Source organism: Argiope bruennichi, chromosome 11 (assembly GCF_947563725.1).
Source record: "Argiope bruennichi chromosome 11, qqArgBrue1.1, whole genome shotgun sequence".
Classification (NCBI taxonomy): Eukaryota; Metazoa; Arthropoda; class Arachnida; order Araneae; family Araneidae; genus Argiope; species Argiope bruennichi.
In genome coordinates, this window is record NC_079161.1 from 24909388 (window position 1) to 24981476 (window position 72089).

The following is a 72089-nucleotide window of genomic DNA, read 5'->3' on the forward strand; positions in this document are numbered from 1 at the left end:
AGATGAGGATATCGCACCAGAAGACAAATTTCAGTACCTAGTTCAAGCAACAATTTCTGGTTCTCGTGCTAGAGAGGTTGTTGAAAGTTTTCCGCCAACTGGCGCCAACTATCAAAAGGCTATTGATGGTTTAAAATCGCGTTTTGGTAGAGAAGATATTTTAGTGGAAGTATATGTGAGAGAATTATTAAAATTAATTATTTCTGTGCAAACAAAAGAGACATTTTCATTAACTTCTTTGTATGATAAGCTTGAATCATATTTACGAGCATTAGAAACATTAGGTGTAACCACAGATAAATGTGCATCCATTTTGTATCCTATGGTTGAATCGTGTTTCCCAGCTGAATTTTTAAAGGCTTGGAATCGTAGTAATATTTCCAGTATTAACTCTGACGCGAAAGGAAGATTGGATAATTTGATGCAATTTTTGAAAACGGAAGTTGAAGGAGAAGAAAGAATATGTTTGGCTGTAGCCGGTTTCGGTTTAGGAAAGGGCCAAGAATACCGACCTTTGAAAAAGAAACAATATAGCTCGGAGAATTTGAGAAATAAAGTACCTACAGCTATAGGTTTGTTAACGACTGCTGCAGATAAATATGTAAAGAAATCTTGCGTTTTTTGCGGTGGTAAACATTCAAGTTCAGATTGCTTTACGGCTCAAAAAATGACTCTATCGGAAAGACAAAAAATAGTCAAGGAAAAACGATGCTGCTTTGCATGTTTATCGCCATTTCACGCAGTTAAAAGATGCCGAGCAGTTTTAAAATGCCTGATATGTTCTAAAAAACATTTTCCTATAATGTGTGATGTGCTTGATTCGCAAAAGATGTCTGTAGAGGGAAAAGAAGATAAACCCGCACTAGATGTTAATATGGCTAATTTTAATAAACACAGCCCTAAGATATTTCTTCAAACTCTCAAAGCTAAACTGGTATCGGATAATAAACAGAAAATTGTGAGGTTACTTTTTGATTCTGCATCACATAAATCTTACATTTTGAAAAGTGTAGCTGAAGAAATGAATTATATACCCGTTCGATGTGAAAAATTGGTACATTCTCTTTTTGGTGGCGTTATCACTAATGAATTTAAACATAATTGTTATAAAGTAAAATTGAGAAATTTGATTGGAAATTTCGGCTGTAATTTTGAAGTTCTGGATCAATCTATCATTTGTGACAATATTAGACCGGTTTTTAAAGGTCCCTGGATAAAAGAATTAGAGGAAAATCAGATTAATCTAACTGATATTAGCGATACTTGTGAAGGCATTGATATTCTAATTGGAGCTGACGTTATGGGGAAAATGTTAACTGGCAAAAGAAAAGTCTTATCTTCAGGTCTTGTCGCTGTAGAAACTTTCTTAGGATGGACCTTAATGGGTAAGGTACCACAGGAAGAATCTTCGGAAGAAAACCTGGCTTTAACAGTGCTGTCCTTATTTGTAAATGAAGCTGAAATCACAAATTTATGGAAATTAGATTCAATCGGAATCAATGATCCTGTTGAGAAAAAATCTAAGAACGAGATTGATCTTCGGACCAAGGAGCATTTTCTAGAAACGGTAACAATTAATAAAGATGGTCGATATGAGGTTTGTTTACCATGGTCTGATGATAAGTCACCTTTGCCTGACAACTTGGATTTGGCGAGGAAAAGGCTCGACTACACTACCTCAAAACTTATAGCTATGAATATGTATGAGAAATATGAAAATATTCTTCTAAATTGGTTAGATGAAGACATAATCGAGGAAGTTCCTACCAACGAAATGAACTCTTATGGTAATTATTTACCTCACCGTGCAGTGATAAAACTAAGCAGCAGCACTACTCCAATTCGTCCGGTGTTTGACGCTTCAGCGAGATTAGCAAATTATCCATCTTTGAATCAGTGCTTGGAATGTGGTCCTAATCTCATTGAGCTTATTCCAAATATTCTTCTTCGATTCAGAGAGGGACAGCTTGGCGTTATAGCTGACATCAGGAAAGCTTTTCTGCAAATTAGTATTCGTAAAGAGGATAGAGACTTCCTTCGGTTTTTGTGGTGGGAAAATAGAGAAGAAAAGAAATTGAGAGTTTTTCGTCACACAAGAGTTGTTTTTGGGGTAAAATGTAGCCCTTTTCTTTTAGCTTCAGTAATTGAGTACCATATTCAAAAATGTGAAGGATTTGAAAAATCTTTGAAGAAAAGACTTTTGGAGAGTTTCTACATTGATAATGTCGTTACTAGTGTCGACAGTAAAGACCAATTAGATCGATTCATTGACAATTCTAAAACCTTGATGGCAAAAGGTGGTTTTGATCTTAGAGAATGGGAATGGTCTGGCGACTGTGAAACTAATTCAAAGGAAGAAACTCAGGTATTAGGTCTTATTTGGAATAAGAAATTAGACACTTTGAAAATTAACATGAAATGGCTGGATGGCATTAATGTGGAAAAAGTAACTAAAAGGAGTATGTTATCTACAGTACATAAAGTATTTGATCCTTTTGGATTCACTGCACCAGTGATGCTCTGTCCGAAAATAATGCTACAAAAGGCATGGACATTAGGTACAAGTTGGGATGAAGAAGTAACTGGTGAGCTTCGTAAAGAATTTCTACAGTGGTTTCAAGAACTTAAGCATTTGTCTGACATACAGATTCCTAGGTGTGTTCAAGCTTCTTCAAAAGATATAAGCAACTGCACTATTCATACGTTTGTTGATGGAAGCAAAGATGCATATGCTGCTGTTACATTCCTTAGAATAGAAAATAATGGTCGAATCGAGCTATTTCTACTTGCAGCGAAATCTCGAGTGGCTCCTTTAAGAGGCACAACTATCCCAAGAATGGAACTTCTTGCGGCGGTGATTGGAGCGAGGCTAGCGAATTCAGTTGTTGAAGCTCTTGGTTGGAAAAATGTTACGATATATTACTGGAGTGATTCTACAACAGTGCTTGCATGGATATTACGAGAAGAAAATTGGTCTGTCTTCGTTAGGAACAGAGTCCAAGAGATAAGGAAGTTGAGTAATCCTACATCATGGAGACACATACCTGGTGATAAGAATCCGGCAGATTTACCTTCCAGGGGCTGCAAGGCAAAACATCTAGTCTCCCTAAGATGGTGGGAGGGTCCACAATGGATGAAAAATGCTTTTGAATTTCAAAACATTATGGGTTCCACCAACCATGATTGGAATGAAGAAGAGATTAGAAAGGAAAAGTCTAAGACGACTTTTATATTATCAAATAATGAAGCCTGTGGTGTTGCAAACTGGTACTACAGATATTTTTCGAACTATGATAGAATAGTTCGTCTTGTTGCATGGATCCTCCGCTTCATGAACAACTGCAAAAATATAACTGAGAAGAAGCATGGTGAATTAACCGCTACAGAATTTCAGGAAGCAGAAATGAAGGTTTTATTTATGATACAGAATGAGTCTTTTCTCTCAGAAGAAGAAAAGAGATTAAAAACCCTACAAGTATTTAAAGACGATCTTGGCATCATCCGTTTGAAAACTAAAATTATTTATCGCAAGGACAGTGAAGATTTTCTTAAACCTATTGTTCTTCCTCCAAATCATGAAGTGGTAAAGCGGTTAATCTATAATGCTCACGTTAAGAACTGTCATGCTGGAGTCCAGATACTATTGAATGCACTTAGAGAAAAGTACTGGATCCTAAATGGAAGAAAAGCGGTGAAACATGTGGTGGCCAATTGCATTACGTGTAAAAGATATAGCTCAAAGAACATAGAAGTTATAAGTCCCCCCCTTCCAGAAAATAGAGTAAAGGATGCTGCGGTGTTTCAGATAACTGGCGTTGATATGGCTGGACCTTTATTCCTTAAAGACAAGAAGAGCTGGGTTCTGATTTTTACTTGTGCAGTGTACAGAGCAGTTCATTTCGAGCTTGTTACTGCTGCATCGACTGATGTTTTTTTAATGGCCTTTAGGAGATTTGTTTCTCGCAGAGGAAGATGCACAACAATATACTGCGATAATGGCTCCAATTTTGTTGGAGCAGCCAACTATTTAAAACAACTGGATTGGAACCGCATCCAAAAATATGGAGCAATAAACTCTATTGACTGGAAGTTTAATCCTCCAACTGCTGCCTGGTGGGGCGGATGGTGGGAGAGATTAATTAGAATTTTAAAAGATCTTTTGAAGAAAGTGTTAGGACAGGCACGTCTCAATTATGAGGAGATGATAACGGTTTTGGCAGACTGCGAGCGTGTAATCAACTCAAGACCTCTAACTTACATTTGCGAAGAGGAAGCTATAAAACCAATTTCTCCATCGATGTTCATACAAGATGTGCATGAATGCAATCTTCCTGATATAGATGCTGTAGAGCAAAATTCTGTGAGCAATAGATTCAAATACAGACAAGCAGTGCTTAAAGACTTAAGAAATCGCTTCAGATCTGAGTATTTGGGTGCTCTCATACAGCGGAGAAATAAAAAATCAAGAAAATGTACAGTTACTGTTGGTGACATTGTTATGGTGGGAGCAGATAATAAAAAGAGACTTGTCTGGCCTTTAGGTCGTATCACAGAAATCATACCAGGTAAAGATGGACATGTACGACTTGTTCGAGTGCAAACTTCACAGCAGAATTTCCTGCGACCAATTCAAAGAATATATCCATTAGAGTTAACATCCTCTGATGACTTCTCCACTTCGATGACACCAGATGATTTGAATAAGTCAAATGACATCACCAAAACTTCTGACAGTACTTCTGGCAACGAGATGAAATTTAGTAGAGCCGGAAGAAGAATTAAATTGCCAGAGAGACTGAACTTGTGATTTATTTTGTTTTTGATTGGACATTTTCACATTAATTTTCATTTTTATATTTAAATATTAATTGAAAATTTGTAAAACGTTGCCATTTATTGAATCTCTTAACTGTGTTTAACTAATAGTATTATATTTTGATTATTATTTATAATCAAAAGGTGGGAGGATGTTGAAAATGTATTAATATTTTATTTTATTTATTTGTTTATTTTAGAATGGCAACGTTATTTAAGAAATATTTTTTGCTGTCTCATTTTGTAGATGGCAACTTGTAGATCAATCCCAAGATGGAATAAACAAAGTTTGAAATTTTTACCGGTGGGATATCGTTTTTCTATTTTAATATAAAAAGCGAAAGAAAACGGTGTTTTTTCTTAGGCAGCTTTAACAACGTGTAAACGCTATTATTGTTCAGAACACTATTTTGATTTTTATTTACGGTGGGACGCCCCTCAGTCGCGGGGCCCGGGTACATAGCACCAGCCCCCCCCGCAGATGGCCGGTCCTGGCTAGTGTGAGTGTGAAATTGCTTGCTATCAAAGGAAATTTTAAAACAATGTTGAAATATTTGACTAAAATTTAAGAAGAAATGATGTAGCTTTGATCCTTTTATTGGAATAGTAAGCTATCATCAGATTTAGATGTGAGATCCTTCCTAGCTCTGTTATATATTGTTGCGACATAAATTATAAATATTTCACTTAAAAGTAATTCAAGGGTAGTTTAATAATTATAAATGTTATTTTGTAAATAGTTGTTAATTCAAATTGGCAACAGTGATTATGTTATGCACTTTTTGAGTTGTTTTAATAAGGATATTAGAATTTGAATGAAAATACATTGATGTTACCATGATATATAATGTTGTAAGATTTCGTTTAATAGTGAGTTTGTCTGTATCCCATTTTTGCTGATTCACGAACGCAACAATATAAAGAAAAATTCAGGATAGCAAACTCAAAGAATTCTTCAAGTAAGAAGCAATATATGTCTATATGAAATGTTTTGAAAGATTGTGGATTGGAAAATAAGTCGTAAATTCTCCGTTTTGGCACAATCATTTCAGGCACTGGTTGCATAAACAATGCTGTATCTAGAACTGTATGCAGTTGTGGCACAAACTTCTCCCATCTTGAACTTTGGAATCCGACAGCAGCGCCGCTGTATTCGAATCAGTTGACACCGAGATCTTCTGTAAACATCAACGCATGGCCTTTGGGTTAGACTGTAACTGGAATTTAAGACGCCTTTAATTCTACATATCATTTGTGTTTATGTCCGTGAAGTGTGAATAATTGTTTCGTCTCAAAGAATGTGGATTATTTTTGCAAAAGTGATATTATTACTCATCTATACTGGCGGTCTTGGATTATAAGGTAAGCCTAATTACCTTATTTGAAATAGATTTTTTTCTTAATTTTTTGCTAAAAAATTCAAAAGATGGAATTTTCCATATCAGCACACCATATTCGAATTAGTGAATAAAATGCATTTGAAACCAGAACTACCTTAAATGGTTATGTTTTAAAAGATAGTGGAGAAATAGAACAATTTGGAAAAAAAGGAAATTATGTGGATGAATATGCACACTTAAACGAAATTTATAATCTGAGAGAAATGCTGATTAATCTGAATTATCTCTTTAATACTCAAAAATGAAATATTGAACCCTGATACTTCATTTAATTTTGTATAGTTTTTATTAAAATTCCTATTCAATTATCGAAATCAAGTCACTAGGAATTTCACATAATTAATGGATGGCAATGGCAATTTACTTTTTGAGACGTTTTTATTTAGATACCAATTGTCTTTAAAACTGCCTGAAATGTATGATCTGAGGTGCATTTGCTTGCGATGCTGTATGTAAAAACATGGATCAAATGCTCCTCTAAAATTAGTACTCCATTTACTACTTAATGTTTATTAAGAAATATGTAGAAATAAGCTTCTTTGTTTGGAAGGAAATACAAGTAAAAGAATATTAGAAATTTTAAATTGATTTATTAATATGAGAAATAAATAAGCGATGGCTGTAAAGCATCAACATAGTCATAATGAACAAACATTCAGAGAAAAGGATACCTCATTTCCAGAGATTTCATTTTCATAGATCTTAACGGTAATAGTACATTAACAGTGCATTCCTTATAGAAAGGAACGTCTTCATCTTTATAAAACGGAACTAACCAGAAATATCTGAATATGAAGCCATTTCCTGTGGTAAAAAAAATAATGTAATTATGTATTTGCTTTTATTAAGACTTTTCATGTTTTAATACAGTCTCCCATGGGGACTCGATTAAAACGTTTTGAAGAATAGTTTCTTCCTTCTGATAATTTTTAAATCAAATCATGTCAGTTTGTAATAACGTTCCTTTTTTCTCTATTTACTTATCAGTCAATAGAGAAATCCATTATAATTTTGGAGTTTAATTGATATATAAAAAGCAATTTATGGTACAAATCCAATAATAATTTAAAAATATTTAAATTATTTTTTAAATTAATAAATTAAATGTTTTTCAAGATAAACTTTGTCATATTTGTAATTTAATTTCATATGATACTAATTTTTTTAATTTTATTACTGTTATTCAGTCTTTCAGAATATTTTTTTAAACTTCAATAATAAATTTTTTTCACTCTTATTCAGTATTATTTAAAAGCAAAATTATTAGCAAAATTTATTATTCGGTCAATGAAAACAAATTATACAATTTCTTTTGATTTACAGGCTAATGTAATAATAAATACCATGCGGTCTGTGAGACCATTAGCGATGGATTTTTGGTCACCCCTATTCTATTTTTAGCTCAATTGAATGGATTGACCCTGTAGCTTCCTGTTTTGTGACCTTCAATACACATGCGCTTTTTCAACTGATTTCAGCAGATGCTTTTTTAAATAATTCAGTTATTTCTTCAAGTGCGGTCTCTAAGACCACATCTCCCTGTTAGTGTCCCAGTGATAAACAAGGCTTAGTAGATGGCACTAAAACTAAGGACCCAAAATATCATCCAGTTTACTGATTAGGAAGCAGTGCTCCAAACACTTTTAAATGAAGCAGAAAGTGATTTTAATGATAAGGATAATTGTACAGAAGAGCTCTTTGATAAAAGTTCGCATTCAACTGATTTTGATATGTATGTTCAAACATAATTAATTTTTCTAGTGATAATGTATTTAGAAAAATTTATAAAATATATTAATATACCAAGATATATATATATACAGAATTTACAGGTTGATTTTTATACTAGTTTTTAACCTATATGTTTAAATGCTCTAGAAAACAGTGCTATGAAAGTCGCACAAGCCAATAAAAAAGGGCCAATTTTACCTATTGTCATTTTTTATTTTTATTTTTGATATAATTGTTGAATTTTACATTATATTTTCTTCTATATACCTTCATATACTGTAAAAATAAATATGATTTAAAAAGTAAAAAGTAATATGCTTTTTCAAGAATATTATTTATTGTAACATTTAATTTGAGAAGAAAATATATGTTTTAACGCATTTACTTTTTTCGATGATAATATATTTTGAAAATTTCTAAAACATATCTATATATCAAGAAAAATATCTGCAAATTATAGTGGCAGTTTTTCATACTAATACATTCATTAGAAAATTTGACGGTAAATGAAATGCGGTCTCGTAGATCGCACCTCCCCAGTTAAGTCCTAAAATTTCACCTCCCCAGTTAAGGGTTAAAGGAAATTTTGAAAATTACTTTTGATTAAATTAGGATAATGTTTCTGTAAATTTTGTGAAAACCAAAGATACTTGTTTCACATCCATTACAAACAGTAGGTAGTAGCATATAATTTTTTTTAAATCGGTTGCAAACACACTCTCAGGAAGATGCTCCTTTCCATGAGAGTTTATGTGGTTTCAACAACAATAAAGTATGAGCTTCAAAGGATTAAGATTAAATATACTTTCCAAGTGTTGTGTGACACTACATCAAAATATTTTTGGTATTTTATTGTCATTTGCATACAAAACTTCAAAAAAAAAAAAAAAGCTTTAAATGGTGCTTTTCTTTAAACAAAATGTGTACTTTTTTTAGTGACTGATATTTGAGAAACCTAGAAATTTTTATTTCTTTGAACCATTTGAATTATCACCAAAGACAAAAGTATGGTCATTGTTGAGTGCTTCCTGCAAGCTTTGTCTGAATGTAAAAGAATAATGGCAATATTTCTTTTAAATTTGGTTGATATATTTTACACAAATATGAAAATTTAGTTAACAAAACACTGATGTAATGATTAAATATCAATGAAAATGCATTAGGAAGACTTAAAGCCTGAAAAAAAAGGATATTGGTTCAAAAAGGTGTGTATTGTGTTTCTGCAAAAAATATAGGAAAAGCACACAAAAGATTAATTTGATCTTATTAATTTTTCGGCCTAAATGAAGATTAGTGTGCACCAGCCGATTGTCGCCAATATTGCAACCCATCGGATCCCTCTTATAGCAACCGTACTGCTGTTTTGTTTACTACTTTTTGCAATGGTTGAGTTGTACTTAAACTACAATTAAATTATGAAAAATGTTAAATTAAAAATATTAAAAAAATATCGATTAAAGATTTTACTTTTCTTCTTTATTATAATTAAAATTTATTAAATAAAGAAATTTAAGCTTATAATTAAAAGTTATTTTCTTCTTTCTTTTTTTAATGTGAATACGAACAGAAAATATTTATTCTTTTGCAATTTTTAATTGTCAGTATTCGCTTTAAAAAAATCGTCTGCAATCTCACTTTCAAAGACAGCTGCAAATGGAATTCTTCGCAGTTCTCGTAATTCTTTTGGTGTAATAACGGTTGGTTCCCTTCATAATTTGTTATGTCGGGATTATTTCGAACCTGTAGAATGGTTGAAGGGCGAGTTAAATATGCATACATATATATTTTACGAGTTAATGAAATTAGGAAAGGATGCTTGTTTGAAATGTTGTATTGAGAATGGTTTGATATCGAACCGGCAGAATGGATGGAGGGTGAGTGGAATATATTTTTTTACAAGTTGATGAAGGTGGGGAAAGTATGTTTGTTTGAAATTTTGTATGGAGAATGTTCCGATTGCTTATTTCTCCGTTTTTTCTTTTCTCTTGGTTATGTACTGTTTCTGTTTTCCACACAGTCTTTATGTTCAATGTGCTAGCGAAGCTACTAGGTTCCCGCTCCTGCTGCTAGCGAAGCCGTAGGATGTTTTTTTAAGTTAAAAAATCTGCTTATTATAAGTCATTGAATTTTATGGTAATTTTTGTTATGGGAAAACTCAATAAATAAAGCAGGATCAGACTATCAAATAGGCAATGTACATAACTGCCTAGGAACCCCACTACTTTGGAGAACTGCAAGTTTTTTCTAAATATGTGTTTTATTATTTGAGTAATTTAGTTTTAAAATTATCCAGATAATTTTATACAAAATAAAGAAAAACATTCAAATTAATATCAACTAACATTTACATTTCAAAATACTAAATTTGGCAATGTTTCCCATGTTTTCAAAACCACTTGCAGATTATTAACTTTGTTCAAGATGTTTTTCATTTGGTGAAATGATTCCCTGTTCAGTAATCTTAGCAAAAAATTATGCATTGTATTAGAAAAATTTTACATTTTTTAAAAACCATTTTGTTGAAAATTGATTTTGATTTTTTTTTTTCTGTGTGTGCGTAAGTTTGTTTTAAATATTGAGAACAATTTCTTAAAGGAAACTTGCATTTAAATTTTTTATTTTTAAAAATTTCAATCATAATATTTGTTGCTAAAAAACTATTTATATAGAAGATAAATTAAGATTGATAAAAAATCTTATTTTAGAAGCTAATGCAGTAGATGAGAGGGCATTGAAACTTGCATTGTCTCTTGGAAGAACTTAATCTAACTTTGTAGATAAGTAATTAATAATCCTAATGCATAAAAGTAAGCAACTGTAGTTATACTTACCTAGTCTTTCATTTTCATTAAAGGGATTTTTCACTATTTATGGAGAGTTAAAGAATTATCCAAAGGATTGCTTTCTTCACTTTTTCAAAAATTAAAAAAAAAAAAAAAAAAAGGAAAGATTAACGGCACAATCACTGCAGAGATATGCATTTTCTGTATTTCTGCTATGAGATGAATTTTCTGAGTATAAAAACCATAAACAAATTTTCTTGGTGTCATATTTAGATATGTGAATGAGGAGTTGGTTATAGTGTGAAATTGAGTATAATCTAAATATGATGACAAAGTTGTAAATATTTAATAAATAGTGTTAATTTATTCAATCAACAAAATAGTATTGTGTGATTTTTTTAAAAAATTTGTTTCGCTTCTATATTTAGTTAATAATATATGTGTATTAAATAATTTTGGATAATATTTGAAAATTTTTAAAACTAATTACAATTATTACTAGTAGTTTTAAAATGAAACTAAATATTTGTTTTATGCTTAAATCAAAATTCTTAATTAAATTTTTTTCTTCAATAATTAGTTGATACTACATTATATGTGTTGTAGCATATAGGCAAGAAATATTACTGTTGAATAGGTAATCAATGTTGGAGAGTATGTAGTCTTCATTGAATATTGAGATACTTATTTTAACTTCAGCTTAGAACATTTTTGCATTCTGTTCTTCAGTACCAATCTTGAATGATAACCATACTAATTATTTTGTACATTTTTGCTTTTATCAAGCAAAAAGTCTGCCTGTTTCATAATCTGATTTTTGAAAATATTGACTTTTTTTGTTGTTGTTGATTATTCTATATACATAAAATTTATTAATTGAATATATTTCTTGTGTCCGAATAACAACTTTATTTCTTTTCAGGCAACAAATCAAGTTGTGACAAGAGTGCCTAAATCTACCAAAGATGAAATGGAATGAGCAGTTGCCAGTGCAAAAGAAACATTTCAAACATGGTCCAATACATTAATTCTTACTCGACAGAAAATATCATACTTCACTGTAGTGACTGGGTATCTTAAGTCTTTGGTTAGTATGTATAGACAGTATTTTATAGTATATCAAATTTTTAGTTGAATTCTTTAATTTCTAGTATTCTATACTAAAGGTACTGTAATTCAGCTCAGATGACTGAATGAGAGTTGAGATAGGCACTGCTTCCACAACTTTGAAATTAAAAAAGAAAAAAAAAAGTGTAATTTTTCCAGATGCTTCTCTATACGTTAGATTTTATTCTGTAATAGTATAAAAACAGTGTGTAAGCATTAGTATTTGAAAATAGGTTGTATGTGTTAAATGTTAAATTGCATAATTTTATTTCATGTATGGATATTTTTTAAATTGAATATTGATATTGCATCAAAGTTTTTCCATGACCTATGATGTACTATACTGAGCACATTAATTTCATATGGAATATTCAATAAAACAAATGAATTCTTGGCTTTGTATAATGGTCACTGTTTCTTTTCTTTCTTCTTTTTTTTACATTTTAAAAGAATTCAATTTTATAAATTTTAAGCAATGTATATATGTATTGTGCTTTTTTAATTCTTAACCAGTTATATGGTATCTTCTACATATATGTCAAGATGAGATAACACACGTACAGACTAATGTGTTAAAGACGACGACATTTGTAATTTTATAATAAAGTTCTAATTATTTTATTTTTAAAATATTTTAAAAGAAAGTATTACTTTAGAGAAAGGTAAAACTCTAATAGATGCAAAAGTGCATGTATACAGGGGATTGTGTAAGTTCATATATTATTGTTGTTCTAATATATATTTTATTTGAAAGATAAATTTAATATATGATTGCATATTTCTAAAACCTGTGATTGTAATTCTTCTGTGAATGATAAAATATTTGATTTTATTAATTGCTTTCCAATGCTAGCATTTTATCATGTTAAATAATGCATACATTAAATAAAAATACAATTTTGTGAAATAAGAATACCTTATTATTGTATTAGAAACATTAAATCTAGCTTTAGAATTTGGAATATTAATACATATATCAATAAGTTTAGAAGAATTCTATATGCAGGATAATATTATTAGAACCAAATTGTATATTCAACACTTTCACTAATTTATTTCATCTGTTATCCAATTAAATTTCATGTTCTATTTAAGGATTTGTTGTTGTTGTGACTCAAATAAAATTCATTGGATACTTTAGACATTAATATATTTCATATAATTTTTGTGTTGAATCGTAACAAATGACATGATTGTTGTTTAAATGTGTAAAAATCTGGTAAATCTATGATTTTGCAATAAAAATTATTTAAAATTGTTTATAAATATTTAAAGAGTTAAAATTTATTAAAATTTTTTTTCACCAAGTTCTGAACTCGGGTTATATAACTATTAAGCAAGGTTTAAAACAGAGGGTATAATTTAAAAAATAAATAAGTTTAATGAGAGAGCAAAATTGAAAATATTAAATTAGAGGGTTTAAATTAGAATTATATGAAATATTAAGCAATCTTATTTTTTTTTGTGTGTTTTTACACATGCTTTCAATGACAGATTTTATTATTATTTTTTTTAATTTTGAAACATATCTGTAATAAGCAAAGATTTTTTAAAAATGGTATTGTCTGTTATGTGATTGAATGCTCCATTTTTTTAAGTATTAGAAAAATACTTAGAATCTTTTTGTTTATAGCATATTATATATTTAAGACACATTATTTTAAATCTGAGTTTTATAAATATTATTTTGTGAATAGGAAAGAGCAAAAACGGTTCAGCTGAATCTTATATGAATTCCAACTCTATGAAAGTCATTGATACTTGAATTATTTGAGTATTATATTTTAATAGTTTGCTATTGATTTGTGTTATTATCATTATCATCATTATATTTATTAAAGAGTCGAATGTAATAGAATTTTGCATTAGAATTTAAGGTGTTTAAATTTAGTTTTTTATGGGATATTCTATTGTATATGCCCAATACAAATTATAGTAACTAGAAGATAAAAAGTAAACTTTAGAACTAGTTAATTATAAGCTTTTAATTGTATTTCATCTGATAGTTATTTATTGAACACATCTTTTGATAGTTATTTACTGAATCCATCACCTGATATTTATTTAATGAATTTTTCTTTTGATAATTATTTAATGAATTCATCATCTAATAGTTATTTATTGAATCCATCATCTAATGGTTATTTATTGAATTCATCATCTAATGGTTATTTATTGAATTCAGAGGTTGTGGAGTCACATCCTTACAGTTGGGAGAAACTTTACCATTAATATCTCGAGACATGGATACCACATCGTATCGCTTAACTCTTGGAGTGTGTACTGGTATTTGCACCATTTAATTTTCCTGCAATGATATCTTTTTGGGTGAGTTCTTACATTTTATTCCTCTTCTTAAGTGTCAACATTTGTGATACAATTTCTTGTAAGAAGGGAATTCAATAGCATTAAATAAGGTACAAGTGATTGAACTCAAAATAATGAAAACATATTTTTTGGGCAGTGTTAAAAGTTGAAATATATATGTGTTAAATTATTGCTCTTTTAAACCTTATTATTCTCTTTTCTTATCTACTGTTTTGTGTAATTTCTTTTGAATCATTAATTAATTCATTAAATAAAGTTAAGTAGATTTGTTTTTAGTTTCCTAACTTTTGTAATTGTTGATTTAATCTTACTGATTTATTTTCATTATTTGATATTAATATAATTATTAATTCTTTATTTTTAAGTCGTGAAATTTTATTTTGAAATATATTTTGACGTCCATGTTTTAAAATTATAAGGCTTGTTGCAAACAATGTTTTTTCCTATTCACCTTTTAATCTCCAACATATATGTTATCTTTGAAGTGTATAATTCAGCAATATCTTGAAATGCTTGGCTTTTAAAGAAGTAACTAAAACCAATTGGATATTATAGTAAATTATATAATTCCATGTATCAATTGGGCATGTAAATTAAGTGATTTATGAATTTATAGAATAATACTTTACTTAATAATTTAATAATAAAGTTAACATTTTAAATTGTAAAATTAATGTGTTTATAAAGCATGCAACAATTCATTAATAGGCATATATTTATTGCATCAAGGTGTGCTAAAAAAGCACTTTACGTAGCACATAAAGTTATTTTAAAAAGAAGAACATTTATAATTGTCACTCTACTCACTGCATGGAGCAATTTTTAATCCTAGTACAACATTTCTCAGTATTTACATTCCAACAGATATTTTTCCTTCAAGATTCCTATTCCTTCAAGTTTTTTTTCCTTTATTAGCTTTTTTGTCACAGATTTTGGAGCTATGCTTGTCGTTTAATGCTTCACTATGGTGTAACCATTCTTTCTAAGAAATTACAAGTTACATTCCTAATAAATTCTATTCACTTCTGTGACTAAACTGAATATATGCCACTATTATTTTGTGTATTAAATCAGTTTATATTTCCAAAATGAAAAATTTCACCTAACCATGCATTTGTCATATTTTCAAGTCAGTGTTGTAGTTTTGAAATTTATTTTTAACTTCATTTTTGAGAAAACATTTTAATTTTGAAAGTGCCCTGTTTTTTAAAATATTTTAAGATCTTATATATATATAATATGTAAATAATGTAATCTTTTTAATGAGTCAACTGCCAATTTATTTTTTTAATCTGCCAAGTTTCCCGTTTTTAAAATCAAGTGATGATGCATATATACATTCAGGTTGTATAGTAATTACAATAGTATACAATATAATAATAATATAGTAATATAATAGGTTGTATGGTAAATTTTGCAGAAAATTGTAATAATGTGAATAAGATTTCATATTAGATAAAAAAAAATTATACATTGAATGCACTTAATTGGTTAATGGAAGATGCCAATTGTGAAAGTGAAATTTCCACCTGAAACATATTAATTTCAACATAAAGAGGAATTGAAAATTCTAAATTCTGAAATTTCTGCCAATAAAATGCTTGTTCATTCTATAGTCATATAATATTCCTGGTTACTCTAATAAAGTTTTTGTTTGCTATAAGTAAAAAGTAGGAATCTTAGTGATAATCTTTATTTAGAATGTAATGATCATTTGCTACTCTGTTCTTAAGAAATAAATTTTCAGCATTACTATAAACAAATATAAATTTCATGAAATAGCTCTAAAGGTTTCTCTACATTTATAAGAATTAAGAATTAGGTTATCACATCCAAATTAATGGATTCACAAATGTTTTGTCCTCAAATATTGCAATTTTAGAGCACATAATATTGAATTATTGTGTATATAGTTTTTGTATTTTAAATTTTTAAGAAAAATGTAGGATATATTTTCTTTCCTTTTGGGTTTCAAGCGACACATCCTTCTAATATCCTTTATTAAAACCAATATTGTTGGAGAATTCTAAATGATATGAAGAAATCAAAATTAATATGCAAGTCATCAGCATAACAATTAAAAATTTTCCCCTATCATTTGTTGCATTTAAGAATTGAACTAGAATTATTTTAATTTTTATTACAATACAAAATTAATAGCCTTATTAATTTTATGTAAATTTCAGATGCTTCCTCTAGCATTGGTATGTGGTAATACCATGATTCTCGCACCATTGGAAAGAGATCCAGGTGCTGCAACGATTTTAATGAAGTTAACAAAAGAAGTTGGTATACCTGATAGTTGTTAATGTTATTCATGGTGCACATGAAGGTATAGAATTTAGTTAAAAATTCCTGTAATTTATATGTAGGATCTGTTTTATACAAATAATGTATTGGATTTCCAGTATTTATTAGTAGACTAACAGATATTTGCCAGATGGTTTATTAAAGTGATATTTTCTATTTTCATTTAATAAATACTCACTGACATTAGGACTGTAATATTGCTTGCAACTATTCATTTTTGGTAGCATTTGTCAATCTTATATTTCTGAGACTTTAATGATCATACAAATTTAAGAATAAAATTTGTTAGATTGAAATTTACAATTACCATTTGGTTTTGAAAATTCTTCATTAAAATATTAATCAATTCATTATGAATTCATGCTTAGCATTTATCCATTGCAGCCCCAAGTAATGGAATAATGTATTAAAAGGAAAAGAATGGAGAGGTATGGTGTTATGGGGGCTTTAGAAGTGTATTCCTAATAGGGAAATTATTTATCAATTTACTCTTCCATTAACCTACTTTCTTTTCTTTTTCCTTTTTTTTTTTATTTACTCTTTCATTAACCTTATTATTTTTTTTTCTTTTTATTCTCCTTATCTTTTGAACTGCTTGCTTTTAATTGATTTTGAACACTTCGTATATATATTTAAATACTTATGTCATTGCAAACTTTTATGTTATTTTTTAAAACAATCTTGTTTTCAATCAAAATATTTATATAAAGATAAATTTTTCTTCTGATTTAATGTCGTATACTTAAAAAAATTAAATTCCCTAATCAGATAAAAAAGTAGTAACTATTTTAGATTAATTTTTCTAATGAATGTGTCATTATAAAGTTAGCATTCATTTATATATAAAAATATGATTATTTTCTATTGCATTATTAGACATATTTCAACTTTTAATATTTTTACTATTACCTTGTTTATGTGGCAATCCAACTATTAGAGCTATATCTTTTGTGGGTGCTAAGTGTTTTATGACTGTTTTTGTAATTTTCTTAGATTTTAACCATAAGAATTCTTTTATATATTTTCTTGTAATATGTCCTAGAATATTTTTGTGAAACATGAAGAAAAATTGCTAATTTTTTATAATTGTCATGGTTATTATGGAGTCATAATATTGAGTTAAATTTTATTGATTATATATAATTTTAATTTAAAATTCTAATCAATTTTTTAAATTAATCTTTATCTACCTGATTTTATTTTATTCTAAATTTTTCTATTTCCTGTTTAATTTCTCATTTTTTAATTATTTCTAACATGCACTCTACAAATTGACTCTTTTTTTCTTTTTTTTTCCCACACAATGAGCAAAAGGATAAAATTTCTTAATATATTGCGTTCTTTTCAAAGACATTCTAAAATTTTCTTTTCTAAATCTATATGTATAAAAGAAATCCCCATTAGAATGTTATAAAAATCACTAAAAAAAGAACAATTTCTGTAACTTTGCTCTTTTGTTTTGAACAAACGTCTTACACCTTTTGTTCCCTTATATAAATTATGGCTACCGTAATGAAATAAATTGAAGTTCATTCCAAAAGTTTCTCCTTTTCACCACATATCTGCAAAATTCTGTGTACACACACATTCACACACAATGATTGTTAAAGTCCTTAGATTAAAAACAGCATCTCATATATCCAGGGAAGTAATGTGTACATGTAATAAAGTGGCTATAATTAAATAAATTTGAGTCAAATTGCAGCACCCCTATAAGCAAAATAAAAAGGATGTGAAAAAAAAAAACTAAAATAAGATATCAGATTTATAGTTCAATTAGAATAACATATACTATACCATAATAGAAACACAGAAAAGTGTTCACGTTCTATATAATTTGTTCAGATATTTGTGATTTAAATTACAAATTTTACATTTGTTCAAAGATTTATCGTATAGTTGAAAAATGTATCCACAGATTCTTCTTTCTTCCCCCACTAGTTCATTTTCTGAATTATCATTATTATTATTTTTTTTTTATTTATTTTTTTTATTTATTTATTATTTTTTTTTTTGATGCAAAAACTTCAAAACTTCACTTCACTGTTGCTTAACTTGAAAAAACTATACAATAATACAGGGGAATGCATTTTTCAGTACAAACCTTTTTTCAAGTCATAGAAAGTTCATAATTTTAATTGCAAATATCTTTAACAATTTTATTGATAACTCCACATAAATTTCTTTTTTTTTTGTAAGTTTTTTATTTCAATGGTAGAGGAACTATGAACTTCAATGAATTCAGCATAATGATTTACTATAGATACGTATTACTTCCCTGCCTATGCAAAATACCATTTGAATTGGACGTCTTAAAATTCCAATTCAGTAGTATATGTGTGTTGTAACATTATTATGTTGAATTAATTTAATAAAAATCAATATCAATATTGTATTATATTATCTTATTCTAATTCATTCTATTAAATAGAACTATGAAACATTAAGATAATGTTTTATATGTAATGTAAACTTATATTTATACAAATGAAAATAATGATCAAATTTTTAGATTTCTTAAAGTTTAAAAATATTTTTTCTATATATTGATATTATAGAAAAAATGTTATAATATTTCAATGGTATCTCATTTTGTTCATTTAGCATAGAATGATATAAATATATTTTTTATTTTATTTCAAATTTATTCTTTTGTAATTGATTTTAAAAATAAAGAAGCTAAATTTTATATTTTTTGCTTTGTATTCATTTTTAAAGATATGTTTTATTAAATATATTATTTATTTGTTCAGTTGCCCATGTTTCAAATATCTTTCAGTGATGTTTTTTTAAAGTGGGGTTTTAAAAATTAAAATTTGCAGTCAGTGCTGATAATTTTTAGCATACATTTAGATTTTAATTTCTAAAAAAAATTATATCAAATTCTGATTTGGATAAATTAGAATAAAGCAAATTTTATATATAATGTATTGTTATACTATATTCTAACAAAATCCTTTTTCTTAGGGTAAATATGTCTATGAACGAGGCTCCAAGAATGTCAAACGAGTGCAGTGTAATATGGTAATTATTTTTTAATTAGTTTTCTTTTTTTCAGTTTTCACTTTATAATCAGTTTTTTTTTGGGGGGGGGGAATTAATTGGGTCTAATTTGTATCTTTCGAAATCTTCTAATATAAATATATAGTTTTTTTTACTGCTCTTTTATATTTTTATCCCAATCATCACATTCTTTCAGAAATTTTTAATTTACAGTTTAACTTTTTACTGCACCTCTCCAATTAAAAAGATTTCCTGTTGTCAAACCAGAAAAGGGCAAATTTCATTTACATGGAAATATAATCAATTTCTTTGTCATTTTTTCCTTCCAGTTTCATAAGTGAATTTGAAGATGAAGGTTTAATTTCATAGCTATTGCTATAAATTTTTTTTTTTAGCTCTTTGTGATGAAAGGGCAATTTTTCTGATTTGATTTATTCTTTTACCTTCAATCATAAATGTTATGAGCAATTAGCATTTCATTCCCGCACACTCATCATTTCCATGTTCTTTGAGTTGCATAATTCATCTATGAACCTGTCTAAGATTTTCATTCATCTTTAAAAGATATTTTTTACTGATTCAAACCTGATGAAAAAGGCTTGAGTTATTTTGGTCAAAAATTAACATGTCAAATATATATATAAATTTTTAGTTTGGGATTCCAAGAGCCATGATGGTTGAAGTTTTGCTAAAAGTTTTTAGAAGTTTGACTAAATTAATAAAATTTGCAGAATTTCTATTCAAGAAAATTGCTTGATAAAATAAATTTATTTTATTAGTCTATGTTCATTATTTTGTTCTATCTCTATGTATAGTTTGCCTTAATAAAATGAATAATCATATCTTTCATTATATCTAAGTTGTCTTTAAATGATTATTGATATATCCAAAATATTTTTTCAGCTTGTAGGTGCAGCAGGTCAGCATTGTATGGCCTTATCAACAGCTGTTTTTGTTGGAGAATCACCAAATGGATTTCAGATTTTACAGAAAGGTAAAGTTCTTGTTAATGATTGATTTTTAGAAAATTAAAACATTTAAATTATTTTCTATTGAAATTACATTTTTTTACTTTTAACCATCAGCTTTTGTTATTAAGTATAAAATTAATAATTACAAGTAATTACTTGGATCTACTTGTCATTCATTTAAATACATTAATCTAAATCGTATTTTGAAGAGAATAATGGTAATATTATCAACTTTTATAATTGCACTACCCTTTTTTGTATTTATAATAAAATTGAGTTATGAAACTTAAAATGATTAACACCTCTTGTGCATATGCTCATATTAAAAAGAAAAAAAAAAAATATTTTAAGGCATATTCCAAATATAGATCTTGGACCTGTCATATCACCTAGAAGCTAAAAAGAGAATTTGCAATTTAGTTGAATCGGAAATAAAGGAGGGTGCCAAATTGTTGTTGGATGGAAGAGGCATTGTAGTTCCAGGTTTTGAAAAAGGAAACTTTGTTGGTCCGACTATTCTTTTTGATGTGAAGGTACTGGAAAGTTCTTGTTTGACTTCTATATTTCTCACATTTTTATATAATATATATTCTACTCATGTTAGTATGATTTCATGAAACTTTAATTTTAACTTTTCCTTGTATATCTTCTAAATTGAACTATTTCTGTGTTTTTCATATGTTATGTGGATATTTTGGATTGGTTATTACAAATTCATTTATAAATAAACTTGCGCATAAAGTAAAAAAAGATACAAAAATTTCAAGGCAGTACTAAATTTGGTTTATAAATTCTTGAGTTGGGGAATTTGTTACATATTGTGCATCACTGTCTAATAATTTTTAAAATGCAGTATAGTTTGAAACTGTCAGACAAGAAGTTACTAATCAAAATGTTGCAATCTGTATAAGATATATATATATATATATATATATTGTAGATTGTCTGATGTAGATTGTTTTTGAAGATCAAAAGCATTGTCACAGTGTTTCCATTTGTTCTGTACTAATATATTTTCAGATAAGAGTTTAAAAGATATCATTTGGTTAAATATTTTTCTAAAAGCAACCAGATTTATTTAGTGCTTTATAACATTAATACAGTGTGTTAAAATGTTTGATTAAATGCATTAGGAATAAAAGTGTTGAAAGCAATTTTTGAAATAATTTAAACTTGAAAGATTGTTTTCCATATTTATCAAATTTTTAAGATATGTGAAATTAGTGAAATTATTCTACACATGTTAATATAATTTCATGAAACTTTGATTTTTTTTGTGTATATCTACAAAATTAAAATGATTTCCATATTCACATCATATTGATATTTTGTGTTGATTTTGAATTTTTTTTCGAGTAAACATAGTCATAAAGTAAAACAATAATAATAATTACATAAATTTTAAAGCCCATATTAATTTGAAAGTTAAATTCTTGAATTAGGAAACAGGTTAATATATTGTACTTCATTGTTTAATAATTTTAAAATGTTGTTGAATGTTAAATTGTTAATTAACAAGCTACCAAAAAAATGTTATGATCCCTATAGGTTTATTTTTTCGTAAATGCCAAAAGAATCATCAGAGGGCTCTCTTTTGTTAATATGTTTCCAGATTAAAGAGGTTAATAGTACAAAAATATCAATAATTACAGTTGAAGAAAATTATTAATAAAAAACTGTGTGTTGACATATACTGGTATGCTATGTCTGAAAGAAAACAATCTTATTAGCTGATGTCTTTCTCATTGCTGTAAATGAGAAGAAAGGATGTTGATAACAGAGAGATTGGAAGATATTCAAAATGGACAATAAGCAAACCTTTTAAAACTTTTTTTATTGAAAATTTATGCTTAAAGATTTAAACAATTCAATTGGGTAACCTGCCTAGTAAATATAAAATTTAAAAAAAATTACATCATTAATTACAAGAAGAGTAGTGTCGCGTTGATTCTCTATATCTATTAATATTGTCTATGTTTCAGCTTTTGTTTTGTTCCGAATGGCAACGGTGTTAAAAAAGATGTATATATAGTTTGGAATTCATTAAAAGAGGTTGTGTTTACTTTTGAGAATGGCTTTGAGTTTTATATTTACGCCATAAACAAATGCCCTTTCATCCAAGAAATCGAAAGCAGAGTCTTGAATGAAAGTATCTGAATAAGAATATTATCTGATTCGATGTCAAACCGTGACATCTGGCGTCCGCGACAGGACTCGGTTGCTTTTTAAGAGTAAGTACGAAACATTTCAGCATTTATTTCATAATGGAAACTGTTTTGAAAGATAGGAAGCAACTGAGAAGACTGTTTTACTATAGCATGCAATTCCTTTGACAAGGCAGAAAATCAACTGAGTTGTGCCGATAAAATCAATAAATTAAAGCTAATTGAGGAGAAAGCTCTATTAATGAAGGCATGTGAAGTAAAATTTAAACAGTTGTTGTATTCCGAGGAGACTTCCGATACTGAAATCGAGAGAGAAGTAGATGAGTCGGAAACTTACATTGATCGCTGGAGATCTTTAAAACAAAAGTTAGAATCATTTGTGATTGAACAGTTATCCTCTAAAAATGAAAGTTTTAATATTGGTACGAATACCTTATTAAATTATCCAAAAATAAAATTACCTACTTTTGACGGTAATGTACGCAATTGGCTATATTTTTGGGGACAGTCAAAAAATTGATGAGGACATTAATATCGATTCTCACGATAAATTTTCATATCTATCTCAAGCAATGGAACGAGGTAGTCCTGCCGAAGAATTAATTAAGAGTTTTCCTCCAGGTGGTAATAGCTATGAAAAAGCTTTAAAACAATTAAAATTGCGTTTTGGCAGAGAAGAATTATTAATTCAAGTATACGTTAGAGATTTACTAGCATTAGTTCTTCAAAAACAGAACTGTTCAAAAAATTCATTAAGAAAGTTGTTTGATCAACTTGAGAGTAAACTACGTTCACTTGAACTATTAGGAGTTACTAGGGAGAAATATGCTGCTATGTTATTTCCTCTAGTTGAGTCATCGCTACCCGAAGAAACTTTGATTGCTTGGGAACGTTATAGATCGGCTCATCGTAGAGTTCGTGAAACGAACACGAATGATTCCGATCAAAATTCAACTAAAATAGAAAAAAGTGATTTAGAATTTATTTTAGAATTTTTACAAGATGAGGTTGAATAGGAAGAACGCATTCTTCTTGCTTCTAGAAGTTTCAACGCTTCTAAACCGAAAGCGGAAGTGAAATATAATAAATTTTCTGCTGATAAAAAAATGAGTGAAAATAAAACTAGGAATGTAAAGTTTTATGAGGCACCTAGTGCAACTGATCTTTTGACTTCGTCGCAAGTGTCAAAACAGTGCATATTTTGTTCTAATGCACACTATTCTGGAGATTGTTTTAAAGTAAGAAAAATGCCCTTGAAGCAAAGAGAGGAAATTGTTCAACAATCTCATAATTGTTTTTTATGCTTAAAAACTGGACATTCTGTCAGAGATTGTAATGTCAGAGCTAGTTGTTTGTTTTGTGGCAAAAAACACCACATTCTTCTGTGTAGAAAAATGAATCCGATATCTGAGTCTAAAGACAAAGAATCGCTTGAAGTTGATAAGAGAACTGATAGTAGTTCTGAAATGGATCAAGCTCTTTCCAACTTGTCTACCAATCCAAACGTAGTCCTGCAGACATTCAAAGTTGTAATTAGAGGCAACGGGAAAAAACGTGCAGCAAGAGCTATTATCGATACTGGTTCACAGCGGTCATATTTACTACGAGCTACAGCTGAAGAAATGAGCTATGAGCCTACCAGCTGTGAATATTTGCAGCACTCCCTATTTGGTGGCAAGCATACTGGGGTATGTAAACATGATGTATATACTTTGTATTTATCGAGTGTATATGAGAATTATAATTGTAATTTTAAAGTTCTTAGTCAACAAATTATTTGTAAAACTGTGCCACCTACTGTGAATGAGTTTTGCGTGAAGGAGTTAGCTGCTTATAATGTAAATATTGTGGATAATTGTGAAGATCCTATTGAAATCCTTATCGGAGCTGATGTAGCTGGGAAGCTCATGACAGGAGGTTATCGTGAAATGTCTTGTGGACTCGTAGCGATTGAAACAAAACTTGGGTGGTCTGTAATGGGACGAATAACTGATACTGCGAGAAGTGAATGTTCATCTTTATTAGTTAAGTCCATGTTATCTACAGCAGAGACAATAACAGACTTATGGTCCTTGGATACTCTTGGCATAACTGACCCATCTGTGAAGAAAAGCCAGATCGAGTTACAAGAAGCTGCTCGAATGCATTTTCTAAATACAGTTCATTTGGTAGATGATCGTTTTGAAGTAGATTTGCCTTGGTTGGAAGATCATCCACCACTCCCAGATTATTTTGATTTAGCAAAGGGAAGACTGAACAAGACTGTTAAACGTCTTAAAACCGAGTCTAATTATGAAGCTTATGAGAATGTTTTTAGGGAATGGCTTGAGGAGCGAGTAATTGAGGAAGTTGCCAAAAATGATCAGGCTTCAGTACATTATCAGCCTCATCGAGCAGTTATCAAGGAGAATAGCACTACAAAAATCCGGCCTGTCTTTGACGCTTCGGCCAGGGCAAAGGGATTTCCTAGTCTTAATGATTGTCTTGAGAAGGGCGGAATCTAATAGAGCAGATTCCGAGTATTTTAACACTTTACCGACCGGCCGTCGATTAATCGACGTTTTGTTCTCAGCGCTTACCAACCGGCCGTCGATTAATCGACGTTTTGTTCTCAGCGCTTACCAACCGGCCGTCGATTAATCGACGTTTTGTTCTCAGCGCTTACCAACCGGCCGTCGATTAATCGACGTTTTGTTCTCAGCGCTTACCAACCGGCCGTAGATTATTCGACGTTTGCTCCCAAGCGCTTACCGACCGGTCGTCGATTAATCGACTTTTGACCGATCTGTGGTGACTACGTTTTCCACCAATTCAGCATGCCCTGAAAAAAATTCAGCTGTCGTTTTCTCGAGTGCAGCTGGGTGCGACCAGATTTTCCTGCGAAAAGAGTCGGGATTTTTCATCGTGCAGCTGGGTGCGACTAGATTTTCCTGCGAGGAAAGTCGGGATTTTTTCATCGATATGAAGGTTGTATTATGCAAATTCCCAGCCTTGGACGGGGATAAAAGCCCACCAGCAGTTCTCCAAGCAGCGCAGTCAGCCAGCGGTTCTCAACCAGTCAAGTAGGCAGTTCCGGTTCTGTTCTCATGGAGTATTGTCTCGCTTCTTCCCTTTGAGTTCTCCAAAATAACAATGTTTTGTTGCGGTTGCAGATGGCGCTGATTCCATCATCCAATGAAAAGCATTATATGCTGATCCATTGGGACATACTGTCCAGTGAGTCTTTCGACCGGTCTACAGACCAAAGTTCACAGTGACGTTATTGCCCCGAAGTGACCGCTCCATTTGAGGCGACGAATGAACACGGCCTTACATTGACAAGTATCAAGCAGCAAGCATTCTTTATTCAGATAATCGGTGCTTTTTTCTAAGCTTTAGCCCTTAGAAATGAATGGAAAGGATAGTCTCGGCGAGTGTTATCTCGACGACCTGTCAGATTGTCTTGACTGCCGTTCAGCAAGTAGTTCTGATGACGAAAGTGATAGCAGTAGTATAGTCATTCGAAAGCGACGTCCTGTACCGCTGATATACAGTGATTCAGAAGACGAGGACATGAATAATAATGTTGAAGACAACAATGATACATGGTCAACGAACGACAAGAGTATAATTTTGGAACCTTTCGAAGGCAGCTCTGGCGTAAAAATTATGCCAAGTTCCTCTGAAAGCGTAATGGATATTGTGAATTTATTCATTGGAAGTGACCTGATTGAGCACTTCGTGAGGGAGTCTAATAGATATCATTATCAAATTGTGGAAAAATATAGAATTACATCAAAAACGAAAAAATGGAAAGACGTCACGGTGACTGAAATGAAGAAATTTTTGGGCCTGATCATTCTCATGGGACAAGTAAAGAAGGACATTCTCTACGATTATTGGTCTACAGACCCATCTATAGAAACGCCGTTCTTCTCGAAGGTTATGAGCAGGAACAGATTTTTACAAATAATGCAAAGCTGGCATTTTTGTAATAATAACGATATTTCTCCTAATTCGCATAGGCTTGTGAAGGTCCAGCCTGTCATTGATTATTTCAAGGAAAAATTTAACAACGTATATAAACCAGATCAACAATTGTCTCTAGATGAATGCGTAATTCCGTGGAGAGGTAGACTGTCAATCAAAACATATAATCCGGCAAAAATTACAAAATATGGAATACTGGTTAGAGTGCTGTCTGAAGCTCGTACAGGATACGTATCCAACTTTTGTGTGTATGCCGCTGATGGAAAAAAATTAGAAGAGACAGTATTATCGGTCATTGGACCGTATAAGAACATGTGGCATCATATATATCAAGATAATTATTACAATAGTGTCAACATAGCTAAAATTTTTTAAAAAGATAAATTGCGATTATGCGGGACGATTCGAAAGAACAGAGGTCTTCCTCAAATACTTCAAACGGTCAAGCTTTCAAGAGGCCAACATCAATTTCTTAGAAATGGCAATATTTTATTACAAGTATGGAATAATGGCAAAAGAAATGTAAACATGATATCGACAATACATTCTGCACAAATGGTGGAATCTAGAAACAGAAGCAGGACATCACATTGCCCCATACAGAAGCCTATTTCAATAATAGATTATAATAAATATATGAAGGGCGTAGATCGCGCAGATCAATATCTGTCCTATTACTCCATTTTTAGGAAAACAAAAAAATGGACGAAACGTGTCGTAATGTTCTTCATCAATTGTGCACTTTTTAACTCCTTTAAAGTATATACAACTCTGAACGGACAGAAGATTACATATAAAAATTTTCTGCACAAAGCGGCACTTTCATTGATAGAAGACTGCGAAACTGAAGAACAAGGTAAGGATCTACCTAATTCCGAACCCACAAGAACCACATCCCGATTTGATCATCCCGGAAGACTCGCAAATTTCGGGAAGCATAAACTAGTAAATATAATGACCAGCGGTCAATGTAAAAAACCCCTACGACAATGCAGAGTTTGTGCAAGTAAAAAAAAACTAAGCAGAACAGGTTTCGCTTGTAAATACTGCAACGTCCCACTACACAAAGGTGACTGTTTCGAGCGCTATCATAGTTTAAAAAAATATTAAACAACTTCTTTTTTCGACAAATATTGTTATATGGATTATGGCATATTTTATGTAAATAATAAACTGAAAACGATTGTAATAGATAAAATAAATATTGTTTAACACTAATATGATTAAAGTAAAAGATTTTATTAAATTTCGTTACCCTACAATAACACGAAGCGTACAATTTTACCAGAGTTTAAGAAATGCACATATATTCCCGGGCGTCAGTCTAGGCCGAAACCGAGCCGGTGTCTCGGACGATCTGCAGCTGAGCGGGCGGTGAAATGGCATAGTATGTTCGAACCGCTACCGGTCGGTAAAGTGTTAACCCGATTTCGAAAAGAGAAGATCGGTGTTATTGCTGACATCCGAAAAGCCTTTCTACAAATAGGTGTTTCACCCACGGATAGAGATTACTTGAGGTTTTTGTGGATTGGTAATGATGGTCAGCTGAAAGAGTACAGACATTGCCGTGTAGTTTTTGGTGTATCGAGTAGCCTTTTTCTTCTAAATTCTACTATTCAGCTTCATTTACAAACTGTTTTGGAAAAAATAGGAACTGGAGAATCTTCGTATCCAAAAGATGTCATTCAAAAACTTGCGCATAGTTTTTATGTCGACAATTGTGTTAGTTGCGTTAAAAATGAAAAAGAACTACATCGTTTTATTAACGTTTCGGCTGAGGTAATGGCCGAGAAAAAATTCGAGCTTAGAGGGTGGGAGTTCAGTGATGTTAATGCTGATACTTCTGCCGATACAAATGTGCTCGGCCTGGTATGGAATAAAAAATCTGACACTCTACGAATTAATACTGCAAGTGTAAAAGAATTATGCTTTGAAGAGGTAACTAAGCGATTAATCTTATCTACAGTTCATAGACTGTTCGATCCTCTTGGTATATGTTGTCCTGTCATCCTAATTCCTAAATTATTGCTTCAAGAAACGTGGAAGCAGAAAATCACATGGGATGAAGAAGTTGATAAAATTACAAAAAATACATTTTTAAAATGGCTAAAAGATATTGACTGTTTAGAGAAAATCCGTTTTCCAAGATATTTTGGTTCAGAGATTGCAAGTGGAGATATTTCAGTACATATTTTCTGTGATGCTAGTAAGCATGCTTATGCTGTCGCTGCTTTCATCCGAATACAGACCTGTGATTCAGTTAAGGTACAACTTATACAAGCCAGTAGAGTTTCACCAACAGGAAAGGAAGGGATTACTATCTCTAGACTTGAGTTACTTGCACCTACTGTCTCAGCAAGACTTTCAGCTTCTATTTTGTCAGAGATACAGAGTGAAGAAGTTTACTTCTGGACTGATTCTTCGACTGTCTTGACATGGATTATGAGAGAAGAAGCCTGGAATGTCTTTGTCCAGAATAGAGTGAAGGAAATTAGAGCGTTAACAAATAAAAGTTCTTGGAGACATATCCCTGGTTCCATGAATCCTGCTGATCTCCCGAGTAGAGGTTGTTCAGCTCAAACTTTATTGAAATCTAACTGGTGGTTAGGACCAAGTTGGCTTTACTTGCCTAAAGAGGATTGGCCAAAAGGGAATCTAAGCTTAAATGAAAGCGAGATTGTTCGGGAAAAGAAAAAGACCATAGTTTCATCTGTGACAAGAAGTTTGATTTCTACAAGTTTTGTTCCTAAGGAAGACTGGTATTACAAATATTTTTCAAAATACCAGAAAATAGTTCATCTAATTGCCTGGATTCTACGGTTTACCTTTAATTGTCGAGCTGAAAAAATTAAGAAGAGACATGAAGACCTTGATTTTGATGAAATTTTTGAAGCCGAGAAATTATTAATCAAAATGGTTCAAGAGGATTGCTTTGTAGACGAGAGAGATAATAAATTAAAAACTTTAGGAGTATTTAAGGATCAGAGTGGAATCCTCAGACTGAAAACGAAACTTACCTTTCGACAGGATTCAGAAGAGTTTAAAACTCCAGCTATTCTTCCGTCCGATCATGAGGTGGTCAAGAGATTAATACGATATTATCATCACGAGAAAAATGCACATGCTGGTACCCAAATTTTAATAAATATTCTTCGAGAGAGATTTTGGCTTCTTAATGCTCGAAAAACGGTGAGATCTCTGATTAATAAGTGCACCATATGTAGAAGATTTTCTGCAAAAAGCGTGCAAGTTTGCACAGCAAACCCTCCAAACGACAGACTCCGAGAAGCGGCTGTATTTGAAATTTGTGGCATTCATTTTGCTGGTCCAGTCATCTTGAAAGGTAACACCAAATCCTGGATTTGCTTATTCACCTGCGCCGTATACAGAGCAGTGCATCTAGAATTGGTTGAGTCCATGTCTACTGAGAGTTTTTTACTAGCCCTTAGAAGATTTATATCCTGCAGAGGAAGAAGTAAAATAATTTACTGTGACAATGGAACTAACTTTGTAGGAGCTTCAAATGCGCTACGAGATCTAAACTGGAAGCAGATTATTGATGATACATCTATATCACCAATTCAATGGAAGTTTAATCCACCAACTGCCTCATGGTGGGGAGGTTGGTGGGAGAGATTAATAGGTATTCTCAAGAGTTTACTGAGGCGAGTACTAGGAAGAGCTTCTTTAACTTCCGAAGAAATGATCACCATTCTCTGCGACTGTGAAGCAGTGATCAACTCCCGTCCATTGACCTATGTTACTGAAAATGATGTTACTTTGATGCCTTTAAGTCCATCTCTATTTCTTCAAGACATTCAAACAAGTGGTGTTCCTGATCTTGATGATATTGGACACAGAAGTCTGAATAAACGAGTCAAATACAGAGAAAACTTACAAAAGGATCTACGAAAAAGATTTAGATCCGAATATCTAGGAGCACTTATTCAAAAATCGGATAAGACAAGATCAGTGAAAGTGAATATCGGTGATGTTGTATTGATAGGAAGTGACAACACCAAGCGACTGAATTGGCCACTGGGAAAAATAATAGAGATTATTCCAGGTCAAGATGGAGTAACAAGACTTGTGAAACTTAAAACGGCAAATGGAGAATTACTAAGACCAACTCAGAGACTGTATCCACTAGAAGTCTCTAATGATGATCTTATTGTTGAGAACTTTTCAACTAAGAAGTTGGAAACTTGTAAAGAGTCTGGCTCTAACAATGTGTGTGATGTAAGCTTTGAGCCACAGTTTCAAAAGACTAGAACAGGTCGTACGGTCAAAATACCTAAAAGACTGGACTTGTGAACAATTTTAATTTTGTTAATTTTATATATCTTTTTTGCAACTATGTGTAAGTTAAAGTTTTAATGTAAAATGTTAACTTAGGTGGGAGGATGTCGCGTCGATTCTCTATATCTATTAATATTGTCTATGTTTCAGCTTTTGTTTTGTTCCGAATGGCAACGGTGTTAAAAAAGATGTATATATAGTTTGGAATTCATTAAAAGAGGTTGTGTTTACTTTTGAGAATGGCTTTGAGTTTTATATTTACGCCATAAACAAATGCCCTTTCATCCAAGAAATCGAAAGCAGAGTCTTTAATGAAAGTATCTAAATAAGAATATTATCTGATTCGATGTCAAACCGTGACAAGTAGTAATTAATATTGTAATACCAAGTAGAACTGATGCATGTGAAATCTGCCTTAACTAGATGACATAAAAATTCAGAATCAACATTATCACCAAACATTACCATGGTGGGGAATGGATAGAAATAAAACTGTTCTAAAATTACTGTGGGGTAGGTACTGTGATGGCTTATGAACTTGAAAATGGTCATTTATTGGTTATAGATTTCTTTAGAGAGTTTTCTAGTATTTTATAAAAGCTACATCATATTGACATGCGAGTTACTTATTTTGTTCATTTAACTTATAATAATTGGATACTTATTGTGTATTATTAAATTATTTTATAAATATTTATTGTTTTTAAGTTCACTGCAAATGATAAAAAATGAAAATGATAGTTAATAAATATTTCTTCATTAAAAACAAGAAAAGTAATTAATTGTGATGTTAATTTAAAAACATTTGTTTTCATATCATATTTTATATATGATAATTTCCCTTTCTTTCCTATATTATTCTGTTTTACAAACCAATATACTTATATTACTTAAATTTATAGGAAACTATTTTACATTCATATTAATCATTTCAGTATCTTCAAAACAATTTCCACTGTCAGTTGTTGGTCATAACAGCACAGAACCTGATGGTTATTGATGCGTTTAAATAATGACTTCTCGTTAAATGGAATGAATAGATATCCATGTGAAAGCTCCGATAAAAGTTGCACTAGTTGTCAAATGGACAGAGATCGTTAATAATTTGTAAACCAGTACACTGACAGAAGAAGTATTTGTTGAGTTGGCAACTCGAAATGCCACTAGAGGTTTTATTTTTATTTTGCTTCAGGAGTCTTGACATGGCAAATATCTCTTTCTGCTGTCCATTTCGTACGGCATGAGTTCGAATGACATCACACTTCATTCTCTCACTCTACGTCCTCCTCCTTAGCACACAGACACACAGATTGGGAGGAAGGGGTTCACCAGCTAATAGACTTAAGTGCACGGCAAAGATGAGTGGTCTAGTACATCCAAGCTAAGCATATGATTTATGTCCAGCTAAATACATAATGCAGATGCTATGACCTCATCTTGTCTATTTCCACCGACTATTAGAACTGTCTTTGCTATACTCTCAAAGACAGGTAATAAAAGTCATTTGATCTGTATGAGATAAGCAGGTTATAGCTTGAAGAGACTATTAGCTTCATTTCGATCGGTAGTGCTGGTTTTGTTGGTTTATGAGCAGACCCGATATATTGAATACAGATTGCTGGATAATACGTTCTTAACGCAGAAAGAGTCTCTGCCACAATATCTCTGCATATAAGATTGAACAGGTCCTGTGAAGACAGCAGAGATTCGTTAGGGTGCAATCCCACGGTGCATAGGTAGATAGATACCTTTATCAAAAGTCATACCGTACTTTCCAGCAGCTTTTGCAACTACTGATGTTTCAATACAAGTCTCGTATCGCATATTAAAGCTGCTTCTGTGACTCACATATTTTCAAAGAAAGGCTGCTACTTGAGAGGAGCTTCGCCATCATCAGAAAGATACATATTGGCTTCATAGTTTGTCCATCGGTTGAGGCACTTTTTTTTTCCAGTCGCCTGAACACGATTTTTGAACTGTGGCGTTACGAATGTATAAGGACATGTAGATAGCCAATAACTCATTCTTTACACAGAAAAAAGTCCTTGGCATAACATGATTCTCTCTGTATTATGACTAAAGAGGTATTGTGAGAAAAGGAGGGATTTTCCACTGCACACCTCCATATATACATTGGTAGGCAGGTCTCTTCATCCAAGGGCTCCAGCAGTATATGCGACTGCCGAGGCCTCAGTTCAGAAAGTCAATCTTTAAGGCTCCTATGAAAGAGTAGTGCTTGACTGTAGCTATGCTGTCAATAGAAAGATGCTTATTGGCTCTATAGAGCTTCACAGATGGTTCAGGGTTGTTGTTTTTTTCGTCGCCTGAACACGAATCTTGAACATAGTATTCGTTACTAAGGTATAAGAAAGGACATTTTCTAGTGCAGGACCTTATCAGCCAGTTGTTTCAGTTCGATTAGCAGTCAGTAAATCTCGATGAAAGGTACCAGTAAGAATTAAGTGACAGTGCACACAGTAAATGTCTTTCTAGTCCATGAGCAACAGTCATTCAGTTTTCAAATAGTTCCAACACTAATTACAAAGTATTTTAACACAGCACATGAAATACATCAGCAGTCACTGTCCTGAGTATTTTGTAACATTTTTCAAAATATCAAATAATTTATGTTGCAGTTTTCGAAAAAAAGTAGTATTCATATTTTAAATGTATGCAATTTCAAAATTCTTGAAGATACATTTTGTCAAATGTTAGTGTCGGGTAATGAAGTCATTTTATTAATATACATGCAATTTACATTAAAAATGTTAAACATTTTTTATTCCGTATAATTTTAAACGTATTTTTTTATATTTTCGTTTGTAATAGAAATATATAACTAACATTTTAAATACTCTTAAAATGAAATATCTGTATATATAAATACAAAACAGACGGATATATACAAATGAATGTTAGAAGACAATATTCTTTAAACACAATGAATATCGCTCAATTTTAAAACCAGATTTTGTGCACAATACTTTTTTCTAAAGTAACACGATAAAAGTATTGCAAAATGATTTTATTGCTTGCAGTCAATTTTTTTTTTTTTTTTCAAGCTCGCAAGCCATTTTTTTTTATTTCGAGCTCGCAAGCTATTTTTTTTTTTTTTTTTTATTTCGAGCTCGCAAGCTATTTTTTTTTTTTTATTTCGAGCTCGCAAGCTATTTTTTTTTATTTCGAGCTCGCAAGCTATTTTTTTTTTTTATTTCGAGCTCGCAAGCTATTTTTTTTTTTATTTCGAGCTCGCAAGCTATTTTTTTTTTTATTTCGAGCTCGCAAGCTATTTTTTTTTTTTATTTCGAGCTCGCAAGCTATTTTTTTTTTTTATTTCGAGCTCGCAAGCTATTTTTTTTTTTTTTATTTCGAGCTCGCAAGCTATTTTTTTTTTTTATTTCGAGCTCGCAAGCTATTTTTTTTTTTTATTTCGAGCTCGCAAGCTATTTTTTTTTTTTTATTTCGAGCTCGCAGGCTATTTTTTTTTTTTTATTTCGAGCTCGCAAGCTATTTTTTTTTTTTTTATTTCGAGCTCGCAAGCTATTTTTTTTTTATTTCGAGCTCGCAAGCTTTTTTTTTTTATTTCGAGCTCGCAAGCTATTTTTTTTATTTATTTCGAGCTCGCAAGCTATTTTTTTTATTTATTTCGAGCTCGCAAGCTATTTTTTTTTATTTATTTATTTCGAGCTCGCAAGCTTTTTTTTTTATTTCGAGCTCGCAAGCTATTTTTTTTTATTTCGAGCTCGCAAGCTATTTTTTTTATTTCGAGCTCGCAAGCTATATATTTTTTTTAATTCGAGCTCCCAAGCTATTTTTTTTATTATTATTATTGTTATTCCGAGCTCGCAAGCTATTTTATTTTAATTTCGAGCTAACAAGCTTTTTTTTAAATTTCGAGCTCGCTTGCTTTTGTTTTAAATTTCAAGCTCATTTTTTTAATTTCAAAACATGCTTTATTCTGCTAAACGTTAATCTTATCTTTGTAATTTAAAGAGCAATTTTTAAAGTCTAAATTCTTTAAATATATAATTCTATTTTTATAAATTCAAAGAAGCACTCAATTCACAGACAAAAAAGTTATAAAAATCTAATACGAAAATTTAAAAGATACATTGGCGCAAAAAAATCGATTCATTTTCAAAATTCTATATATTACATTTTGGTATCCCAGCTTTTTTAGCAAATCACACTGACATTATATTCATACACATTTTTATGAAATTTCAGAATCACAACATCAGAATTCAAAAATTTTGGAATCATTTAAAATTTCTCAAAACATTTTTCAGTTTCAAATAGTTTTTGTAAAATCTACATTATTTTTTAAACTGGAATTTTAAATGATAAAGATGCAAAATACATGATGTTTGTTACAAAAATATTTTAGTATTTTCCATTAAAAAAAATTAATTCTTAAAAGGATATAAAAATGTAAAGTTGAAAAGGAAGAAATAATGAAATTAAAAACAAAACTATCTTTAGAATTATCAAAACAAATATTATTAGGAGATTTGAAAATTTAAATGACCTTTTGCGAACTGATGCAAATGCGTAAATCTGAAGCAATGGCCTACGATTTGCTTCACTTACGCAGTTGCAAAACTAAATGAGCAACCTTGTTATATATTTATTGTACAGAGCCAATATTACTAATGATAATAGTATAATCATGCCACACTCAAGTTGTCATACAGTCCAATTTTCCAGAAGATAAAAGTTTTGATATCACAGCCAACTGCTTTTGAAAATGAAAGAATTCTTCCGTATTAGAATTCCGTTTCTATGAAAACACTTAAATTACCTGTTCATTGACAACTACGTCTGTTGTAACAGATTCCATATATGATAAGAAAAGGGAAGGGATATATTTTCACAAATATTTTTCAATGCTTTATACAAGAAAAAGAAATTGCTATTTTTGAATTCAGCTATTTTCTTTTCAATGATGTTATATTATTACAGGATATTTTGATATAATGATTAGAAATTTTAATCTCTAATATTTGAAGAAAAATTTTAATGGCAATAAAAGTTACAGCTTTTAAAATCCTATTTAAAAAATAAAATATTTCTCATCATTCTCAAAAACATCTCGAAATATTTGCTTGTTAATATTAATAACAACACTTTTCTCCGAAAACAAAACAATTAAAAAAGCAGTATCGCATTGAAGGAGTTTAAAAGGATAGATGTTCCCGAACAGCTCGAATATTAAGTGGATCTTCGTCCTGGGAAAAGTTTAGAATTTTCATTAAAATACAGTTAAATTTAATTTTGAATTCAAATACAGTTCCCTGCAAAATTGTTCGAAGTGTGGTATAAAACAAATAACTTCAAATTACGTAATTTTTATTAAATTACTACGATATCGATAAATCATAGATCTTGCGAACATAAAAATAAAATTTCCGTTCCGAGTAAAAAAGAATTTTTTGAAAAACGGAAGTTTTAATAATTTTTTTATCTATTCTTTATAACACTTAAATTTATGCCTAAATATCATGATTCATCCCATTGTTCAAATATGAATTCCTCTTCAATGAAGGGTTATAGAAGAGCTATAAAGTAAACTCGGGTCTTAATGTAATCTCAATTTTGATGTTCCAGTGAATTTAAATTTTGTTCTTTAACCATTTTCACGACTAACGAAAGAAGTTCAATATTGTGATCAAACAAAGCATCAAGAATGAATAGAAGATGCCCTCGTATTCTTGAAAAAGAGAGTGCATACTTGAAAGTCGATTACATTTTATGCAGCAAATGCGACTTACAAATTTATCTGATAAAGATCCGACACAGGCGAATCATTCCAAAGAGAAGAATGCATCATTATTTGACGATATCATTAATATTTTATAACATGTTAAATATCTTCTTTACAACTACGTAAAATGATTAGAACATCCTAAACTTATTGTAATAAACTTGAAATGGAAAATAAAAAAATGATTTTTTTAAAGTATTTTTTGATGAAATGTAATCACTGCTACCTCCCCTTCTTATTGAGCTATTAATGACAAACATACATCCGAGATTTCATTGTTGGAAGCTACCGAAAATTAGGCTCTTCAGAACCACACTGAAAATTTTTAAAATTTATTTTTAAAAGGAAGTTTTAACTAAAATTTACATAAATAAAAGCCTTTTCGTTTAAAATACAAAAACAATGAATAGAAACCTGCAAGAATACATTGAAAAAATTAAGGCTTTTAAGATAAGTAAATTCCATAGGCAGATGACTGATTTTTGCTAAAATTGTTCCAAATGAATGCCATTTTTCTGATATATCAGAGATAGTTTTATTGCATTTACAGAAGAGAGATGAGTTAGTTACGCCTGCTTCATTTAAATAGACTGTGCAGTTTTCTAAAGATTCAATTCTCATCAAATGCTTTCAGGGAAAAAAAACCCAAGGACGAATTCCGAAAGGTGAAATAAAAGTTTTTAAATATTGTAATTACGATGGTACAATGTATATTTATATTATGTTCCGAATATGAAATATCCAAAAAGCAATACTTAAACGAAAACACAGTTAATCAAAGGAATTTGAAACAGTTTTCACCCTATCTTATTTTCGCAAGATCAGAAGATGCTTCATGCATTTGCTTTTAATAGTTAAAAAAGTTGATGTTCTTTTTTCTTGTATCTGCACTAAATTTCAAATTTAGAACAAGAATATTTTTTTCGTGTGGGACTGGACATCAGAATTCATCACCAAAAAGCGATATTCCCACGTTACTCTTGCTGATCTATTTTTATTGAAAAAATATGTCTACTATTAATTTTTGTAATGCTTTAAAAGATCAGAATGTGTCAGCATTCGAGTGTGGCTTTTAAATGTATGATGAAATGCATTTGAATCTACAAATTCATCAGACATTCTTATCGAAAAATAAGCAGCACTCTTTTTCTACAGATCTCTAATTTAAGTGGATACGATATTTAACATTTTTTTTTTGCTTCGAATATTATTAAAACTCTACATTAACTTGAAAAGAAAATCCTAATCCACTGTTCTAGATTAATTTTTTAAAAAAAATTAAACTTTCGTAGCTTTTCTATTTATACTCTTAATTCTTGTGAATATTCATTATGAATATTATCATTTTAAATTTTACTAGCAGGTTTAGAAAAATATATAACAAAGCTGTGCCTGAACTTAGTCATGCATTTACATTTTTCACTCCGATTTACAATGAAAAATGAATATTTAGAGATGAAAATGGAGGTACATCGTTATTTCTAGAAACATAAGCTAATGAAGTCTTATTTAAGTGATTGTAATGCGCATTTTATCATGTACATAGCAATAAAAGCGTGTATAAATTTGAAAGCCCTCTTGAATATGATAAAACTTCAGCAATTGTAATGTAAAAATATGAAAAAAAAAATTAAAAAACCTAAATGGAAAGAAAAAAATTCATTTCAAATGTCATTTGCAAATACTTTTCATTTGTCAAATATATAAAAATCTAACTTTTGAAATACTAAAAGACATGTGTTCAAATGTAAATAGAAATGTGCTAAAAATATCGTTATTTGAGAAGTTTTCTTTATTTCCTTCCAATATTGCGTCCCTTTAAATCTAACGGATGGTCTAAACTTATATTTAGGACAGTAGCGGTGGGAGGCAATTTTATAATTCTTCGAAAGTGCAATATGGCATAATGTAATAAAAAAGATCACGCACTATTTCGATGGAATATATGAATTTAAATTTACAGAATACGAAACAGTTTACAAAATCCCATATCAGAGAAATAAGAGCAAGCAATAGTGTTTTATACGAATGAAAACAGACGGATCTTGCAAAATTCGAGATTCAAAGTTCGCTGGCATTCTCACTTAATGCTACGTGAGACAAAACTTTATTTAAAAAATCTGCCTATTTTTGCATCCAAATTTTCGCTCTCTCAGTTATTGTCTTGTTTTCCTCAGAAAACTGTTTAGGTAAAGAGCTATTTCAGAAAATAAGTACAGAATCTTAATTTCCTAGTTTCCATTAAGTATCAGATTTCAAAATAAATATTTTTGTAGAATTTTAAAAATTAAAAAAGAATCTCATTAAATATATTTCGCTGAATGTTTCACAAGTGAAAAATCTATCTCCAACAGATTGCATCACGGCGCTTTTTAGATTAAAATTCTTGGAAACGAGAGCTCCATTCGAATCTCCTTCATTTCGGATAAAATATTCCATAATTTCGAGTATCGTACATAAAAGTTTAGTTTATTCCGAATTCACTGTGCACAGTATTTAAGACAAATCAATAAATTATTTTATTCTAACGCAAGTTAAAATTTAATCATGCTTTCATGTTACTTTTAACAGCAACATTTATTCAGTAGATTTAAAACTTATTTCAAGAAACTATTCCACTGCTCGAGAAGAAACATATCAATGGAAAAAGTTGATCCCACACACACATTTTGCTATCCTCAATTCTTATGTAATGAAAGATGCTTATTTTATCCCTTGTCAATCAGATAGTTGGATGCCGAGATAACATTTAGTAGACATACTTTGCAGTGGCAAATCATATCACGGGGAACTTTTCTCAGAAAATATTTTCATACAAATACTATCTTGCCTATTCACAAAATGCACTTTTTCTTAGTAGGAAGCAAAATACATATAGCTGCTTTTTTCATTTAAAAAATTTCAGAAGAAAAATTTTGCATAGATGTAACAAAGAAAATGGACATGGCACCCCGAACCTATCTTTCAACCTAAATCATTCGTGCACCGAACATAAACGTGAATAGGAACTAAGGCATTCATTTTGGAAAGATCTCGAAAAAGTCTTTACTTTTAAGATGAACTTTCAGTATCACAAGGTTACTGCTTCATGTTTAACATGCCATAATTTGCATAAAATATGAATTCATTATCCATTGAATGAAGATTCTCGCTGCTATGAGAAAAGCAGAAAGTTTCCGTTTGTATTATTGGATTTTGATCCTTCCTCTAGCAGCTTTTGACGACCCGCTTGTTTGCTCATATTGACTTTTTGTGTAATAAAATTTAATAATACATTTTTAAAAATGTTATGTCGACAAACTGAAAAAAAAATCTTTCCCATTCTGTTAAATTTGTATGTGTAACAATTTGAGATGTATATTTTAAATGAAAACTGAAGCGAAATTCTACTTCGGAGTTACGGTCCAAATAAAGCATTTAAAAAAAAATTTCAATACTGGCAAAAGTACGCAACTGAATATTTTTTGAATGATAACGTATCATTGTCTCGTAATAGATTGCGTATTAAATTTAAAGTACCAAAAATAAAGAAAACATGAGCGGAAAAAAAGGGATATCATCAAGAAACATTTGAGAGCTAAGATAATTTTTGTGAGATAATACTTATGAAAATTGATCACCATATCTTCCATAAGTCATAGCTATTTAGCCATTTGCCTATAATTACGACTAATTTCACGCTCGCTCCATCTTTCTGTTCGACACTTATTTGATTTTTGATATATCTTCTTTCTTCTAATGAATTGGAACTTTTTGAAGATACGGCGGACCTTGCTCAGATCATTTCTCGTAACATTTTGCGGGTCCATTCATTTGCGCGTCGCTCAGCTTTCAGGACTACTTGAGATTTGGCTTCAGAACGGCTAGACATTTGTTTATGTTGAATTATTGCCACGAGACAATAAGTAATAAAAGGATTTTTTGTGCTATGTACATTAACGTTTTATATATAAATATTTATTCAGTAATGAGATTTTCCACTTTTTAAGCGACATATTTAAAAACAGTAAACAATTCTAGACAGTAAACCTCCTAGATTAAAGGTAAAATAGAAAGAAAACTACTTTTGAGCTCAAGATTATACTTTCGGAAAAGCAATTAACAGCCAATGGAATAATAAATAAATATAAGCAAGTAATAGCTAAACAAAACCATTTACGAATGACGATGCATAACAGCGATGTCAACATGTAAAATGATAACCTATCGATATCAGAATACAGAAATAAAAGTTTTTCTTGAAATTCATCGTTATCGAAACAGCCAGGTTACTAAGACTCCAGGACGCAGAATAAATCGGCAAAAGAAAAAAAAATCCAAAGAGTAAGTATAATAAAATCAAGAGATTTTAGAAACAAAATACCAGAAAGGCAAAACATGATTGACTACGATACTGATTGGATGAAGTACAGATACAATTTGGTTAGTTTCTATACATTTTACAGATAATTTAAAAATATTTAACATTTTGAATAAAATAACCGAGACTGTCAAAACCATCAGATTTGGAATAAATCTATAGATGTTATTAAATAATGGTGAAACGTCTTTTCGCTCCGCCCGTGTTGGTGGGTTTGAAAATAGTCAAATTGCTGGTTTTCACGAAAGAAAAATACATTTCCCTATTGAACTTCTGAGTTTCATATATTACTAAATCAAGCCAAATTTGCAAATTAGTTGAAAAATACACTGGCAGTTTTACCATATCATTAATGTAAATTGAATTATCAAAACACATTAAATGATGCGAAATAATTTTCCTGTTTTCAACTCGTTGTGCAAGAATTTCAATGTACAGTGGACTTTAAAATTTATAATCCCTTACACTTTGGCCGTTCTTTCTGATTTACGATATCGACCTTCTACGAAAAGCATTGGTAATAAATATTTTCTTTAAATGTACAAGAATACAGGATCTCAGGAAATATTGTCTATAGAAATTCAAGAATACAGTAACCCCCCCCCCCCCCAAAAAAAAAAAATATATTTTCCAGAAATGTCCTTGAACGTTTTAAGATTTACAACGATAATTTACCAACGTAGAATCTGCATTTATCGTTGATACTTGCTTTCCTCTTTCCTAGTTTTTTACAATGCAGTATTTGATGATTATAAATTCAATAATTTAAAATACCTTTTTTGTTTATATCTTAATCCGTTACATTTCATCAGGATTTCTAATTGTCTAGTGAGAAGGGCGCCATTTAGCCTTAGATCTTGATCGGATAGTAGAAAAAGAGGAAACAACGTGTGTTTTTTCAACACCAGTTTTCAACCAGACTTTCTTACCAGTTTTTTTTTTTTTTACAAAAGAATTTAGTACTTTTTTTACATTGTAAATGTGAAAAAAGAAAAGACAATTATGAACCTTTTTATCCAAATTTTTTCAAGTTACAAGGCGAACAAAAACATTTTCTTTTTACCAAGAAATTTAAAAATTCAAATTTGTGCGCGATTTATTTCATCTTCAAAAACGAAAACCCTTAAAATATTTTGGAAAATATGCAACTTTTTATAAAATTGGCGAATTTTTCCTACCTATTACCTTTAAATTTCTATTTTATGTTAGACAATATCTTTGAGTTAGCCATGTTGCCTTAAACAAAAACGTTTGGAACACTTTCTTTGATTTAACGATGAATGATGCGCTTTCAAAACTTTTCGATCCAAAATTTCTGAAGCACTCCACAATTCTCAGCAACATCTATCAGAGCAGCAAATAAACGCGAGGAATTGAGAACTTTTGAAGAACTCCTCAGCGTGCGAAACAAAGTCAAAAAGGACAATTATACAATCACTAAAGCAAGCAGCATATGTGAACTACAGTCATGATCAGAATACAATTTTTATTATTGATTCAAAGAAATATTAAGACGTCTGAATGTCTACAAGTACGATAGGGCCAAATTTCTTTTCAACATAAAATTCGACATATTCTATTTGTAGGAAATTCCAGAATCACTTGGTTGAAACTTTATCAAAGGACTAAATATTGTTTATATAATTTTAAAATTATTACTCATTATTTTAAAAGAGCGTCGTTAATATTTACTTATTTCTGCTCTCACTTTCATAGTATAAACTGCATTTTATTGAAGTCTTCATTTGCTAACGCTCTTTCTCTATAAAAATACCAGGAGTCATTTAAGCTCACGGAAGCGTTTCGAGACCATGATTGACACAGATTCAGACAGAATTGTGGTCTTAAGTGTTTAAAATTTTGCATACAATGTGCCAGGTATTTTCACAATTTACAAAAGCGACCATTTTGATTCTACATTCACACGAACTTCACCCATTTAACAGTTGCTGCATCTCATGTGTGCTAGATTTGAACTGGATGGATTAAATGGGTACGTCTTAAACAAGTTTACGCCTCAAGGGTCGATTCGACAAGCTGAACTTCAATAACTATAATAGTTTATTATTTTTATTTCTAAATGTGAAAAAACTCGAGTGGGCGAATTTGATTTACTCTAAATCAAACATACATCTATAAACCTCTGAATTAATTTCAAATTTAGTCATTCAATTCGTAGAATAATCGAAGGAAAAGGCAAAGGCTCTAATGCGTGAAAACTCAAGCAGCATTTAATTATTGCTGTTAAACTGTATGCAAAATATACTGCTCTCCAGGGATAAAATGATTTCGTTGACTGCGCAAATTGGAGGCAGGAGAGTAGCCATTATAAAGAGCACAATTATCAAACGTCCAATGAACCGTTAGTTTACAATATAATCTTCGGAATGGGTGCTTTTAATTTTTGAATAAAAAGTATGTAGAGTACGCTTTCAACCAGAAATGGGACAGTTAAAGTTTTTATTAGTGAATAATATAATACCATTTTAATCAACCATGTATACGAAACAATTCAAATTTAACTCAATATCTGCCAACTGTAAGAAAAGAATTTTGTTGCATTTTCACTTCTGCATTCTACGGAATGAGTGCGCAATCATACAAGGTAATAATTAGACGAAAGGGTCATAGAACAAGTATTTTCGAAAAATAAACCCTCTAATTTTATCTCTAAAGTAGTCACTCAGCTTTACATTTTTGTGGTGTGTTTCAATTTTTCAGGAAGAATTGTACACCAAAATGAAATTCGTTGTTAGTTGATGGTTATTGAAAACTTAAATGAAGTTTACATATTTTAATATATATAGATTTAAAATCGGTGACTTAACAGTCTTTAATAGGCTGAGCATGCTGTAATAAAATAGAAAATATTTTATTCCGAAAGGGGAGGGGAGGGGTAAAAATCTGCACTTTCAGCCGCACTGTGATTATAGGTGCACTTGTCATTTTCAGTTCATCTATAGTTTTTCACTTATGTAATATTCCCTAATATTCACAGAAGAAAGGACTTCCTGATTTTTTTCCTCACGAATACAGCAATGAAATCTAATTCCACATTTGGTTATAACAATTGCTCATAGCTTAACTCTGTGAAACTACATTTATTGATTAACCTTAAAATGAATTCGAAACGCCAAGCGTTAGTAATATTGCTTCTTTCATAAGTAAAATTGATATTTATATAAATAACGATACACCTTTCTCATTGAATCAATAGCAACAACAAAATTGATTTGCAGTTGCGTTGGAAAAATATTGCGTGTTTTAAACTATTCACTTCTAGTTCTTTAATTATATTATTTTTTGTTTAAAAATTTTAACAAAATTTTTATATTTTAATATTTTCTATAAAATCTAAAAAATCTTTATCATTTTTGAATTTCATTCTCGACAAATTTTAATTCAAGTTACCGCATTTATACTTATTTTCCCTTCAAATGAACGTCTTTAAAGAAAATCTGCCGAGAAACTTGAACCATGCCTTAAATCAGGGTTATTTTGAATATAATTTTTTTTCGATAAACTACTCTTTTTAAACGAGGAATAGATTAACATGTAAAATAAATAAGTAATAAGGAAATCACACTTTAACATGCCATTTCTTTCATTAGGAAATTGAATTTATTCAAATCATTTGTAATATTTAATGCAATTATCTCCTATCCCACAAATGTTCGCATTTTCAAGATTGCGTATGCAAATCCTGCTTTGCTAAAATTCAAGTTATACAAAGGTTCGCAGAACTCATGACTTTCAAAATTTAACTTATGATTTTTTTTAAGCAGGAATGCAGTTGTTATCGCCAGCAGATATTGAGTTAAAATTGATTTAACCTTTCGACTATGGATCTTAAGGAATGGGGGCGTATATGTCCCCATTCTTTAGTTGAAATTCTGATCTAGGACTGTAGTTCAACGTCACTGTAAAAATATGCCTTTTCAATTTTTCCATCTTTGTGAAATACCAAATTTTCATCCCCTCCCATTTGGTAAACCGAGTAGCAAAAAGACGAATCCTTGTTTGGCCAACAATGAGCGATCGTCGTGCCCTTTTCGAAGAATGCCCCGTCGAGGAGAGCCCCTCCAACGAAACGAGAAGAACGGTGGAGCGACACAGGTAGGATCGTCACATTGATGAGAGGGAGAATTTCCTCATACTTGCTCATGTGCAGTTAAGGAACCGCATTAAAATGTTCGCATTCGCAATGTATATATTTTTTTTAACGAGATATACACTATAAATGTATTTACACTTAATTACAACTGTTTACCCTTTGCTTTCTGATGGTCACTCTATATAACGCGAACTGTTTAAAAGAAGTGCGAATTCAAATGATTACCTTCTATTAAGAAAATTCTATACTTTTGTTTTCCATGTAATGTGACTGATTTAAAATCACTTAATCATTTCCATTCTTTTGTTATATTCGCTTTTTAAACCGAGACTTTATCAATGTCCTCTGCGTGTCATCTATTTGAATGATTACTCAACTAATTTCTGATTAGATTGTGTATGTGTGTGTGTGTGTATGTGTGTGTATGTATGTGTGTGTGTGTGTGTGTGTGTGTGTGTGTGTGTGTGTGTGTGTGTGTGTGTGTGTGTGTGTGTGTGTGTGTGTGTGTGTGTGTGTGTGTGTGTGTCATCTATATTTGTAAATTCTTTATTACGCATTTTTTATATTTGTTATATTATTTATTCCCTAGCGTATTACCTCCTATTTTTACGGTGATATATATTTTCCTAGCATTGACCGATGATAGAACCGATTTTTTTCCACTATTGTTACTTTTTCACCATAGCTAACAATACACGAGATCACTTAATTATATAAACTGGCTTCAACCATAAACAAAATCGTAGACAGAAACATTTTGATGCGATAGCTAATGAATCATTCTTTCATTTAAGCGTTAAATATTTTAGACATTACAATATATTATTTTAATATATTTTTTAAAAATTACACTGACTTGGATAAGTTGATAGAACAGATTGCTATTCGCTACACTTGCAAAGTGGCAAAATTGTAAAATCGGTCCAGTTGTTGAGGCTGGGGTTTCTGTATAGGTTTTATTTTACAGCATTTCTCGAAAATGGAGGGTGAGAGGAGGAAAGCAATCTGCATTGAAGTTCTAAGCCTTCCTATGAGAAAAAAAAAATCAGCGAAATCGTATGGTGGCTGTGATTGGGAATTCGGTTTTGCTATTTATTTTAAATATATGAATGGACCATGTATTTGAAAATTATTTTTAATGAATACAAATTTAATTTTTAAACGAAATAGCGATGAATGGTGAAAACCGAATGTTTACTGACAATCGTATGGTAAAACGAGTCCTTTACTTGAAAAAAAAATATATATTAATTTTTAGACCGAGAATGAGAACGAGATATTGCAAAAATTAACAAGATCCAAAAGCATTTTTTTCGCTGCTTTACAATTTTGGATTTTGCCTTTAAAATACGAAATTACTTTTTGTGAAATCTTGCAGAGTTAAAAAAAATTTAATCTTTCTGACTTTTAAAAGAACAGCTCTTATTTTTCACACATTTCAGATTTTGAAAATACAACAACGAAAGGTTGTTCAAAGATGGTTTTTTAATAAAGTTCGTGCCCTCACATAGTTTCTTTAGAAAAAAGAATTATTAATCATTCCGGCAACTAATAGTGCTGGATCCAGTCAAACATAAGATTTTGGTCACCTCATACAGATCAATGAAAATGAAACAAAGAGCGAAAAGCAAAAATGATTTTTCTGATATCGAACCAGTTCACCGTCACCGATGTTTATTAAAAATTCATTTTGGATTTTTTTTAAACTGCTTTTACTTGGGGTCCCATTTGCAGCTACAGATAATCTCTTTACGCACAACAGAGTTTCTAAATTGTTTTTAACACATTCGCTGCCACTGACGCGCTGGCGCGTCGCAGATAATATATAATTGTACCAAGCCATCTATATTATTAGATAACACCTTCTCTGCTGCAGTTAAAAGATAGCAAAGAAGGGATCATCTAATTAGACAGAAGGCCCGGATATCAGGCTTGAACCGTGGCAGTGAACGTGTTAAGATTCAAATTACATTTGAGATCGTGTACCGGGAAAACTCCTACAATGGGAGCAGCATAGCTTGAGAAAAGCTTAGAGTAGCATCTAGAATTCCAGGGCACGAACAACGGAAAATGGCTCGATCGTTTACACGTTTCGTGATCCCTAATACTTAACACGCGGTTGTTTATAAGACATTGAAATGTACCGAAACAAAACTTCCGGACGACTTAAAACAAACGACAAAGGAAGAGGAAAAACATAGTCCTAAATATTTCTTTACAAGAATACCATATATTTATTTACCCACTGTTCGAGACGAATTGAAAATTCAGCTCACGGCCCGAAAATATACTGAATATCTAACACATGTATCTCGACAGAAAAAGCGAATAAAAGCGATAGTTAATTTCTTTTCGATTCAACAGCTTCAACTCAAACGTTTCTCGTCTGATTACAAGACAAAGAAAATTCGAAAATTTTGAGTCAAATGCAAGACAATTCGGTAGCTCCGAAACATAAGAATAAAAAACAAATATTTTAATGAATTAAATTTGCAAGCGATAGTTTAATAACGTTAAATAAGAAAATTAGTGTAGTGTGTTGTACCTCATCATCACAGTGACCATAGGAAAGCAAAGGGTTATAAAAATACATTATATATACACATATCTAATGAAGCAAATCAAAGTACTTACCTTACAACAATAATATTTCAGGTCATTTGGTCACGAGCACATTATCAATACTTACTTTCATCAACGTACATCCATAAAATACAATTTTTATGAATTTTAATTATAAAATTTCTTAAATGCTTTATTTATAAAAGAAAACTGACTGATATTAAAACCATATCAAACAAATTCTAGGTGATCTACTGCATTTAAGTTACCCTGCAAAATTGATATTCTATTAGAATTCAAAATTTTCGGAACTAAACTTATTGATAAGTATTCATTAAACAAAACATATACAAAAGTTTCTATTTTTATTTTTTAAATTAAGCGAAGATACTAGAGAACTACATACAAGACATATGCGGGATTTCTGGGAAAATAGACTTTCATTATCTCCATCGTATAATTTTAAAATTATTAAAACTGAATATGTCATGATAAAAGCAAATATTAAAACATTATGAAAAAACAAAAATTTCACACATACAGGATAAAAAAACAAGCAAAGCGTGTGCTTACACTTTACTGACTAGAAACGGATTGCATCACTTGAGACATAATATTCAATTTGTTTTTATATTAAAAAATATACTGATGGTTCCTAACTTGGAAATTAACATAGAAAAAAAATGAACAAGATTTACAGCATATGATATATGAATTCCTTTTATAAGATAAATCTCTCGTTTCAATTTGAAAGTGTTGTGCAAAAAAGTGTACACAATTAGACTTCTACTGCTTTACGTCTGTATCACAACTCTACAATGAGCTTCGCAAATCCCACCAAAATATCACTTCTTAATAATGATTTCCCCCTTTTCTAAGTCACAACTGATTTTGGCGCTCATTTAACAATTTGGCGTTAAATAGCCATACGAACAGCTTCGCGGCGAATAGTCCCAAAATGTTCATGGATTCAAAATGTTTAATCCGCTGCCTTTCTTTCGTTCTTTAGAGAACTACTGAAATTTGTTCTGAAAAGCGCAAATGCGTTTCTCATAAAGTTAGACACAGTTGCTGTGTCAGCTTCACCGCCGATTTCCGATGAGATTTGGCGATATTTTTTTAAATAACGAAATAGCATTTTTTTTTCTTTATAATACATATATGTAGCATATATATTGAAAATATTGTACTGCCAAAAATTTCGACATAGAAATTCTGATAAATCTCCCAGAATTCGAAAAAAAAAAAAAAAAAAAAAAAAAAAAAATTGGAATTTCTCTCTCTCTGCAAACACTAACTCAATAATTCACTGAACTAGATGGTTGAAATTTGGTACGTTTCCAAACAAATTTGTAGATTTATTCAATTTTCGACGAAATATATTTAGACGAAAAGAAACAATTATAACTAATTCATTTTTAAAAAAACTTTTTACTACGAAATACAAAAATTGATATATTTTGTCGTTATATACGGATATCGTTTTCATTCCTGCTTGCTGATTGACTGCCATGAGCTTTGAAGTCCCGCCGCTGCCCTCCCTAACTTTTGCCTACGTTTGGAAGATGCAGACTCTTATGAAAATAACAGAAAAGATTATTCTATATTGTCTGTGCGAGAGAAACACTGGATTATTTATTGCATTCCTAATTATGATTCAAATACAAAGGATTATAGCTGAGGGAGCACATCATTATGAAAAGTAGTCAATGGAAATGGTTATACTTCATGCTAACAAGTCAGTTCAAAATGGTGCATGGTGCATACATAAGACAATTTAATTGGCGACTTGACAGAATTTGATTCATGAGGCCAACCCCGAAAGGTGACATTTCACAACCATAACAAATTTCGGATCAAGAGCCTGCTACCCTTCCCTCCAAAAATTTCATTCAGCCATTGCACTATCGCAACTTAATCAAATATTAATTACTTCTGGTCTCGTATAAAAGAACCTTCCGGAAAGAAAGCCAATAGCCTAATCTTCCTCTTGATAGTTTAATTATTTCAATACCCTGTTTGAAAGCAATTCTCTTTCTTCGTGGACCATAGAGGACAGGCATTTTATTAAATACTAAATATATTTGAATAACTGCGTTTCGTTAAGAAAACAGAAATTGCATTTGGCCGAATCCTCCGTGAAAAATTTAAAATTTCTTTTCAATAAATAAAACTGGAAGAACACTTACATTGGCGAAGAGATGAACTTGTAACTGTGCGATGATGAGCGAACGGCAAATAGGCCTGCTTGAAAAATTCCATGCCTGAAATGACGAATTATATCAGTAAAAATGCATTTTATTTTGGATAAACATTTTTAAATGCGAACTCTTATGCTTACCTTACATGAAATAAAGACAGTAAATAAAAGTTTTTATAAAACAGAATAACATCAAATATGAAAAATCAAAAATCATGCGTGAAACTCAGACGATCGCGAGCTGTTTGTACACATTTATATCTACCCCAAATGAATCTCGCGGTATCAAATTTTACACTATACATATTTTTTTCATATTATTTTTTCCCGTTTTTACAACAGACAACAGGGTAAAAGATTGGAAAGATGATAGTAGAAAACTTGAAATGCGAGCTGCCCAACATTACTGGTATCGAAAAATTTAATATTCTTTTTTCAGGTCCTTCACGTTTCACATAAAATTGATGCTTAAACCCTTCAAGGAAAAGCTCCCAAAAGGAATTGCAAAAATTTTGATTAAACATCTTATAATTATTTTTAAGCTTTTGTTAATAAAGTATAGTAATCAACCAAAAATTATCTACCTTTTCAACTTTCTGCAAGAAAACTGGGCGTAGATATTGAATTTGAATTTTGAGGATTAAATAGGTATCATCTATACTTATAATAAAGCTCAATGTGTGTGTGTGTGTGTGTGTGTGTGTGTGTGTGTGTGTGTGTGTGTGTGTGTGTGTGTGTGTGTGTGTGTGTGTGTTGGCGCTCTACAGGCCAGACCGTTTGACATACAGCTACCAAATTTGGTACATGTATACCTTGGAGGTTGGGTATGTGCACCTGGGGTTTCTTTTTTCGAATTTTTAATTAGAATTTTAATTATTAATTAAAAACTAACTTTCCCGCCAAAAAAATCTTCCATTTTCCCCACCGCCAACTTTTCCGCCAAAAAAATCTTCCATTATCCCCAGCGCCAAACGAGAAAGGCTTCAGTTTTTTTTTTCTCCCAACAGTAATGAGGCTAGGGTTAAAATTTTTCGGCGGATTATTTCAATCGGTTCTGTTTATTTTCTTAATGTTTGATGCATTTAAAATTAAACATTGTTAATGAATCAATCTTTCAGATTCATTCTGAAGTACTTTTGAATTAAAATAAAACAGAATAAAGGAAATTAAAAATTTCTAATCCGCATAGCGTTACCCCAACTGGCGTAGAAAAAATCACGTATTTGCGTTACGTAACCGGCGAAGAAAATTCACGCATGCGCATTCTGTTCTGATTGTTGCCATGACAACGTTATCAATGGATGATTTCAATTATTTTTGGGTTAGTTGCATGCTTTTGTAAGTAAATTCTATTTATGTTAGTTATATATTTTTTGTATATGCTTATAGTTTTAAGTACATCGTTTTTTAAGTAGTTTTTTTAAAACCTGTTTTCAACCTTTTATTTTAAACGATTCGTTTTATTTTCTTAGTGTTTGATGCATTTAAATTTAAACATTGTTAATGAATCGATCGGCTCATAATGAATCTAAGAAAATTTTGTTGACCAACTCTTGAGATATTACATAAATTTAAAAAGATATTCTTTAGTGCCCATAAAGTTTAAACGCTGAGTGACTCTATTTTCAGTAATCAGATTATAAAAAAATGCTTTGTTTCAGTAAAAAATATTATTATATTAATTGAAGATAAATTCTTTCCACTTTAATTTAAAGCATAAATTCTACGGGTGCTAACAGAAAATGAGAGAGATGCATATTACGTTATGACTGAAGGCCTTTATAATATTATGAATGAATTATATGATAATCAAAATTTGAAGTTTTAAAATATTTTGATGAAGAAGCTATTAAAGTAGAAATTGCATAAAATATTTAATTATTAAAATTTTAACGAACATTAAGATTGGCGAACTGGCTGGTCGCCAAAGGCGGCTAGTTTTTACATAATAAAGGTGTGTATATGTATTGACGTTTTATAGGCTAAACCATTGAGAAAAAAAAGTGGAGGATGGAAATGTGCACCCAGGAGCGATGTTTTTATTTTAGAATTTTAGATAATTAAACATAGAACGGCATTTTCGCGGTTTTCCGATGATGATTTCCGAAACTCTTACAAATAAAACAAATTTTTTATACCCTCCTAAAATTCAACAAATCTTTTTAAAATGATTTTCAAAGCTTTTTCTACCTAAAAATTAACTATTTTTAAGCAATTCGTAACAAATATTTTAAGCATATTTTTCAACAACTTATTTCACACCACAAAGAAATAACCAACAAGTTACGCATGCATAGGAAGAATGAGCTTTTATCGATGTGTTGCCATAACACTGACAGAAGTAAAAAAAAATAAAATATTAACTCTTGCTGCAAAACTAAACCAGAAAAATAAGTTTCAGTACGAGGTTGTAAAAAATAAAATAAACCTGAAACATGTTTTCGAAAAAAAAAAAAAAAATCAAGAAAAATCTTCTGTAAATTATTAATTTACTAATATGTAGGATATAAGGTAAACATGGTTTATATTGTGTGTACATATCGAATACGCATGCGTGCGTTGCCCACTCTAATTGAAGTCCCAACAGCTAATTTCTAAACAGTAAGAACCATATTATATATCCAATAGGAAAAAATAGTGTAAATGATGTAAAAAATACCATTTTATGTAGTTAAATCAATAAAGGGTCAGACGAATTTTCTATTTTTATATAGACTGTCGGTCCTATCAGTTATATTTAGTAAAATATTTTTCGGACGCTAACATTTTAACCCTTTAAAGAACCATTTTTTTCTATTCATATTATGTTAAAATATTTTTTGGCTTGAAATTAGAATAAGAAAAGGGATTCATTTAGCTTATTATATAAATTTAATTTGATTAATTAACTTGGTTAATTAATAATTAAGCCTCAAATCAAGACACATTTTGTGTAAAATAAACAACTAAAGCATCTAAATTTCTGTCTTTCTAAAAAATTTGTCAGAACTTATGCCAACTTACATAAATTCATACAAAGATTGATAAATTTGGTGCGAAGCATACTTCCCACGGCCCTAGAAAGGGTTAAATAAATTTTGGACAGCTTGAATGCGACTTACCTTAACTGAGTTATAAAAATTCGAATATTAAAATTTCATAAAAAAACGCGCGAATTTAGATTATCGTATCAAAGAAAATAAGATAAACGGAGACCAAAATTTCCTCAAGAGTGATAAATCTAAAATTTTGAAATTGCTTATTGCCCAAAATTTGTGATATTCAAAAGCCTTATAATTCGGACACATTTGGTCGTAGAAGTTTGTATAAATGTTTTCTTGGTGGGGGTTTTAAATTCGGAACTGTCCAGAATATTTCACCGAATATGATTCCTTACAATGAAAGGATTGCATAAAATTTAGACTTCATAATTTTTTTTCAGAAGTACAATTACTGACAGAAAAGATAAAATATTATTAGCGTCATTAAAATCTTCTAAAAATCAAACTAAACACTGAATTGTATGGTGAATCTGAAATTTTTATTGAATTATTCTTTGAGATATTGCATAAATTACAAAAGATATTTTGTAGGGCACATAAAACTTCAAGGCTGAATGATTCCGTTTTCTGTGCTCATTTTTAACAAACATGTTTGGTTTCAGCTAAATTGTTTTTGTACTATTTAATTATTTATCTATTCATTTTAGTTTAATCACTTCTGATTCCATTTGAAGTTCAAATTTTACTAAAGAAAGTATAGTATTAGAGAAATACATTGGACACTGAACAGAGTGACAAAAATTCTATAATAGTATACAATATACGATTAAAAAAAATTTTTTTTAAGTCCTCTTTAGCGGATGATAGAACTGAGCTGTTAGAGGCGATCATCTCATTTTCCCGCTTTAGACCAAGAAGCCATCAAACCAAATGACACAAAATAAAATTTTAGCGAATCTTAATCTCGGCGAACCAGCCAATGACGGCTAGTATTCAATACATGATAGACAGTTGACGAAATCGATTGTCTAACTTGAAAACCTGCAGCCATGGAATCGAGACTTTACCACCAGTGAACGAGCTTTCGTAGCGGACTTCAGTAGTCTAAAGCAGGAAAATGAGATGGTCGTCTCTTATAGCTCAGTTCTATCATCTGCTGAAATGGGATTTTTTTAATACTATTAATGAATATGTCCAGTTATAAGAAAGTTCATTTCAGTTGCTTACATTTATTCGTTTTTTTACACATTCCAATGCAGCAGAAATCGTTAAAATATACCAGAAGAACAATTCAGCATTATAGGAATTCAGTGTGTGTGCACACACACACACACAAAATGGACGTTTGAAAGCTATGACTCAATTTCGAAGATAAATTAAAAAGAATCTTTCAGTCTTGTCCAATTTTGGTATCAATCAGATGGAAACAACTTGTCTGAAACACACATTCGATTTTCGGATATCTACTATTAAAAGTCAGGGATTCATCGCCAAGGATCAAACGACAGAATCAGCAAAAATTTTAAGTCCACGCCAAAGAGTCAAGCAAGGCATTCGCGGTGTTGCACAAGGTCCACAATTTTATGCTGTAAGAGCTGAAGACACCTTCAATATAAAATATGCGAGAAAGCTCCGGGGTGGGTGGCCATTCCCACTGATTTGAAAATGAGGCAATTTCAAAATTATATAATTTTGCCGATTTATTGCGTTCGGGTGGAGGATTTAGAGAGAACTTGACGAGCCATTACGGAGTTGGACCACGTGTCAAATGCTATCACCTGTCATTTGTTGTGCAAGAATTCCTTCCCTTCCTCAAACAAGAGGGTATAGAAAATAAGACTAACATAGGATAGATCATATGCAAGGCAATAAACGGATGGTAAAAATGAATAACTTCCGGATATAAGTTGATAGGAATCGAAATGGTCGTTGGAATCTGGCTTACTTTATAGAGACTTCTTCGGAAATATTCCACCCATTCTTCCCGATTGGCAATATTTTCGCTTCCATAATGACAAGTTTGAACGACAGTATTTCATTATTTTTATTTCGACTTACATACGGATTTTGAATTAATAAATAAATTTTTTAGTTAAATTTTTGAATAAAAAAACGAAAACTCGGTTTATACACGGATTGGTTTATATTAAAAAATACGAGGTATTTAGAATTTCGGGGGAAAATGTGATCAAGAATTAGAGAATTGCGAAATTGTTTAAAATTACTGTTATAGAGATGGCATAAGGATGGATTTAAAAATAATCTGAGCGAATAGCATAACTCAAAAAGGTTAGATAGAAAACTCGTTCCAAAATTACCCGAGTAAAATTCAATTTTTTCGATGCATTTATATTTAAAAAATTATTCGCTGCATTTTATGAGCATCAGATCAAATTTTTTTTATCAGACCAGCGAGGAAATCTTGAAATTTCGTGCAAGAGTGAAATAGTTCTCATTTTTCTAGATAATGTTAAAGTGAGAAATTTAATTTTATAATCCTGGAATGCAAACACGAATTCTTGATAACTTCAATCGAAATTCAGCCATTACAGAAGGTAGCGAAATCTTATCTTCTTACAAGCATATAGACGTAGCACTCACTGGTCGCGCAGCGTCTAAATGTTTGTAGGAAATGGCAGACGCCGCACTGATTGTGCCATTTCCAGAAGACCGACCAAGTGACACGAAGTCGTATGAACAGAATTGCGTCAGATAAAATATCCCGCAATCTAAGGGTACTCAGAATTTTAATTTCAATAAATTTATTGAAAAGAATGAAAAATGTCATACTCCAAAATTAATTCGAGAGAGCTCATCTTTGACAATTAAAAATTTTAAATAAAATGACAAAATATACAGAAAAGTATTTTAATAAAAAAAATTTCTCTGGTCATAAAATACTTTCAAAACAAAGTAACCTCGTAGCAAGAGCGTCATTTCTTTCATGTTTCCATCAAATAAGAGATTTGCATTCCAATTTTACATTAAAAAATATAATGCAATGACGCAATATATATTTCTGTTTCACCAATTTTGAATATGCGATCATAAAAAGAATAAAAATTAAAAATATGCTGTGTTACATTTTTTGTACAAAAATAATTCATTACAGCTTATATGATTCATAGAGCAGTATAAAAACCTCTCTTCTTTTGAAAAACAATTTTATAACAGATAGTTCATATTTCATTTAATACATCAAATTGCTTTTGCCTACTATTTGATAATAAATGTTTTATAACTTAAAATTCATTCAAATCCAAAACATAGTAAAAACACACAATAACACAGAATTCAAATATCTGACAGATATTTCAAAGTCAATTCCAAATATAAATAGTCGCCTGCATTCAGGAATTAAATTTTAAACCAAAAGCAGAGTTCTCCCCCAAGCGTTCTCGCATACAGGCAACGGCGGATTTTGACAACACGAGGTCACAGGCACTCAATTATTTTGTGGCCACCTTCTAGGTAAATTCTGTTTATAACAAGAAAGTAATAGGAATTAAATTTATTTTAGCTTTTAATTTTAACTTTGCTCTTAATTTTTAGTAATTCTTACATTATACGTATATATCAAATAGATGAAAAAAGTAGCACCTTTTCTTTATAAAAAAAATTGTTATCATTAAAGAATGAAATGACAGTTCTATTCAGTAACAATTAGGAGAAAATACTCTTATTACATTCCTTCAAAACTTTGGTATAAATAGTGTCAACATCCTTTGACCGAAGGATCGAGTGGTATTTTCTATTAACATTGCAGGTATAAAAAAAAAAAAAAAAGAATATATAAAATTACCCGTTTTAAGATTTTTTTAAATAGAGAAATTTTAAAATAGTTCTATATAGTCGAAACTCTAAAAAATTGATTATTAAAACCATTTTCACCTTTTCTTCAAAACAGTCCTTAAAAAGTTATAATATAAATTATAAAAGAAGGTATTGTGCTCCAAAGTAATATAACAAAACGAAAATATATCACAAAACGCACTGATATCCTGAAGTCAGTTTATTCACATATTTTCTGATATAGAAAATAAAATTAGGATTACATTTTTGGATGGTGATGATAAAAATTATAATGCTAAATAATAACAAGAAATGATACTTTTATAGGAAGGACAAAAATATATATTAAGTAGTATTAAAATGATGAATGGTAATAAAGGAAACAGACGCCAAAAATTATGGAGATAAAATTTCTACAAAAACAGAAACAAGTATTGAAAGCCATAAAAAAATTCAAAACATTAATTTTCTTGCTTTTAATTTGGAGAATTTGTCAATAGGTTTTTCATAATCTAATTCCTATACAACCTTATTTTAAATTAATAATATTGAAAGCTCATTTAGCCAACCCTCAGGTGAATTTAATCGTCCGGTAATCAAATACAATTAAATTGTTTTTCTAAAAAAGGAAAAATCAAACCAAAAATTGGGAGTACTGCCAATGGCAGATTTCTAAGTAAGCAGATGCCTAGGGCCACCATATAAACAGGGGGCTGCAAGGGCGGTGATTAAAATTCTTTTCTAGTTGCCAGAGTAAAAAAAAAAAATCAACCAGTATAAAATATTAGGATAATATTAGCACTTTATCAAGTGTAATTGTTCAGGTTCTTGCATGCAGCATGGAGTTCATTTTGTTATTAGAATATTTTTCAACAATTTACATAGAAGCTGAGAAGTCTAGAATCATTATTAATAAATAAATGCATATTCACAAAGTTAATAAAATATTTAATTAAAATAAATAATTAACATATTGAACTGAAAATGAATTGAAATGTGAAATCAATCATTTCATTAAAAAAAGGGGTCAGATAGTGTGCACTGCAATTGGCCGCAAAATACCTAAACACACCATTGTATATAAAGCAAAACAATTCCTACGGCGATGAAATCGTGTACATGTAAAAGTGTCACGTTTTAAGAATTTTACCAATTAGTAAATTTTTCATGTCATAGAAAATTAAATTTGAAAAAAAATTGATAAATAATGCCATTTAAAAAACAAATTGATCCTTTTTACTGAACATTGATTGAAACGACCAAGGAAAATCAATTTAATGATTCCTTCAAATGGAAATTGAAGAATCGCATTGAACTTGAATACTTCCGACAGTTCCGTTTTTTACTCGCCAATTCATAAGTTATGTTAAAGATAAATAAAGTCTAAATTTTTGATAAGTTTCAGAAAAATTCTCCTATTCAATTTTTAAATGTACACAGATTGAGGACAATTATATATCCTCCTACATTTGTTACCCAGACATCCGTAGCACTTCTTCCAAATATATCCATAAAATATTGAAGAATAGATATTTTCGAAGAATTTTAATTAAAACATAACTCAAAATTATTTAACAGACATTTATTATTAACTAAAAGTAAGTGAAAAACTTTAAAAAATCACAAAGATTTATTTAATCAAACAAATTAACACTATTTGTCAGACGTTAAAATTTTTTAAATAAAATAATAAGCACTTGAACCTTTTTAAAAGTAACCATTGCTCAGTTTAACATCATAATAAACTGCCGTACACATTTTGTATTTTTTACTTTTTTAAAAACACGTGCTGTTTTTTTTCCACCAATCCCCAGCATTGATGAGTGGTAGAATCCACTTAGAGGGTACTTTTTTATAGTTTTTTCACTGCATATCCGAAATCCGGTAGTTCTCACCTCAATTCCGTAGCAACTTCGGAAATTCCGTTACTGTTAGAGGGTATGCAGTTGTGAAGGAATGACCAAATGGTATAAAATAACAATATTGCTAATATATTTATTTCATCAAGAAGCGACCATTTTCATAAATATGTTGCGTAATAGCTTTGTGCCAGAAGAGAGCGAAGGCCACAGGAGAAAATACGGAAAGCAATAGCAAATTATTACATTACATCTTGCTTTAATGAAATTAAAAATAAAATTAAACATTTGTCGAAATTATCTATATTTGCATATATTTTGGACTATGTCCAATAATCATAACACAGTTATAGAATTTTTAGAATGGAGTCAGGGAAATTGGATCATTTAATTAGCTTATTTCTAAAGATATTTTGCACACTGCTCTTCTTATATTAATTTACTTGGACTTCATTTCATACACTAATTTTTATTCATCAGATATATAGACTACATATGAATGTGAGTGCTCGCGCCCTGAAAGAAGTCTTTACACAGTTGTTACATACAAATGGATCTCTAACCGATAGATTAACTGTATTTTCCCCTCCAAAATGGAAGAATGTAGTCGCAATTATATAAATGCAAAATTCGAGGGTGCCACTTCGTTTGGATTACATTTGCAGATAAAAGCAAGCAGCTGGAATGGAACAACGTGAATGGTCTCTAAAATCTTTCTGGCAAACTAATAAATGCGAATTCGTGTTTTACACGACTGAAACCAAAATTTGCCAAAGAACTGCGATGGAAGTCACAAAATTACATACCAAATTTCATTTCAGTCATGGCGTTGAGCTATTGCCTTTATATATTTCTGAAATTATAGATCGACAGACGATCAACTTCTTGTTAAATCTTATTCAAAATTTGATAAGCGATTACACAATTGATGTTAAATCCATCTAGCTCTTTTCATTATGAAAATATCGTTAAATTATATTCGAACAACCGGACATTCAGATTTCTACTGAATAGATTTTTCTCAAAATTTGATAGAAATTTGCATATTTGGTGTAAAGTTCAAATATTAAATTTCATCCGTATAGCTCGAAGCGTTTGAGCTGTCTCTGTTAGAGACAAACAGACATCTGAGATATCTCGGACCGACAACAGACATCCAAGACATATTAAAGGTAAAGATTCGTCAAATTCTCTTCGAATTTTTTGGCGATTACATCTATAACTTCGCTAACAAGAAAGCACAAACTGATAAAAAGAAAATAGACTCGGCGTGTTACTTGGATGCTATCGCTGACGAACGCAAAATTCTTAAAACTGAAACGAAGAGTTTTGCTTGGACAGTATAATCCATACGCATTCTCAAGTTGTTTAAAAAATTTTAAAATACAACTCAGTTGAAAAAAAAATCATTCATGCATAACTTAGTAATATTTCAAAAGTTTCATTTATAAAGAATCTTCCCCTATGCTTTCTACTAGTAGGTTGAAAGTAGACAAAACTCTTTTCCCCTTCCTAATCAACAGACGCAAAAAAGTAATTTGTTCCGAACTGCAGGTCAAAGTTCCTGACTACATCTCATTAAGAATTATTTTTGCAAGCGCGATGCTGTGCAGATGCTCGATTTGCTTGGGTCCCCCCCCCCTCCTCAGCATGAAAGAGACGAAATCAGACTTTCCGTCATGAATTTTTATTTTATAAACCATGGGCTCTGGCTAACAGCTGAACGAAAGTTTATTCAATATTCACAGGAAAGACTAAATAAAACCACTTCTGTGATTTCTAAATAAATGCAAGATAACAAAGAAAAGCTGAAATTGCTGACATCTCTTCTGGCACAGATGGATATTTCCAAATCCAAAATATACATGCCAACTATTTCCTCTTTGGGAAAAAAAAAAAAAAAATAGAATGACATCTGTCTTTTGATGCAGAAATTTAAACAAGTCTAAATCATAATCAGTTATACGGATAAACAGAGTGACTATATTTTCTACATAACAAAATTGAAGTCTGCTTCTGATTGTTTTTCTTAAAAAGCGAAACTTTAAAATTTTTACTGTTGATCGATACGTAACAAATGCGCAAATCTAGGGCAAAGAGAAAACTAAACTAAGCGAAATAATAGTTAAACTAAAGAACAAAAATTTAACAAATAGTTTATCATGAATTAAATTGTCAACATTCGAAAAATTAATCATAATAACACCGTTTTCCTTTCTTCTCTACTATTTGATATAGTTCCTTTAAATATCAAAATTTTTCCATGCATTCCTCATTAAAATGAGATTATGAAAGAAGAACAATATATTTAATAAATTAGTATATCCGTGTTCTTAAAACAATTTTATAATTAAATTGCTTTAAGAACAGCTGAATTGTACTCCAGGAAATAAAATTGGCGGAATTGTATAGCTTTCCCAGGCACCTCAGGGGAAAGGGGGGAGGGGGTTCTGATTCGCTATGCGTGAAGATCGTTAAAATAAATGCTTTGTCAGATAAATTTAAAGTAAATACTTTTCTTTGATGGTATTTGATGCCAAGGACCAGCTTTTCCCTATTTTGCATTTTCGAGTGTTTTCCCCCCTGCTAGGGGACTTAATAAGTTGACTGCCATATTTCTCGTTTGTGCTTTGCAGATAATATGTATTTGTACCTAACCATCTACCTTATTAGATGATCCCTTCTCTACTATAATTAAGATATAGCAATGAAGGGGGTCATCTCATTAGATGGAAGACCCGAATATCAGGCGTGAGTCGCGGCAGTGAACTGGTTAACAATGATTTTAAAAGATGCCAAAAATTAAATATTACCTAATCAGAAAAAAAAATGAAAAAATCATTAAATGACATTATCATTAAATGACAACTCCTCGTCTGCTCATATAACAAAAATTGTTATGCATATATTTTTACATAAGTCATAACTTAAAAGAAATAAAACGGAATGTCATTTTAGGTAGTAAAATTTACAATACTATCGAAGAAAATGAAACACATTTTAAGGTATCATTAGTATACAATTAAAAAGTGATCAAATCAAAAGAAAGGAAAAATTAGCATTTGCTTTAAAATTAACATGAAGAAAAAAAAAAAAACACATCCAATATACCCATCAGCATGTAATATATACAGCAAATATATCGAAATGCATATTTTTCGCCGTTTCTGATATATTTCAGAATAGTACATAAATAATTTTTCTATTTCTTTTGACCTGGTCACTTAACTATGCATCCATGATACACGATATATAACGTTTGTGCCTGACACAGGCAGACAAATTGCTAACTTAATTACATATAAGTTTGTCTTTTTAGAATTACAAGAAATTACAATTAATAGTACAAGAAATTGAAATTTTGATAGTGAAATCAATTTGAAAACCACATAATGATCATTATGAATTTAAATTTTCAATTATAAGCTACATTTTATTTTGGGACTATATTTCCATCCATATAAAAGTGGAAACGACGCCCGTAATAATTTTATGTGCGCATATAATATCTTTCAAAGGGAATTGCTTACATGAATGCGGATTTAAATATCAAATATTCTGTAGCTTAATTCCACGAATTTGAGTTATTTCAATGCAAAAGATAAAAGGTCTCATTCATGACTATTTTTTAAATTCTTTCTCGAGAGAAATCAATTCAAATTTTTTTTCTACCTTGCATCGAATTTATAAAGAATACGAATCTTAATACAATACTTAAATCATTTCAATAAGTTTCTTGACTCAAGTACAATAGAAATTACACTTCATATATACATTTTCTTAGTCAGAAAGTTCAAATGTCATATTAGAATTATTAGTGAAATCGATTATCTTCGTTTAACAAAATATAAGGTAAAAGTGAATTTTAGTGTGCACCCAGCTGCGCCAACAATGCCAAGTCGCCAATAAAGATGGCGAACAAAATAAACAAATCCTTCAGCGGAACAGTTACGGTTACCATTTCCCGCCATCTAATTAGTTCTTTTCACTGATAAGTATTGTTTTTTTTCCATACTGCCCGGTGCCTTCGGCATCTGTAGAAGGCACCGGGCAGAATTTTTTTAACTTAAAAAAAACATCCTACGGCTTCGCTAGCAGCTGGAGCCTAGTAGCTTCGCTAGCACATTGAACATAAAGACTGTGTGGATAACAGAAACACTACATAACCAGAAGAAACGGAGAAATAAGCAATCGGAATATTCTCCATACAAAATTTCAAACATACTTTTCCCAACTTCATAAACTTGTAAACAAATATATTCCACTCACCCTTCATACATTCTGCCGGTTCGATATCAAACCATTCTCAATACAAAATTTCAAACAAGTATCCTTTCCTAACCTTATCAATTCGTAATATATATATATGCATATTTAACTCGCCCTTCATCTACAGGTTCGAAATACTCCCGACATAACAAATTATGAAGGGAACCAACCATTAGAACACCAAAAGAATTACGAGAACTGCGAAGAATTCCATTGCAGCTGTCTTTTAAAGTGAGAATGCAAACGATTTTTTTAAAGCGCATACTGACAATTAAAAATTGCAAAAGAATAAATATTTTCTGTTCGTATTCACATTAAAAAAAAGAAAATAACTTTTAATTATAAGCTTAACTTCCTTTATTTAATAAATTTTAATTATAATAAGGAACAAAATTAAAATCTTTAATCGATATTTTTTTAATAATTTAACATTTTTCACAATGTAATTGTAGTTAATGTACAACTCAAGCATTGCAAAAAGTAGTAAACAAAACAGCAGTACGGTTATTATAAGAGGGATCTGATGGGTTGCAATATTGGCGACAAACAGCTGGTGCACACTAATCTTCACTTAGGCCCCTTTAATTATTGATTCATTTACAATTCTATCGAACTGTACACTTTTCCATTCAACAGATTTATTTATCAATCTCATTAAAAATTATATTAACGTGGTTTATAGTTGAATCGTAGGTTAACTGTGTAATTTAAATGATGCAAAGAATTATATTCTTATGAAGTTTGAATCAATAAACCTAATGCTGGGGGGGGATCTAATTTATTTTTGGTTTTCTGGTCCTACTTCCATCATATTTAGAAAAATATTCTTTATAATTTAAAGTAATAAAAAGCATTCCACAACTAAACCAAACACTCAACGACGAAAACATAACGAATTACGAATTTTTGAATTCAATTATTATTAACTGAATCTAAGATCCGCCAATTCTTGGCAGATTTTATATGCGTATAAGTAATCTAAAGTCAATCTAATATTGAAATATATAACTATTGGGCTAAATCCTAGGGACGGGTACCGCCAAATTTGGCTCCAAACTTTATCTTTAAAGTCGCCAGCTTCTCTTGAAAATCGTCATAATATTGAGATATAAAATTCTGAAGATTACAGCGTCCACGATGCTTGGCGAGAAAAATTTGGCGGAAAATCGCCAAATGGTACCCGTCTCTAGAACTGTACCTTGACTAACTTCATAGAATATATTTCTTTATGTTAATGAAATCATTTTTCCAATTAGAAATGTATGAATATTATAACAGCTTAGAAATTAGATACTGGACCTTCGCTGCGACTTATTCCGATTTTCGCTAATAATTTTATTATCGGTTACATACCAGTATAACAAGAATGAACCTCTAATTCATTAAAATGCAGTACAAATGAGGTCTTTGAAATGCATACTTTGAATTATACAATTCAAGTTTGAACATTCGATTTGGATATTTTGTACATTTGATTAATCTAATTTCAAAACTGGATTTACTTCAAATATTTATATACAAAAAAGAAAATTACAATTTAATTTTTGCAACTTTCACACATTACTTATCGACTCCGAGTTCAAATATTTCCTTTACAAGTTTCATACGATTTTTAAAGAAAATCATCAATAAAATTAAGAATTCTCATATGGCAATGATTTTTTTTACGATTGATATCAATCAAAAATCATTAAACAAAATCTTTCAGATTTGATTAGAGGGTCAGAATTTTCAGATAAGAGCTCCTATACGAATTTTTTACGATACAAAAAAGATCACAACCAATTCATATAGTCATCGTTCCGAACAAAATACATATTCTTCGAGATAGTTTAAAAATACTTAAAATTCAAAGGAGTGGTTTCTGGTAGTTCAAGTTCTTTAATCAGAACTCTAACTACAGAAACTAAAGAATACGACAAAATCACCAAGCTGCATTTTTTTTAAAATGAAAAATTGCCAAATATAGTAACTAACATGTATTATTTTGCTGGTTTTTGCGAGTTGTATTTAATTGAAACATTGACTAACAAGAATATCACATTCCAAAATAATTAAAATATAGAGATAGTAATTCGCAGATAAGAAATTGTTGATTTGCTTTAATCTGTATCATCACGCGAAAATGAGAAATTAAATGATAAAATTATTATATGATATTTTATAAATTATGATATTATAAATTATCATATTTTAAATTAAATGATAAATTATAAATTTAAAAAATACGAACCTAATTATTTCAACCAATTCCGAAAAAAAATTAAGTGCTTCTTTTTAACAAAAAGTACGTAAATGAGTTTCTATTAAAATCGCGGTAAAGCACCATTTACATGCTGCTTCCATTTATAGATTGTTTCATCACATATTCGTTTCATTCGTTACATTTCAAGAGTATGGCAACTGTAATACCGATAAGACGGCATCGGAATTATTCACAATTGATGAATTAAATGGGAAATTATTTATATAATATTCCTTCATCCAATGCTAAAGAATTTAATTTACTTTTCTTTAAAGATGCAGTAGACTCGAAAAAGGCTTCGAGTTTACTTTGTCAAAATGCTCAACGAATTTAAATCGATTCATGCTGCTTTTAACACTTATAGGCAATCAGCAATAGAGCATATAAAGCAAAGCTATTTGCATTCATATAAAGATCACAAAACATAAAATATATAATACCAAGGATGAACAATTGTAGAACATTTCTTATGTGATAAATGTCTAATTTTAAAATTTAATGATTATTTTTGATAACGCACTAACTTAAAGATTTTAAAATTATTTAAAATTGAAATTACATTATTAGCATAAGACAATAAAATCAAAGTTTACTAAGATTTCGATTACACATCGTTTCATTTAATATATATTTCAGTCCCTTGAAAAAAAGGGGTATAAAAATGGCGTTTTACTGTATTATTAAAAGTTATCTTTCTTTAATGCTGATTCATTAAAATTATACACAAAAATTCTAAACAAATAACTAAAAATATTACAATAAATATCAGCTTACCGTAATATATAGAACTGGTAGATGCTCCCTCAGCAGAATGTGTACCCTATTTCCTCAATTTTTCTTGAAAGACTAGTTTTAACTTGTTTTCTTAAATTCATTTAAACAAACATTTTTCTGACGTTTTTAAGATGATCCAAAAATTCAAGATAAAAGCAGCGAAAGCAATCGAAATTGTACTCGTAAAACTCATCCAATACGATTCCTTCGAACGCTAGCAATAAACATGAAAGAACTAAGATACTGGGATTTATAGCATCAATGGCTGTTATCCCCTGTTATCCTGGAAGTAGAGAAACACATCATCCACAAACACAAGTGCGCGCACAAAAAAACGAATTGAAGTTTCAGCCATTTATCAGTTAGACAGTTTTCTGATGCTATTCAGTCTATGTTCTGGTTTCTAAAGTTCAATTAAAAAGGTACAACAAAGCGGAGAGTTCTCGCAACATGGAGTGATGATTAGGTAAAAGACTCATAGATAAAATAGTGCTCACAAAAGTTCTCCAATAATGATTCTTCTTTGAATGCTTGCGATATTAAAATTTTAACACAACGAGCCGAACACCTGCACCGATTCAAGGACGAAATGAAACTGAGAAACAGCGCGGAAGAAACGGGAATGCGCGAGCGCATATGACGACAAAACACAGATTAGCATAATTTATTCGAAAAATTAGCAAATGGCTCTGGAGGAGGATGAAAACGTAGTTAAATATTTCTATCCAATCAAACAGGATTCGTGTTTTCAAGGAATAATTTCCATTTAGGACAAGATGCGATCATTCATTTATCGTTGTTTTGTTTTTTTTTTTAATTAAGTGAATATTTACTGCTTATTTACATGTTAGGAAATTTCGGCATGAAGGTTATTTCATAATTTTAAATTCCAAATTCTTTTGTCTCACGTACTTTATTCTAAAATGATGCAAAGCATTTTGAACCTGCTTTTGTGCGTCATTAGTTTGGGTAAATCACTTCACTTGACATTAAGCATATAACCGTTTAATCAGTATCGTATCTGACACTTAGTCAACACGATAACCGTAGCTAATATGTAAATATAAGATTTTAGACATGGTATAAATACGTGTCGTTATATTTGTTCTGGGCTGTTTGGGTGACAGAACGGAACGCCGTCTCATACCCCCGTATCCGTGACCATTCTGGTCACTGAACGGTTTGGTAGGCATGTTACGGGAATTTTATTTAATTAACAAAATATTTACAGTAGGAAAACGAAACAAAAATAACTATTTACAAAATTTACAATTATACAAGAAATTATATTATGATGAGACTGTTTACATAATTTTTCAACTTAGAAATATAATTTGTAGTAATTAACTTAGAAATATAATGCAGATTGAGAGATAAAATTTGTAAAAATATACATATAATCTGTGTTCACATTTTTTATGTTATAGTAGATCAGGATGCAGTTAAAAAAAAATCGGATGGAAAATGATTTGAGAAATGGAAATAAAGACAATCTCTGTTTGATTGAAATGTGTGACAGGAGACTGCAGTGCTTGTTTTTTCCCTTAGTCTTTTTTGGTATGAGACTTGATGTTGAGTGCTATGGAGGCGAGAATAGGTCTCTATTTCCACTTATAAATTTAATTATTCTGTGGATTTTTTGTCTGGAAAGGAAGTTGCTGGCGACTCTTTTCAGCCATGTTAAATGCCTATTTTAGGTCTTCTAATGGCAGTCTATATATTTACATAGTTGTTCATCATAACTGTCAATATTTCATCACTCGTTTCGTTTAATTCCTCTTATTAACATGCGTTTGATTTAAACCTTTCTTTTGTTAGGCCCAAACTTTGGAGGCTTTGTCCTCATTCCACTGAGGTTACTCTAATGTCAAATGGCTGATTCTAAATATTTTAGAAACCCTAGCTGTTATATATATATAACACATGTGAAACAGATTTTAGAATGAAAACCGGATTGGTTTGGAATAAACTCGCTTTGAAAACAGAACTGTATAGTGATTTAAACAAAAATGTTTTATATTTGAAGGGAAACTTATTTTTATGTTCACGAGATTTAAAACTTATTATTGTATTTAATGAGGTACAATAATTAAGACACCCACAACAACAAAAAGAATCTTAATTCTGATCATATTTATATACTGTGAAAAAGGAAAATCATTACATTTATTATTAAATAATAGAATCCGTGCTGATAACACAATGTTAAAATTTCACAGTTACTTATTAAATTATAGGAACGGGGCATTTCCTTTCGTTATTATTTAATTCTTCATTGCTCAAAATTCATTGAAATTTAGAACTGAACTTTCAAAAAATCTTGATAATGAATTATATCAGAAAAATTATGCATGTTCGAATTATTATTTAGATTTTAGGGAGGTTGAAAGTAAGCTATTTTATTTATTTATTTGAATTGCAGAAGCAGATGAATTAAGTTTCAGATATATATTAAATTTACAGCTTAAAAATTTAATCCTATTTGAAGATTGAACTCATAGAAAATTTATTTACAAACATAACATCAGGTTTTAGACCACGTGAGAATTAGGATATGGTAATTATTTTTTCTTATACGAAATGTACAAAGATTAATCATCTGACTTTCAGACCTTCTTAAATCTAAAAAACACATTTATCTTCCCATCACGCATCTTCCCATCGGTATAGATTTTCCGGAGATGCGACATTATCAAGTTTGTGGAGTTAACAAAATTAAAGCTCTGTAAACTGTTTGGCCATTAAATTTCGAGCACTTAATATAGGATTTCAGATATTTGCAGAATCTGATTACCTAGAATTAGATTTGGTTAAAATTGATTATACCGGCCAATATTTTGTCAAGTTCTCAGAAGTATATGGAAATTGGATAGTTTCAAGACTTGATGGTTAGATATTCAATGACAGAATAAAAAACCATCCAAGAAATAGTTTACTAGTGCATATTATTTGAGAATATTTTTTCTTGAGAAATACTTATGTAGAAAACATTTTAATTTGAAGAACCAGTAATCAAAATCTCCAAATATTTTTAAAATTATGAATGAATGGAGTAACTATGAATATTACTGTGTAGCAAAATCCATTTATTAAATAAACTGCGTCGAAACTACTTTGAATCTAATCATAACTTTCATGTAAAAAATTTGAAAATTGCATACGATATTTGGTTTACAATATAAATTCGTATTTGGATGCAATTAATATGCATGGTCAACATGTTAAAATATCTATTTCGAACTTTGCAGATTAAGTAAAGTCTAAATGGAAACAAAATAGAGATCTTACGAATAACAAATTAACAAACAAATTTAAACAAAACAATTTTATTTGTTACAACCGAAACAATTTATAATCCGTCTACAATACACTAGAATCGCTTTAGAAAAATATGAAGTATAAAGGATAATGGTAGAAATTACATGCAATTGTAACACATAAAATTAAGATTATATACATCTACGTGAATAGATATATGAACAAAATAACATTTGGGAATCAAAATACAGGAACAATTCAAAATATATACAAATGCACGAAATATACAATACTAGGCATGTATAAAAGGTATACAAAAATTACACATGCTTAAATTTCAGTTCCATAAGATTTGATAGATATTCAGTTTAAAGTAACTAACAGCATTAAAAAAATTCTACAGTTTAACATAAATTTTAATTTGTCTTTTAATATAATATATAATAAAGTTCTAAATGGCGCCATTTATGATTTACAATACAAGATCATTAAATACCAAAATTGAAATACGACAACACATAAAATTTGAAACGCAAAAATTTACCCACTTTCAGAACTCAAAAATTAACAGGCGGATTCAAAATCAAGGAATTACATTTTTACAAAAACAAATTACATGCATTAGAAATACAAATTGCATATACGTGAAACATACATATATTATATGAATAGTACAAATGAGGACGAGTTTTCCCATTTTTTTAAATTTACATTTAAAGCTGATTAGAGCATTTCCTAATCGAATAAATTTTTTAAATCCGTTTTTATCTTCAGACATACAAGTATAATTTTATAATTGTCAATTACAATATCGCTTTTTAACCGTTTGAAAGCCAATAAGTTTCAAGATTGTAGTATTCGAAATAAAATGGATTCAAAATTAAACGATCTCAATCTTGCCTCTAAGGCGAATTGAATTAAAGTGGTAGATAACCTCTGATGTATCAAACGAGTATTCTTGGAAGAACTTAGTGTGGCCAGGTAATGCTATATTTTTCATGCACGAATGCAGAAAGTTGAAAAAGCTTCCTATGAGAAGACAAGACTAGAAGATATGTTCCAAATAAATATTAAAACAAAGGCATAATATATAGAACTTTGAGATTGACCAGATTTCATTAGTAGAATTCTCGACCCCTAGGGTACCGATAACGAAATTTTTGCAATTTTCTAGTCGGTGCAAGCATATGTAGAGAAAAAATGTTAATTTCCACTATTCTAAAAATTAAAAAAATAAATCAATGAAATGGAAAAAATAAAAGCAAAGGAAATCTGGTGAAGGCGGATCGAACCTACGGCCACGGGTTTGCATGCTGACACTCGGACCACAAGGGCACATACGATCCGTTGGGTGATCGAATTTAAAGCCACATGTTTATTTCTTCATTTATACTCTATAATGGTGCAAATCCCTGCATGAAAGCCATGTGTATATCAAAAAGGATGACTCTGCGCATGCCGAAAATCGATGACCGATTTTATACTTTTATGTCTACTATATCTTTATTTTGGAGGAATTTTAAAATAAAATATTGAACTCTTTGCAAATTCTGGTCAAAATATTACTACTTGAAGAGAAAAATATTAATTTCCACTATTTAAAATTTAAAAAAATAAATCAATGAAATGGAAAAAATAAAAGTAAAAGAAACGCGGAGAAGGCGGTTCGTAACTACGGCCACGGGTTTGCATGCTGGCACTCGGACCACGAGGCCACATACGATCCGTTGGGAGATCGAATTTAAAGCCGTATGTTTATTTCTTTATTTATACTCTATAATGGTGCAAATCCCTGCATGAAAGCCATGTGTATATCAAAAAGGATGACTCTGCGCATGCCGAAAATCGATGATCGATTTTATACTTTTATGTCTATTATATCTTTATTTTGGAGGAATTTTAAAATAAAATATTGAAATCTTTGCAAATTCTGGTCAAAATATTACTGCTTGAAGAGAAAAATATTAATTTCCACTAATCTAAAAATTAAAAAAATAAATCAATGAAATGGAAAAAATAAAAGTTAAAGAAACACGGAGAAGGCGGATCGAACCTACGGCCACGGGTTTGCATGCTGACACTCGGACCACAAGTCCACATATGATCCGTTGGGAGAATTTAAAGCCACATGTTTATTTCTTTGTTTATACTCTATAATGGTGCAAATCCCTGCATGAAAGCCATGTGTATATCAAAAAGGATGACTCTGCGCATGCCCAAAATCGCTGACCGAGTTTATACTTTTATGTCTACTATATCTTTATTTTGGAGGAATTTTAAAATAAAATATTGAAATCTTTGTAAATTCTGGTGAAATTATTTCTACTTGATGAGAAAAAAAATTTCCACTATCTAAAATTTAAAAAAATTTATCAATGAAATTAAAAAAATAAAAGTAAAAGAAATAACGAGAGGGAGGACCGAACCTACGGCCACGGGTTTGCATGCTGACACTCGGACCACAAGTCCACATATGATCCGTTGGGAGAATTTAAAGCCACATGTTTATTTCTTTGTTTATACTCTATAATGGTGCAAATCCCTGCATGAAAGCCATGTCTATATCAAAAAGGATGACTCTGCGCATGCCCAAAATCGCTGACCGAGTTTATACTTTTATGTCTACTATATCTTTATTTTGGAGGCGTTTTAAAATAAAATATTGAAATCTTTGTAAATTCTGGTCAAAATATTACTACTTGAAGAGAAAAATATTAATTTCCATTATTTAAAATTTAAAAAAATAAATCAATGGAATGGAAAAAAAAAGTAAAATAAACCCGAAAAAGGCGGATCGAACCTACGGCCACGGGTTTGCATGCAGACATTCGGACCACAAGGCCACATGCGATCCGTTGGGAGACCGAATTCAAAGCCACATGTTTATTTCTTAATTTATACTCTATAATGGTGCAAATCCCTGCATGAAAGCCATGTGTATATCAAAAAGGATGACACTGCGCATGCTCAAAATCGCTGACCGAGTTTATATTTTTATTTCTACAATATCTTTATTTCGGAGGAATTTTA

At 30.5% G+C, this 72089-nt stretch overlaps 4 protein-coding genes across 7 annotated transcripts; all 4 read left to right on the plus strand.

Annotated features, from left to right (window-relative positions):
• The first annotated feature begins 1693 nt into the window (after positions 1-1693).
• On the plus strand, positions 1694-4031 carry LOC129956497 (uncharacterized). The gene is made up of 2 exons (XM_056068417.1): positions 1694-3368; positions 3967-4031. The coding sequence occupies exons 1-2, from the start codon at positions 1694-1696 to the stop codon at positions 4029-4031; spliced, it is 1740 nt and encodes a 579-aa protein (XP_055924392.1).
• A 1046-nt stretch (positions 4032-5077) lies between these two features.
• LOC129957031 (probable methylmalonate-semialdehyde dehydrogenase [acylating], mitochondrial) lies at positions 5078-21525 on the plus strand. 4 transcript variants are annotated; one of them, XR_008782719.1, is made up of 7 exons: positions 5078-6177; positions 11652-11816; positions 14022-14164; positions 16351-16496; positions 19442-19498; positions 20381-20471; positions 20817-21498. XR_008782719.1 is itself a non-coding variant. In XM_056069143.1 (7 exons), exons 3-7 carry the CDS (start codon positions 14150-14152, stop codon positions 21063-21065), a joined length of 459 nt encoding a protein of 152 aa, XP_055925118.1. In that variant the 5' UTR covers positions 5078-6177; positions 11652-11816; positions 14022-14149; the 3' UTR covers positions 21066-21525. The 4 variants fall into 4 exon arrangements, 3 of the variants coding, with proteins under 3 accessions (XP_055925118.1, XP_055925120.1, XP_055925119.1); XM_056069143.1 differs by having other exon boundaries at positions 16351-16449; positions 20869-21525; XM_056069145.1 differs by having other exon boundaries at positions 16351-16449; positions 20817-21519.
• A 4475-nt stretch (positions 21526-26000) lies between these two features.
• On the plus strand, positions 26001-26957 carry LOC129956498 (piggyBac transposable element-derived protein 4-like). Its single transcript, XM_056068418.1, has one exon. The coding sequence runs from the start codon at positions 26001-26003 to the stop codon at positions 26955-26957; it is 957 nt and encodes a 318-aa protein (XP_055924393.1).
• Positions 26958-27971: 1014 nt separating this feature from the next.
• On the plus strand, positions 27972-30896 carry LOC129956500 (uncharacterized). Its single transcript, XM_056068419.1, has 2 exons — positions 27972-29304; positions 29521-30896. The coding sequence occupies exons 1-2, from the start codon at positions 27972-27974 to the stop codon at positions 30894-30896; spliced, it is 2709 nt and encodes a 902-aa protein (XP_055924394.1).
• Positions 30897-72089: the final 41193 nt, after the last annotated feature.

Bases quoted from the DNA above. Each gene is read 5' to 3' on its own strand.
- LOC129956497 (XM_056068417.1), top strand. From the start codon at position 1,694: ATGAATATGTATGAGAAATATGAAAATATTCTTCTAAATTGGTTAGAT. The intron at 3,369-3,966 runs GTGAATTAACCG...TGTTTCTCGCAG, and splicing joins TATAACTGAGAAGAAGCATG to AGGAAGATGCACAACAATAT.
- LOC129957031 (XM_056069143.1), top strand. The intron at 19,499-20,380 runs GTAATTATTTTT...ATATTTTTTCAG, and splicing joins AACGAGTGCAGTGTAATATG to CTTGTAGGTGCAGCAGGTCA. The intron at 20,472-20,868 runs GTAAAGTTCTTG...TTTGCAATTTAG, and splicing joins ATTTCAGATTTTACAGAAAG to TTGAATCGGAAATAAAGGAG.
- LOC129956498 (XM_056068418.1), top strand. From the start codon at position 26,001: ATGAATGGAAAGGATAGTCTCGGCGAGTGTTATCTCGACGACCTGTCA.
- LOC129956500 (XM_056068419.1), top strand. From the start codon at position 27,972: ATGTTCGAACCGCTACCGGTCGGTAAAGTGTTAACCCGATTTCGAAAA. The intron at 29,305-29,520 runs GTTTGATTTCTA...ATTGCTTTGTAG, and splicing joins AGTTTCATCTGTGACAAGAA to ACGAGAGAGATAATAAATTA.